At 43.4% G+C, this 62,503-nt stretch overlaps 5 protein-coding genes and 2 long non-coding RNA genes across 11 annotated transcripts; 2 read left to right on the forward strand and 5 right to left on the reverse strand.

The window, feature by feature from the left end:
• Positions 1–7,894: 7,894 nt before the first annotated feature.
• On the forward strand, positions 7,895–14,303 carry PNRC2 (proline rich nuclear receptor coactivator 2). Its single transcript, XM_083751977.1, has 3 exons — positions 7,895–8,045; positions 10,931–11,139; positions 11,600–14,303. Exon 3 carries the CDS (start codon positions 11,618–11,620, stop codon positions 12,032–12,034), a length of 417 nt encoding a protein of 138 aa, XP_083608103.1. The 5' UTR covers positions 7,895–8,045; positions 10,931–11,139; positions 11,600–11,617; the 3' UTR covers positions 12,035–14,303.
• LOC310850474 lies at positions 9,111–10,931 on the reverse strand. The gene is made up of 2 exons (XR_014567354.1): positions 9,346–10,931; positions 9,111–9,247 (listed from the first exon to the last, which is right to left on the reverse strand). It is a non-coding gene; the product is annotated as an uncharacterized lncRNA (long non-coding RNA).
• Positions 14,304–16,569: 2,266 nt separating the features above from the next.
• On the reverse strand, positions 16,570–24,541 carry SRSF10 (serine and arginine rich splicing factor 10). Of its 3 annotated transcripts, none has more exons than XM_083751912.1 (6): positions 24,327–24,541; positions 22,232–22,338; positions 20,438–20,539; positions 18,999–19,161; positions 18,676–18,729; positions 16,570–18,541 (listed from the first exon to the last, which is right to left on the reverse strand). In XM_083751912.1, the coding sequence occupies exons 1-6, from the start codon at positions 24,389–24,391 to the stop codon at positions 18,247–18,249; spliced, it is 786 nt and encodes a 261-aa protein (XP_083608038.1). In that variant the 5' UTR covers positions 24,392–24,541; the 3' UTR covers positions 16,570–18,246. The 3 variants fall into 3 exon arrangements, with proteins under 3 accessions (XP_083608038.1, XP_083608037.1, XP_083608039.1); XM_083751911.1 differs by having other exon boundaries at positions 24,321–24,541; XM_083751913.1 differs by having other exon boundaries at positions 16,570–18,729.
• Positions 24,542–24,692: 151 nt separating this feature from the next.
• Positions 24,693–56,160, forward strand: LOC310850458. Of its 2 annotated transcripts, none has more exons than XR_014567336.1 (3): positions 24,693–25,492; positions 26,580–26,642; positions 55,167–56,160. It is a non-coding gene; the product is annotated as an uncharacterized lncRNA (long non-coding RNA). The 2 variants fall into 2 exon arrangements; XR_014567337.1 differs by lacking the exon at positions 55,167–56,160 and adding an exon at positions 27,422–28,260.
• On the reverse strand, positions 28,570–34,873 carry LOC310850431 (uncharacterized protein). 2 transcript variants are annotated; one of them, XM_083751989.1, is made up of 5 exons: positions 34,734–34,873; positions 31,723–31,754; positions 30,605–30,637; positions 28,928–29,089; positions 28,570–28,824 (listed from the first exon to the last, which is right to left on the reverse strand). In XM_083751989.1, exons 2-5 carry the CDS (start codon positions 31,736–31,738, stop codon positions 28,748–28,750), a joined length of 288 nt encoding a protein of 95 aa, XP_083608115.1. In that variant the 5' UTR covers positions 31,739–31,754; positions 34,734–34,873; the 3' UTR covers positions 28,570–28,747. The 2 variants fall into 2 exon arrangements, with proteins under 2 accessions (XP_083608115.1, XP_083608114.1); XM_083751988.1 differs by lacking the exon at positions 34,734–34,873 and adding an exon at positions 33,650–33,746 and having other exon boundaries at positions 31,723–31,756.
• On the reverse strand, positions 38,080–49,612 carry LOC310850434 (uncharacterized protein). Its single transcript, XM_083751993.1, has 5 exons — positions 49,572–49,612; positions 42,150–42,179; positions 40,292–40,324; positions 38,441–38,602; positions 38,080–38,337 (listed from the first exon to the last, which is right to left on the reverse strand). The coding sequence occupies exons 2-5, from the start codon at positions 42,160–42,162 to the stop codon at positions 38,261–38,263; spliced, it is 285 nt and encodes a 94-aa protein (XP_083608119.1). The 5' UTR covers positions 42,163–42,179; positions 49,572–49,612; the 3' UTR covers positions 38,080–38,260.
• LOC310850427 (fatty acid-binding protein, liver) lies at positions 52,946–59,726 on the reverse strand. Its single transcript, XM_083751978.1, has 5 exons — positions 59,630–59,726; positions 57,682–57,872; positions 56,167–56,339; positions 53,984–54,073; positions 52,946–53,072 (listed from the first exon to the last, which is right to left on the reverse strand). The coding sequence occupies exons 2-5, from the start codon at positions 57,746–57,748 to the stop codon at positions 53,022–53,024; spliced, it is 381 nt and encodes a 126-aa protein (XP_083608104.1). The 5' UTR covers positions 57,749–57,872; positions 59,630–59,726; the 3' UTR covers positions 52,946–53,021.
• Positions 59,727–62,503: the final 2,777 nt, after the last annotated feature.

Below are 62,503 nucleotides of genomic sequence, written 5' to 3' on the forward strand. Positions count from 1 at the left end.
CTAGAATAGCACTGCCCCTCCACTACATCACTAGGAGCACTCCTGTGTTAGAGGATGAATGTAATACTCCAACATTTTGTTGCAGGTGCTACTGGTAATAATATCATACAGGAACTAGACGACTGGTAATTCTAATTGCACCCCAAAATCTGTCCCCTGAGGCAGGCTGCTGCACCCTGCCTTATGATAGGGCCGGCCTGCCCAGTTCTCCTCCACTATTCCTGTTCTGTGACAGTTTTATGATTCATCTAGTGCCTCTCTGACCGTATTCCGCCCCTGAAACTAGATAGGGGCAGCAGCTGTCAGCTCTGAGTCACTAGGCTTGGGTAATATATTTAGCCACATTTCCTGCTGGGAATTTTGCCAAGCCAGTTACCTGAGATTGCAACGACTGCACTGGAGATTTTCTGTGTGGAAAGCTTCTGCTTTGCCACTGCCTTCCATGAGAAAGATAGAGCCACCTTATTCTCCCTGGGCTGGGCTTGTCCAAGACTGAACCCAGGGCCTGTTTCAAAATACCATACATGTCTCATTTTCTGTCTTTAGTTTGTTGATTTAATAGCATTTATCCACTGCTTCATAGTTCAAAAGTCTCCAAGTGATCTGTAGTCTATAAAAACAAATAATGCATCATTAAAACATTAACATGAAAAAACAGCCTAAAACCAATAAAACAGCAATATGAAAGGAAATAAAACAGATATCCAGAGGATTCAAACATGTAAAACAATAAGTCTTCACAAAAGGTGTGGAGCAACTGATGTTTCTGCTCTTGGGCAAATAACTGCTTTGATTGAGGTGATTTAATCAGGGAAATGGCACAGGAGGAAAGGGTTAAACAACCCTCTCCTTCCAATCAAATCCTGAGCTCCCCTGCCACTGCTTTGCATATCTTAATGCCCTCACCCAGATCTTCACTATCATGCATTTCTATTCTATTCTATTCTATTCTATTCTATTCTATTCTATTCTATTCTATTCTATTCTATTCCACCCTTCCTCCCAAAGGAGTCTAGGGTGCCAAACACAAAAAAGTTAAAACAATACAATTAAAAATGAAAACATTTAAACATATAAGATCAATTAAAAATATAAAACGAAGAAGAAGAAGAAGAAGAAGAAGAAGAAGTTGTACCCAACTAAGTTCTACTCAAATTAATGCAACTAGGTTAGTCATACCCATTAATTTCAGTGGGTGTACTCTGAGCAAAACTTTGTTGGAGCCAAGCCAATAATGGTACAGCTGCTACTAATAGTAATTGTTGTTGTTATATTTCTTCCCTACTGGGAGCTCAAAGTGGTGTACATGATTCTTCCCCTCTCCATTTTTTCTCACAACACACTGAAACTGTAGTCATATGAGGGGAACGGGATGGGTGGATGTGTCTTCTAACAACTCTCAGCACCCTTAACAAACTACAGTTCCCAATATCCCTTGGGGCAGCCATGACTGTTTAAAGTTATACGTTACTATAAATGCATAATGTGGATGTGGCCTGAACAGTTCTGTAAGTAACATATGTAATCTGTCACTGAGCTTTGCACTCTCCCTGCCTTGTGTAGGTTTGCAGAGCTTATCAGAAGGACCAGGATGTGACTCAGAAGCAGGTAGCAATGCTGAAGTGGGCACACGTCAGCAAAAGGCCTTTCCTTGGTTGCCTAAGAGGACATCCTAGTGACCTTAGGTGAGCAACTGATGTAGCTGAACTCAGCTGCAAATGCTCATTGGCTTTGGTCTCACTAGCCATCTCCATGGCAAATGGCACCCACCTGAGAGGTGCTGGAACTGAGGGGGGGGAGCCCTGGGTGTTGTCATTCAAATGGTTTGCGTGTGGTGTGCCGCATCTTGTGATTGCTTATTCAGGGTGGGGTTTACCTCCCCCCCCCTCAATATTTTATCCAAGTTGGCACCCCTGCTTCTATTATATCCACCTAAGCGTGAGGAAGTTCCATTAGGACTTACTTTTAAGTAGACATCTGTAGAATTGCCCTGTTAGAATTCTAAACCTCCCCCCACCCCACAAATTTGGTATTCACTGAAAACAATGTTCTACTCTGAGTAGGGCTTAGCTGGATACAACCCAAGCTTTTTATAACAAAATAATAATAATATGCGCCACTTTCATTTCTAGTTTGTATTTCTGCTTTTTCTAGATGTTCCCTGTTGTTTAGTTGCTTTTTCTTTTATTACTTGCCACCCACTACCTCCTCTGCTTTACACTTCTGCCCAGGTTTCATTTCTGGTATGACAGACATGCTTTGCATATCAATAACATCACAAGCACTTCCCCAAGGCCCAAAGAGGCCCATTGAAATACAGTGGTGCCTCGCTAGACGAAATTAATCCGTTCCGCGATTCTCTTCGTCTAGCGGTTTTTTCGTCTTGCGAATCAAGCCCATTGACAGCTTAGCGGATTAGTGCTAGAGCTGTCAAGCGGCTTCCAGCGATCAGCTGTTAAGCGGCTTATCAGCGGAACAGCTGATAAGCGGCTTAGCGGCTTAGGAAAAGGGCAAAAAAAGCAAAAAAACCCCGCTGGGGGACGCAAGATTTTTTCGTCTTGTGAAGCAACCCCATAGGGAAATTCGTTTTGCGAAGCGCCTCCAAAACAGAAAAACCCTTTCGTCTAGCGGGTTTTTCGTCTTGCGAGGCGTTCGTCTTGCGGGGCACCACTGTACCTAGATTTCCAGTTATTTCAGGGTTTTTTACTAGATTATCAGCCTTGAGCACTGTTTTAATCTTCATCCCCCATGAGAAACTTTCCTACAATTAGATGGTAAACAATGACAAGAGTTCCTTTTAAATCACCACAAGGAAACAAATAAAGGAAGTAAACTTGTTTTTACTGAGTCACCAAGAACCTTTACAAAGTCCAAAAGTCTAGAAATTGCATCAATGAGATTTAACAAAGCACAGCAGAATTTGACAGATGTATAGATATGGGTGACTGAGAATATGTGTGCATAAGTGAGTTCATAAAGAATAACAAGTTTATATTATGATTATGATCATTGAATTTATGTGTCAACTACACAGGAGCTTATTGCTAACTTACATTTAAAAACAAAACATATCTGTCTAAAGCGCAATGATATAGCAGCCACAGTAAACAATATTTAGTCACTGGCCGAGAAAAAACAAGTATAAATAACAAATAAACTGATGCATTGCTTAAAAAAAATACAAATCCTGATTCAGGCTTTTACTTAATGTGTTCTTGTATACAGTATTTTCAGTATTTGTTTTTGTAAATGTGATTTACTGTACTGTGGACCATTGAGTCTGTTTTGAATTTTTGCAAAGAACATTGAAAATAAGCAAAGAAGGTTTGACCTGACCTGTTCTAGCTTTTAATACTAGAAGGAAAAGTCTTCACTTAGGGCCCTGGGCATGTAAAGTGGGTATCAGGCAAGTTTCCTTGGGGAGAGTATTCCACAGGTGTGGCACCACCACTGAGAAATTCCTCTCTCCTTGCAACCCCCAAAATCCCAGCAAGAGGGGGCACCCTGAGCAGGACCTCCAATGACTTAAGGTAGGCTCATAGACCCTCAACATTTTACAGGCATTTACCTGTTAAAGGAATCCAGAGATAGATGTAGAAAGCTGGTCAGTGGTCAGCACTATTGGACATCACACAAGTCTTTGTTCTTCCTAGTTTGCTTCTCAACCCATCAATCAGAAGTGACCTAACCCACATAATCCTGCTGTTGTGAATCACCTAGAAATGCCACAGCTGCCTGCTAGTAATCCCCATTAATTAACAGCACAGTCTTGTCTCTTCCTATTTAGGAGAACATCCCACTGGTGGATGTGTACACATTACTAGTTAGTCTGGCTCCAGTGTGGTCCCACTGTTGGTGTTTGGAACAAAATACACACAGTGTTAGCCACAATCCACAGGTGGTCTGTAGCTGCTTGAGAGATACTCCTGTTTGGCTCACTTTTCCTTCAAACAGCCTCCATCACTTAGGAAACAGAAGCAGCAATTAATCTGAGGGGTGCGCACTTCACACAATCGCTGCAGACAACAGGTTCAGTGAACTGGAGTTTGGTGCAGGGAAACAAATCAGGTTAAGACACCCCTGCCCCCTCTTTGGTATGACCAGCAACATTAAAAAGTGACTTGAAATGCGGCATGTGGGGGGAATGTCACTGGGTTTTGAGTCACTAATATGTACATAGCCTGATTCCAGTTTAAACCCAGAAAAGTGGGTACAGGAATGGAGCGTATTTGTCCCAGAAGAACCTCTGAATTTAGCAGTCCTACCCATTTACAGCTGCTTGCTAGACTCCAGCTAATTATTGGACACCAAACATATACATTTATTGATGCCAAGTCTTTTTCAAGGTGTTGTACCAGTTCTCTCCCTCTCAGTTTTATCCTCATAACATCCCTGCGAGGTAGCTTGGCTAAGAGACAGCGACTGGCCCAAGGTCACCCAATGAGCTTCATGGATGAGTGGGGATTTCAACCCAACATCTTTCAAATTATAACCCAATATAAGCAAGAGCGTTTTTGCTAAATTAGTATTTGAAAGATGGTGGAACTACCACTGAGCTTTTTGGCAGTGTAACCTGTATTATCTTCACTCTTCTTAACAGCAGCGAAAGTTTCCTTGGCCGTCAGCAGACATTGTGCTTTATAGAGTTCTCCCTGACCACAGGGCACATCGCTTTTGCTGTTGCTGTTGATGGCAAGGGAATTGTTTGCACTCAGCAGAAAATAAGAAAAGTGCAAGTGAGGCAGCCTATTATTTCTCCATGATGAGACAGGAGTTGTTGCTTCATTTCTATCAACCTTTTTGCGGAGCCGCTGACCCATTATTTTCCTGCTTCATCCTTCAGTAGTTTTGGAATTGGATAACTTTTTTTGCTATTGTAGTTTTTAAAGTGATATTTAGAATGACAAGTAATTACATTTCTGACAGCCCTAAGGGGCTCAAGTCGGTGCCATTTAAAAAATGGAATTCTACCAATAATCCAGAGGCCAATCTGTACGGCTTTGAGGTGGCTTAGGCCTGTCTCTTGCTCACAATGGATGTGAATGTTTCCCAAAGTAATGAATCTGCATTGTGCAGATCAGTTAGCTGCTGTAGGGTGTGGCTTTCCAAAGGAGGACCTCTGTCTGGCACATGCAGCCTTGGGAGGGAAAAGAGCATGTAGACAACCTTCTTCATGCTCCATGGAAGTACATAGATAGGCCAGATGGCTAGACACCAGGAATTCAGAGCTGAAGAAGGCGAGATTGGCAATGAGACATTGAATGAATCAGTCATCAAATGAACTTTGACTAAGGCTATGTAAACATTACCATTAATGGCTCCAGTGCACTCCCACGACTGGTCTTTGAAGCCATGTATGCATGACTTTAGCCACAGTCCATATCTGTCCTGTTGTTTCTTGAGTAATACTACTGTTTGATGTGTTGTCTCTCAAACCAGATTCCATTCAATCTGAAAGCACAAGCTGCATTCATTTTGCAGTTAAGGTGAGGTGTGTATGTTTGAGACAGCGGTTGCGCATGTGCAGATGACAGCTTCATAGAATAGGAGTTCGGCGGGCAAGGAGTGGGGCTGCAGGCATGGGAAAACATAAATGTGTGCCAGATTAAGACATCCCCACCCCTTCTCTGGGGTGTACAGCAACATGCAAATGTGACTTGAAATGCACAGGAGGCAGGAATAACCTTTCTGCATTTAAAACCACTAATGAGTACAATATCCACATGTTTTTGAACACTTGAGTTGGGCTTTTGGCACCCATATAACCTGTGCCGAGAAATAAACAAAAAGTAGAGCCATAGCTTAATGGTAGAGCATCTGCTTTACATGTGAAAGGTCCCAAGTTCGAAGCCCCCAACATATTTAGGTAGGCCTGCGTGAAACCCTGGAGAGCGGCTGCCAGTCAGTGTCTGCAATACTGAGCTGGATGCTCCTTGAAGCATCACTAGCTTGTCTCAATTACAAAACATATGTACTTGACCAGGTCTTTAGACATGCAGGTACCATACTTAACCAATTTGGCTGGGCCATTGTCTTAAGAATTTAACTCTTTTAACTATTTAATTCTTTGTTAACAAAGAGTTTGACAGTTTCTTATATTTATTGTGAGCCACCCTGAGGTCACAGAATTGGGCAATTCTATTATTTTTAAGTAAATAGATAAATCTTAAAAAATGTTTATAGGGGGGAAACATTCCATTTTTAATGAATAGAATAGGGGCTAAATTATCTGGAAAGTAAGCTAGAGAAATCCTTCCAATCAAACCCTGAGCCCCACTGCTGCAGCTTTGCATATCTTAATCCCTTCACCAAGATCTTCACTATCTTGCATTTCTATTCTATTCTGTTCTATTCCACCCTTCCTCCCAAAGGTGCCTAGGGTGCTGAACCCAAAAAAGTTAAACAATACAAATAAAAATGAAAACATGTGTTATAGGAATTCTAAGGTCTTATATATATATAAATTAAATGTACATAAATGTACAAGGTAAACACATACATAAGTATACAAGCCACGTGTCTGAAATAGTGTGGGAGAGCAATCCTGATGCCATTTTGACTCTTTCAGTGACCTCAAATATTCCTCTGCAGTAAGGGAGGCCATTGGGAAAACCTTCCCATTGTCTTTTTGCTTGCAGCTCCTGTCTTAAGGGCATCTTATGGGCGTATTTGTGTATGAATAGGGTGAGCCTGTGACCTGGATTCAGGAGCCAAAGTATTAACCATCACAAAAGGATGGCCAGATTGCCCAGGTAATGCAATCAGTGACCATTATCAGGTATCCTGGCAGACAGTGATGTGATGTATGTATGATGTTTTTCGGGGGTGGGGTGGGTGGGTCTTGGGCTACAGGGTGGGCAATTTCAAGAGTCTTGCTTGCGCACCATTGTTCAGGGTTCTCCCCCCTCCTGCGTGTGGTGAGTGGGGACCCTTTTGCAACAACTCCTTTAATAAAGATCAAGCTTACTAGCTGTTTTTCTTCTCAATATACTCTGGTTGGCCACTGTTACTTTCTCCTAGGATAGGGAACCTTAGAAGGACTCTATATGGGCTCCTGGAAACCAGGGAAGAGGAGCAGTTTTTCTTACAACACTCTTTAACTTGAAACATGGTGAAACTTGATCCTTTGGGCATATTCTCCTTATTTCAACTTTGATATTTGTTACACGAAATTTTACAGCCCAATTCCTCAAGGGACTTGAGTCCATGATCGGTCAGAGAATAATGGATGGAGGCAGGAACCAGGAAAGCAAGTAATTTCTTTTATTTTTTCTGTTGCAACAGAGTTCCCTCTCCCCACTGCAATGTGAGGACCCAGAACAAAAGCGTGTAACAACTCTTACTTTAAAAACTGCCCAACCCCTTCGCCAAAGACCACCCAAAAGCATCATACACGCATTCTCCCCCAGAATTCATGAGAACCGTATTTTGTTGAGGCTGGTGCTGTGGACTGTAACTCTGACGAGCCAAGCACAGTTCCCAGGCTTTTTTGGAGGGGGGGACAAATGTACTCTAAATGTATGTTGTGTGATTGTGACCTAATGCACAACTACCCTCTGAACCGTTGATGAGTAAAAACAAGATACGTGCAAGACCGAGCAAGAGAAGCAGAACACCTCCCTCTCAGGAGCAGCTACAGTCCCTCCGCCCCACATCACATCCTCAGCTGCTCCCGCATCCCTTCATTATCCCGACATGCCCCTCTCTCGAGAGGTTCAAATCGAACAACAGCAGGAAAAACAACTCCTCCGCCTGCGCCATCCCCCTCCTTTCCTTTTCCCTTTTAACCACTCCGAGTTCCCTCCCAAGCCTAGCAACAGGCGGACGCAATTCCTATTGGCTATCTGTTCTCACACTTCGCTCTCTCATTGGCTAGCCCGAGCGAGAGAGGACGCCCTGTTGTGCGTGGCTCCCCCCCTCCTCCTCGCTCGTACGTAAGCGGGGAGAATGTGGCCGCCATTTTGTGTGCGAGTTTGCTTCAGCGGAAGGCGAGAGCGGCAGCGGCGGAAGGCGAAGAGAGGAGCGGAGCGGGCTGCGCTTTAGCGGTGAGGCGAAAAGGACTGCGGCTCCCGCGGCAGTCGGCAATGTGTTGGGCGGCCCAGGGGAGGCTCTGGGTGCGGCGGGTGGAGGGAACCTCCGGGTGGGTTCGCCGCCATGTTGTGTCTCCCCCATTTAGGATGGGTCTTTCTTCCCTAATCGGTGGTGGAAGTGATAAGTAATGGTAAGGTTTTTAAGGGGGGGAGAGGAATCCGGGGTAGCTGGCGCCTAACTCTCTGTCCGTGTTTATGCGGAACTGAACCTCAGAGGGTTGTCTCCTCCTAAACTCTACTCTTGAGCAGGCTTATTGAAATGGACCTACGTTAGCCGCATCCATTGATTTCAATGGGTCTTGTGAGTAAAAGCTCAAGCTCGTTTCTTCCTTCCCTTTTCTCTGGGCGGGGGAGAGACTCCGGTTTCCTTCACTCGCGTGAGATAAATAAAGCAGCAACAACAGGGCCCTTTAATACCAACAGTTACAAAAACCCGCATCGGGTTGTTCCTGACCAAATCATACACTGAGAGTGGACTCGCTGAAATTGGTGGACTTGGGTGATAGACCGTGTCCCATTTATTTCTCGGTGGATCTGCTCCTGAGTATGACTTCGTAAGATACAAGCCCGTTTCAAGACGTTGACCAGTACAGGGCCCTCCTAATAACGTTGGAGGGCTTTGTTTTCTTGTGGGAAAGGAGGAAATCGAAGCCACCCTCCCCCCTTGGTGTTGGCGGCGGGAAGGGAAAGACTTTAGGCTTCGGTTTCCCCGGAGGATTGGTGGTTTCTTTTTCAGCAGGGAGGCTTTACGAATTCCGCTTTGTGTTTGTATGTCGGGGTGGTAAGGCTTTACTTGGGAAACGAATTCCAGAAGTGATAAGTATATAGGAGGTGGCTAAAATATCCTGCCTTGTTTTGAACCCAGGACCGATTCTCCCCCCCCCCCCTAGTGGTAAAGGAGGTTAGATAAGGAAGCAGGGTTGGGGGGGGGGGAGGTCGCTATCAAAAACAATATGAAATAAAATTTGGTGAAGAGTTTGCAGTGTGCGCAGTTAGGAAAATCTGTGTTACTACTTGTGATCCGGCTGAGGGTTTTGTTTTTATTCCTTTGGTCATGTGAGTGAGCAAAGAAAGTGGAACAAGTACAGTATGTATCCTTGATTTAAAGATCTCTCCAAACAGCATACGAAATAAACTAGCTAAAACGCAGCTTAAATCTGAAAACCAATCAGAAAATAAATATATATGAAACATTGTGATGGTGGTGTTGTGCTCCATAAATAATTGAAATAAAGGGGTTTAAGATGCCACCAACTGCATACTGCATATCTCTGAGAGAGTATAATTGGCAACGGTGGATAGAGGATTTGCTTGAAGGAAGATAAGTGCTGCCATGTAGTTTCTATTGGAAGGAAGGAAGAAACGTTTTGCATGCAAAGGATACCAGGTTTTATCCCTGGCATCTTAGAAAAATAATAATTAGGGAGCAGAACAGTAGTTGGTGAGACACCTCTTCTGGAGAGCCACTGCCAGTCAGAGTAGACAGCATAGGAGCAAACTCCTGGGGGCTTTGGCCCCCACAATAAAATATTTGGGGGGGGGGCTAGACCCACACAAAGTTGATGGGCATTCCCATTCAAATTGTGTGTGTGCACTGCATCATGTGACCGATTATGCAGGGTGGGGCTTATTTGGGCCCCCCACAACATTTTATTCAAGTTGGCACCCCTGATAGACAGTCCTGGACAAAATGGACTGGGTATAAGACAGTTTATGAATCTAATCCCCTTTCATATTGTCTTGAATGGGAGTACTGGCTTCTTGAAGACACTTTTCAAAGATCTAGCTGTGCTTGCTTTTTAAAGAAATAAATTCTGGAATCTTACTCTTCCTGAAAAAGGAGAATTCTGGTAGTCATAATCTCAGGAAAAGGATTATCTTTTAAATTTGACTGACTCCAGTTAACGACCGTAATGATTAAATTGTCGGGTACTGAGCTTGTTTAAATAGAAACTGTTTAATTAGTTTCAGCACTTGTTGCTAAATATCTTAACTACAAACCATTGAACATTTGCACTTATAAGGGTTTGCTGCTAAAGTTTTTTTTAATTGACATGTTTCTGGTTAATGCAGCCTTCCATAGCCTTGTGTCCTCTAGATGTTTTGATGGGAATTGTATTCAAAAACATTGGGATACAGCACATTTGAGAAGTCTGGGTTAAATTACTATTGTAATGAGTGGGGAGTTAAGAGTACCTTCTGGAGTTAAAAATAAATACAGCGGATGCTTGGGTTGCAAATGTGATCCATGTGGGAGGCACGTTCTCAACCCGCAGCGTCGTGTCTGCGCATGTGCGATTCAGCGCTTATGCGCAAATCGTGTTTTAGTGCTTCTACGCATGCGGCAAAACCCGGAAGTAACCCGTTCTGGTACTTCCGGGCTTGGCGCGGTGCGCAACCTGCAAATGCGCAACCTGAAGCGTCTGTAACCCGAGATATGACTGTAGATGGACAAAGGCTGCAGTCCTGTGCATACTTATTAGTAAGCTTCCTTGAGTACACTGGAACGTCTGAGTAAGCATGCATAGAACTGGGCTCTTCCAGGTCCAGGCTTGTTTCTGTAAAGTGAGATCTAGCCCACAAATTCTTATGCCACAGTCTATTTTATTTTAGTCTGTGCTTTTGCTAATATGGCTGCTCCTCTGAAATTTGATACCCATACTGAAAAAAATACTAGAATTACTAATGTTTTTTTCAAATGCAACTGATGGTTTAGAACAGAGACAATGTGTTGATATTATTTTTAAGAGAATCAAAACTCTTATTTGTTCTCCAAACTGTATTTCTGACTAGGAGCTATATCTGATTTTTTTTTTAAAAAAACACCTTTATCTTTTCAGAGCTGGGACTTCTACCCTAGAAGCCCGTGTGCCGAGAATCCGATGTTGGGCTCGGCTTCGTGGCTGAAAACAGCAAATCGGCCCATGAGAACTACCATTCCTAGCCAAAGGAAGGGGTCCAGCAGGAGTCAGTATCTATTCCTTCAGATCTGGCAGCAGGAAATAGAACAGGAGGTGGAGACTGTGGAATCTGAAGAGAGAACTGAAAGGTAGAGGACAAAACAGCATTGGAATATCACAAGTACTCCTAACCTTCTACAATTAAGACCTGGTCTTTGAACCACTTGAAACCTATTTATCAAGCTTCTTGAAGCCTTCAAATTATGTCTTTGTGAGGGACTAGGGATTCCTTGGCGTATAATGCAACCTTTAAAAAAGTTTGCAAATTAAACTTTTAAGTCATTATGACTTGTTACATGGTGTAGCTTGAGGCTCTTAAACCTATGGTTAATGCTGTTTTTTTTTTTTTTTTAATAGTAGTGGCATGAAAGGCCAGTAAAGTCATTTAGATTTTTGTCTTTTTAGTTTGAAAACACAAATCTGATAAATAATTTAATCTCTTTAAGCAAAGGAAGAATATATCATTTAGAGTGTGCTTTGTTTCTTCAATTAACTTTATCTGGCTTTCTATTGACAGTTGCATTTGCTTTCTTCTCTGCCTTGCCCTAGGTGACACTTAAGTTGAAGATGGGGGGTGGAGAAAGGTTCAACATTCCATCTACCCAGCCCAGAAATACTTCGAAGAACCACCAACAACTGAACAACAGGAAAAAAAGCAAAGATCAGAATTCGCAGATAAAGAAAATCCACAAAAAAGAGAGGGGACATGGATGCAGCCCATCATCTGTAGCATGGCAGGCCATGCAGAATGGGGGGAAGAATACAATGCACTTCCCAACTAACCAGACTTGGAGTCCAGCTTTATCCCACTCCCTCTTCATGCCTCAAACCAATGAAAATTATGCTGGAGCAAAATTCAGTGAGCCACCATCGCCCAGTGTTCTTCCTAAACCACCGAGCCACTGGGTAACTGTTTCACTTGACCCTGCTGATAAAGAAATCATGACTTTTCAACTTAAGACCTTGCTTAAAGTCCAGGCTTGAGATACAATCTATGAATACATTGGGATAAAAGATACACGTTATCATTTCAAATTCCATAAGGTTGGTCTGCATTGGGTTCCCAAATGCAAGCCAAGACACATCTTATGGAATTAATGAGCTGTGTAATAGAAGTTGGGTCAGTTTTTTATGTCATGCGGGGAATCCTCACTTGGAAACACCCGTTCTGTGCACTGGTTAACACCTATTTTGGGGTTCTGTGCACTTTTATCAACTTTTGTGCTACTGATGCACCATTGTAATCAGTATGTAGTCTGAACCAACTTCTGGTGTGGTGCTGGAATTACAAACACTACCGGGCCCTCTTAATAAATGTTTCAGTTGCCTTCCCTTTTGGAACTGCTTGATGGAGCATGTATTTGGGGGAATTAAAATTTAACACCAGCTGACTAAATTTACAACCACTGCAATGCAAAGTAATTGCAAAATATCATTGATTTCCCCCACATACTGAGTTTCTAATTAAAAAAAAACAAACACCTAAAATTGTTTTAAGAAAGCCATTTAGATTGTGATGGATTTTACTAGTTTACGAGACCTGTATCATTTGAACTGGTGGTTTGGGCGGGTAGGCATCCATTCAAAACCCTGTGACCAAAATGTAAACGCTTAAATTTGGAAATCTCATTCTGTATAGAACTTGTTTAATAAGAAGGAAAACATGGGCATGCACTTGATCTTTAGCTTTTTATACAACCATAGAAATGTATTGCATTAAGCACAAGCAGCCTATGTGTGCCAGGTCAAGAACATTTTTGCATTGCCGGTTGACTGCCAAAAGCTTTCAAAGTGTTTTTTTGTTCACAGAATTTCACTGAGCTGTGTGTTTGAAACACATTCTGTATGTTTTGTATCTTTTGCTGAAACAGAACTGTAGAGGCCAGTCTGAAATTGGATGATATGAACTTGTTTAAATGAACTTAGCAAGTGTAAAACATCCTTTATCTAGGGAAAAAAGAGCCATGTAAATAAATGTAAAACTTTGTAGCATATGTAAATTTATGCTGGGCTTTCCTGCCAAGATGAAATATTTTTAGTACAAAACTGCTGAATGTAAGAAGACCATGCTAAACACATGGCATGATTTTTTTAAAATAAAAAAAAAGTTTAAAAAAACCTTAAAAGCACATGTCTGTGCCATTGCACTCAAGTATCAGTGAGGGTATATGCCCCCATTTTTTGGCTTTGGTTGTTAAGTTGAATTTTAAAGTAACCTTGGTACAAAGAGAAGCTGCTTTTTAAAGGTAAAACAAGCATTTTTTAAAAAAAAGTTCAGGGTGCAATGGAGCTGAATTGTGTCCTTGGGCAGCAATTCTAGGCACACTTAACTTGAAAGCAAGCTTGATTACATCTGAACTACTCAAGTGTGTTTAGGATTGGGCTGTTGAGGGAAGGCTGCATTGTAGCCAGTAAATGCTTTCATTTTGAATGTACTGAGTAAACAGCAGAGACAAACCATTATCAGAAATTTAAATACCCACAACGGTAGTAAGTGTAAAATAAAGATCTGCCAAAAACCCATCTTTTATTTGTGACAGTCTAATCTTAGTTGTGACTCGGGTTGGATATTTTATTTGGTTTAAGAGTATGCATTTGAACTCATTACCTTTCCTAGCAGCGTTGAATGATGCAATTAAGAGTTGTATACCATGTTAGTCACACTTGAGTAGATCCATTGGAATTAATGGGCACGACTAAACCAGGTCAATTAATTGCAGTGGATCTGCTGTGTAGAACTTAGCTCTCTCAGATCTGTAGTTCAACTATCTCATGACACACTTGAAAAACCAATTTTCAATTTCTGCCAGCATCCAAGAATCTACAGAATTGGATATAATTTCTTAAATTGTATGTGGTGCATGACTTGGTAGCAATGGAAATCTTAAATTCCTTCCATGATGAATATCTGGTGGTGATACCAAAGGTGGATTTCTACCAGTAGTTACTAATAAACATGTTTAATTAATTTAGAAAGTCTCTGCAGCACTTGACAATACAAAAGTGCATGTTTTATCTATTTGTACATTCAAAATGTTTGCAACCATGAAGAAACTTTCCATATTCCCAAATGAAATGTATTGGGCATCTTGAAAAAACATAAGTATTGTTTCCCCAAATTGTCATCAATATGTTGAAATCATTGTTATAGCCCAAATGTAATTCTGATCTAAATTTCATGTTTGAAGTACTGCTTGAATTTGAATTAGAAACAAAATTTAAATAAAAAATCGTAATGTTTTCTCTCCCCTAATAATGTGTTGGCTTATTACTTTTACACAAGCTTTCCCTTTTCTGGGGTGTGGGGGTTCTACACACTTTAAATGTACTGTAAGCTGCAAGATTAAATCACTTGGTCACACTATTACTTAATTTGCTTTATCTTAGAATTATGGATTTGGGTTTGTAAATTGAATATGCCTTACTCTTCTCAATCTGAGTTTATTAAAGAGTAAAAGTCTAGACCTTATGTATATGTTGGTAAAGGATGCCTTGGAAAGAATGAATGGGAGAAAGACAACAGTAGCCTGAGTTTTCTGTTGTCTTTCTCCCATTATTCCTCTGCAACTGGAGCAAAGAAACTATTTAGACAGGATTTGGTGTGCTTAATAATAATAAATTTTATTTATATCCCGCCCTCCCCAGCCAAAGCCAGGCTCAGGGCGGCTAACAATAAAATAGTGCAACATTCTAAAAACATTTCATTATAAAATTAAAATCAAGTTGATGGCAACCATAAGCTTAAGCTCTGTAAAGATTGCCAAAGGAGGGAGTCAGGCTGCGCCATGACCAAAGGCCTGGTGGAACAGCTCTGTCTTGCAGGCCCTGTGGAAAGATGTCAAATCCCGCAGGGCCCTAGTCTCTTGTGACAAGAGCGTTCCACCAGATTGGAGCCGCAGCCGAAAAAGCCCTGGCTCTAGTTGAGGCCAGCCTAACCTCTCTGTGGCCTGGGACCTTGAGGATGTTTTTATTTGAAGACCGTAAGTTCCTCTGTGGGACATACCAGGAGAGGCGGTCCCGTAGGTACGAGGGTCCTAGGCCGTATAGGGCTTTAAAGGTTAAAACCAGCACCTTAAACCTGATCCTGTACTCCACCGGGAGCCAGTGCAGCTGGTATAGCAGTCTCGCTGCGGCATTCTGCACCCGCTGGAGTTTCTGGGTCAGTCTCAAGGGCAGCCCCACGTAGAGCGAGTTACAATAATTCAGTCTGGAGGTGACGTCACGTGGATCACAGTGGCTAGGTCAGGGCGAACAAAATTAAAAGCAACTGCACAACTTCAGAGTGCTCTTTCCCATCTCTGGTTTGTCAGGTCTGCATCGTTTGGATGACAAAATGCAGCAAGGACTCATAGCTGCTCACTAAATCAAATGTGCATCCCAGGGACCTCAATAAACTTACAAATCAATCAAACCTAAAGTGATTGTTATGGCCAAATAAGAAGTTGAAACACTTGTCTGCCAGAAAACTAGTGGTTATTTAGCTTACAGTGTAGACACATGGGGAATTTGGAAGGGTGAGCAATGAGCAATACTGGCTTTTAGAATTATAATGTATTAACTTCATTTGAAAAGGAATAATGAAAGAACTGTAACTCACTTCTTGTGTGGTATGTAGCCAGTGGAAAACGATAGGAATTCATAGGACTGTATCTGTTTTAGGATACCGTAACCCTCCAAAATCATCCCTATACCCAACAACCTCTCTTACTTGCATCATGGTATCTTGTAGCAGTTACATGGTTGAGGGATTCCCTGCTCCCTGTACCCACAAATGCAGCACTGGAAAAGCCCACAACCCTGTTGTCGTAGCCAACCATTCTTTAATTTTCCAGGAAGCTTCTGTCATATAGTAGCCCCAGTGCACATCTGAACTAAGGTATGGCATGGATGTAAAGATAGCCTCTCTAGTGTAATGCATATGTACACTGAATATAAATGCAGAATGAGCCCTTAAGACTATGAATATGGAGGTTTGTGCATGATGCATTTGGCATGATTGTCTCAAAGGACTGCCTGTCATTGCATCAAGGATACTTTGCAGAAAATGTAGTCAGAACAAAGTTTGAGTCAAGAAAACTTTCTTTTCTTAGAAAAGGAATCCTGCAGCTTTATGTGCCACAATGGTGACTATCATAGGGTCAGGTATTGTAACAGGACGATGAATGACTTCATATAACCTAGCACTGTGCTAGGGAGAACAGGAGCTTTTTAGGAACCAGGAGTTCTACAGTGAGCACTACAATCTGAAGGCTTATTTTAGCTACTTGATTTGACCAGTATTTTGTTTTTTAAACTGGTCAAATGCAATCCTATACAAATACCTACACCAAACTATCCCAACAAAGAATTATTTTGTTGATCAACCTTCCAATCATAGTTGGAAATACATCATTGGTATGTCTTGAGCAATACAACTTAGTACCCATTTTTAAGCAATACCGATATAAAATTTTATCCCTCAGCCACAAACCGATACATTTTAAACAGTGTTTGGAACAGGTTAAGATTACAATGCAGAATCACTGGATCTCTTTTATTACAGCATGTTTGCTAAATTTACAGCAGATAATAAGCTGGGTCCTCCTTGATCAAAACATTGATGTTTTAAAGTAGTACACAATATTTTAAAAAGAACATATAAAAATACCCTTTTAGAAGCCTCTATAAGAAAGGAAATACAAAGTTTATTTCCACAACTTTCATCTGACCAGAGCTGCACAGTAACGCTACCATTTTACACTTTGTTTTAAACTATACATCGGGGAAAGTCTACAAAATTAAAGGAACGCAGATATAAATGATTGCATAGCAGAACGTTAACTTTTAACATTAAATGAAAGTTAGAAATACTATCAAATATACAAAGGTTCTAGAATCACCTCTTAAACACATTCCACAGCCAGAATTTTAAAAGCCAGCTTTATTTAGAGTGGCCTGTTAGAACTAAAATTGAAACAAAACAATTCATCAACATTCAATTATCCTACCAAGCGTAAGTGGAGGGTCTTTAAGTGTTTGATACTGGCTTTCACATTTGAATTAAAAAGCTATGGTTTGTAATACAAGAGAGCTCTCTGCAGAGAATACTTTGAGATTATGCCATGGCAACTTTTCATGTTCAGTTCTGATACTGTATTACAACAAACCAAAAGTAGGATGCAGCTCTTCTTCATAGGGATGAAGAAGCTCACATTATGATAAACTACCAGTATACTGGAACTGGATATGCTACATTGCAAGTGGAGCACAATTTATTATCACCTTCTGGGTAAACAGACTAGTTTAACCTACTATGATGTAGGTTCTGACATGTAAACTCAAAACTGTCAATTATAATTTTTAAAGATAGGAGACTAGAAATTGGTTCTTATGGATACACAGACTACCTATGAAGTCATTGGCAAAAAATATTCATTCTTACATATACACATTAATCTGAGATGTTTTCTTTGCAGTTTTACAGCAAGTAACCCTATGCAATGTTGAGGTCAACTGTTCACTAGATACAATACACTGGATATAAATGTATACACATTCACCTAATTATGTAACTAAATATTTTAGGTGTCAATATAAGTAGCTGGCAAAAAGTACCTGGAACCTTGACAAATTCCACAACAGTCTCATGGCTGTTTTATCTCCTTTTCACTATGCTACAAGAACCATCTCTTCAGATGTTATCAATGAGAATCTTAATACTATTTTTCACAATGCCTTAGGAACGAGCCACCTTGGCACAAGTGGGGAAGAAAAATGCAAATCCCCTCCCTCTCAAATGTCAAAGTACTAATTTCTGATTTCACAGCAGTTACCAGTGCATCACAAATGCGCAGTTTTCCAACTGTACTGCAGGGATTATTGGACAATTTAAATATACATGAAACAGTTATTGTTTGTGGGTGAGTTCATTAGGACAAGCTGTAAACTACTGTCATAATCAATGTGCCATTGATATTTGAAGCATAAAAATGCAAGTCTTTTACAAAAATATACATAGAAACACCACAAGAACCTCAGTAGCTGCCCATGACATTTAACAAAGTGGACTCTTTTGTATAAGATTCTCAATATTGTGTTTTAATAGTATTAATTGTCTGCTAACAGGATAACTGACGAAAGTTATTTTATGCAATGTTGCAACATCATAACTCAACTGTGTAACTGGATGATACATGCCTAAAAAACAAGGTACATTGTTAGTGGCCACTGGACTTGGGACTAGCCCATGACCTGGATCTGGATTTTGATCTAGATCTAGAATGCGATCTCGACTGAGATTTGGATCTAGCTGGTTCTTTTTTCCTTGATTCTTTTTCATATCTTGAGCTGGATTTATATTGTGTTTTAGAATCCGTTTTAGAGGTGCCTCTAGATTTAGTGCGAGATGCAGATCTAGAACGTGATTTAGCCTTCATTTCTTTTTTGGGTGATTTAGATCGTGATCTTGAATTGGACTTTGACCTTGAAAAAGATCTGTTACGGTGTCTGAACCTATCAGAAAGAGGAAGATAATACATTTGAATATGGACAAGTTGCTAGGAGTTGGGTATCTCACATCAAAATAGCTTACTCTTGCAGGCACAGACTAGTCTGATTTTGAATTTGTTATATAAAAGAATGTTTACCTATCATTATCTGAACGACTTCTGCTACGTCGACGTCTTCCAGCAGGTCTACTGCTAAAAAGGTACATCAGAAAAAGTAAACAGTGGCATATACCTTTAAAATTATTCACACACACCCAACTATGTTAAAGTTTCTTGAGAGTTGCATTTGTTTTTCATTTTTCTTCAGTGATGCACAGACTTTTGGATGGTCCATGCAAGGTACAACAACTTCCATGCATGTTATTACAAAGGTGACTTGATATCTAGAAGTGTCAAACAGTCAATATGATCTCTCTTCTCCATTACATGGCAGCATAGGTCAATCCAAGTACAACACTTACTTTCTAGGACTATAAGATCTGCGATAGCTGTAGTCAAAAGAGCGGCTTCTTGACCTCCTCCTTTCGTAACTGCGGCTTCTAGAACGTCTGTATCTGTCATAGTCATCGTAACGGGAAGAGCTGTATACATTTCTTCCTTCCTTGGCTTTCATTTGGTTTGGTGCTACAGAAGAACAGAACAGCAATTTTTTAATGTTACAATAAAAATTCTCTGTTGGTGTTTGTAAATGCAATACATGTTAATCATTAAGTAACAGACTCCTAAAATGACTTCCCACCACCAATGGATCTTCATCTCTGAAATGGAAGAATTTAAAAAACATACTGTCCGATCATTTCAGTTTAAGATATATGGAGGGCCAAATGTTTCCCATCTATAATCAACAGCAAAACCCTTCTATAGTACTCAATTACAGTAAGTTATTGTATGCACACTCAAATACATGAATACATTTTCTAGCTGAAATACACATGCACCGTGCAGAAATTATCAGAAACATATGCAAATCAACTCTGCATCCTTTATTCGGCATCCAGCACTCTAGTTTATTATCTGCACTCTTCTTGACAAATGAGGAAGAGTTGGACTATCAGGACTTGGGCAGATACTAAGTTCTATTAACTTTAATAGGTCTACTTTTGAGTATTACTGATATTGGATCCAACCAACTAGCTTTGCTTCCAGGATTTTCTCCTTGCCTCCAATCATACACGTTAGAACCTTAAAAATGGCAAGTAGCACTCACTCCATCAGCTGTTGTGATAGACCAACTCCATCTGGCCTCCTCTCCCTGGGAACAGACATTCCATCAGACTGTCTCAGTGGGATGGATAGGAAGCAGGGTTTATTCCATCCACTTTGCTGAATGCCTAGCTCAATCAGGCTTTCCATAATATTTAATAATAATAATTATTTAATTATTTGTATGCTGCCCTTCTGACTCAGTTGCTTTAGCCACGCTGGCTGGCACCCAAGAGAGTATTAAAAACACAATAAAACATCAAACATTAAAAACTTCCCTAAACAGAACCCTGAACTGTGCCATCTAGTCATTAACAACTGTTTAGGAATAGGTGCCTAAACAGTGCCTCTTCTGCTTCCCTCCATGTCCCTTTCCCTTTGTGTCATTTTTATTTATTTAGTGTAAGCTTGTGGGTCTTATTTATGTATTTCATAAAGTTTATATACCGCTTGTAGAAAACCCCCTCAAAGTGGTCTTGTTTTAATTTATTGTACCATTCACAAGCCATTCTGGGAGCCTTGTTGGCTGAAGATTGGGACAGAAATGCTTTAAATATTCTAATTTATTTATTTTGCAGTGCTAAACCCGCACCAGATTTTGTCTTCTTCTGACAAGTCTGACCACACATTTAATACATAGCCCTGAGTATTTGGCTTTACGTTTTACACTACACAGTTGTTAAGACAGTATACATACTTTTACGATCTCCTTGAGCAAACTGGATTTCTATTTGGCGGCCACAAATCCACTTCCGGTCCAAATTATGAAGGGCATCTTCAGCATCACGGACATCTTCAAATGTGCTAGATGTTAAGGTACTTGGGAATTTGATGTATTTACAGCTACACAGTTAGCAAGCTTTGTCTTTCCCATAATGTCATCACACACCCTTGTTTACCAACTTGTCCTCATTTTTTGGCATGTTCTATGGCATAACAAAAATTAGCTGACATTAAGAATATCTATTTGAGACAAAAGACAAATTTCATTTTAAAGTAATCGTTCTACAGTTGTCTATATGGGTATTTCAAATATAGCTTCTCTGAAAAACTGTTTTGCTTCCCTCAGCAGAGACTCATTAGAAGACATCAAAATGTTGCTTTTTGTTGATGAAACTAGTACTAGATGTTTCCTAGATTCTTATACAGTGGAACCTCAGGTTGCAAACGTGATCTGTGCGGGAGGCACATCTGCAACCCGCAGCGCCGCGCCTGCGCGCGCTGCGATTTGGGGCTTCTGCGCATGCGCCAAAAGTAACCAGTTCCCGGTACTTCCGGGTTCAGCGCAGTGCACAACCCAAAATCGCATAACCTGAAGCATCTGTAACCTGAGGTACCACTGTACTAAGGTTTTAAAGTATGAAATTATACCAAATTTTATTATATAATGTAATAACCCATATCCTGCATACCTCTAAGTAGCCTAAACAGGTTGTCCCTTTATGTTCATGTACCAAATCCTAAGCCAAATTTCACCCTATTACAGGTATACTCATCTCAAATAATGAGTGATTGCATTTCATTGAGAACCATAATTTCAGAAGATACTACCAAAGTTAAGCAAATTATTACAGGGCCCAAAGCTAGACTAAACCAGAAAAATTGATTGGTTAATCACTTACACAAGCAGCCAGAGGACAGCTCTTATTCTGTAGGATACATCAGGTTTGGCTCCTTTTATCTTGGCCACCAGTCAACTTCATCTTGACCTTTAACTCTTTAAGTGCTTGTCAGAAGGACTTGTCATGAGATGCTTGGTCAAAAGTGACAGATGGCTTTATCTTTATACTTTGAAAAACAACCTTTTCCCCCATTTGCAGATAAAGCGAAGTTTTGTCTCCCATTATGGCTTGTCCTTCTTCCAGCTTTTTCTTTATCTTTTCTTTTCCCAAACTTTCCCTTCTCTTCAAGCCTGATCCTTAAGAGGTCTTTGGCTTGTCTACTTGCCTTAATTCTTGAACTCTACTCTAAAGGTTCTTTCATGCTTTCTCTTTGGGGTCGCCATTACTGTACAGCTTTACACTCTGAGGCAACAACAGAGGACAGTAAATTAGGGGACAATAATCAGAGCAAAACTTTTCACCTCATTTTTATACAAATCTGCTTTTGATCAAATTATTCCAGTTTCCATGAAGTTAAACAATAAAATATCAGCCACATTTTGCTAAGCACAAGAACAAGTTTATCAATGCCAGTAATATAAAACTGCAACGATACACTTGAAGGCAGCAGCAAAGGCCATTTCAATGTTAAAAGCACAGATCTGTATATGAAGCTTGCAATAACAAAGCACATTTTACTTGAGCAATTTAAATTTTAACTTATAGAAATTTTGTAAGATAGTCATCTGTGAGGGAAATGGAGCACACTACAATGACATTATATACAACACAGAAGAAAACAGCTTTTTCATTTAGGGTTGTTACCTCATACACAAACGTGAATTTCAAACTTCAACACCCCTCACTAATCAGCCATCTGAAGAAAGGATATTGAACATAAGCGAATCCTCTTGGACGGCGAGTGTAGAAATCCAGAGGTACATACACATCTACTATTGGACCGTAACGACCAAATTCACGACGTAGATCTTCAGACCTGAAACAGAACACTGACCATTTGAATGTCTTTACCAATTATAATCAAAGCAAGCTGAGAAAAAACAAGCTACACGAACACATACTTAAGAGACAATTGCCAACCACTATTTGAAATTAAGGTTGTATCCAATGCTGTGCTTGCAGAGTTCTGCACGTGTCCCCAAAATCTGCTTTGGAGAGGAGTTCTGTTGTGCAAGTGGAACACTAATGTTGGATACAACCCTAAGGGATCTATCCAACTAAGTTAGGCTCAGAGCCACTGAAACTGATAGACCTATTTTAGCTTATGTCCACTGTCCAATAACATCAATGGCTTAACTTTGAGTGGGATTCATGTTGGATCCCTAAGGCTACAATTCCATGCTAACTCATCAGGGAATATAACCCACTGAACATAGTAGAACTTACTTTAATGTGGGACTGAAGACCATTTCCTTAGCATTTTGTGGTAACAGTCCATTCCCAAATACAAGTATATCAAATAATTATTAAAGTGTATCAATTAGATGAAAATATTTTCAAGCTTTTTTTTAATTAAAAAAAATCTATGCTAGTGTTCCTCAAGACTTTTAGGAATTATTACAGAATAATAGCGGATAAAAAAGCAAAGGAGCACATCCACCATCGCCAGGAGCTATGAACTGCTAACTGTAAAATACTTTAGAGTTGTGTTAAGGCCTATTGAAACAATCTACTTTAAATAAAAAGGTACTATTTAAATGTTAATATCTAATATAAAATTTTCCTAATGACACACATTCTCCTTTTCTTTGATATTGCAACCTGGAAACATTTTTTTTAAAGAAAAGAAAGGGGACTGAATTAATAGAAAAAGTTCGACCGCTCTTGATTGAATATAAACTACTCTATATTTCAAGTAATTTCTAGAGGCTTGCTAACCAGTTTAACCATAGGTGGAGGGAGAGAGACCTGGCATAACAGACCTAGTAAAACATAAAGGAACTAGATACTGAAGTTAACTGAAACTGAAAACCTAAAAATCGTAGATTTGGATTAGGGAAGTAATTAAAAACATAACAGCCCACTAGATCAGGCCAACTGCTCGCCCAGTCTGGCAATTAGTACTCGAGGACCAACCAGATGCTTCTGGAAAACTTGCAAGCAGGATTTAACCACAAAGTACTCTCCTTTCCTTATTTTTCAGCAATGGGTATTCAGAAGGATACTTCCTCAGAGACAGAGTATAGCCATCGCAGCTGGTTGAAAATATAGGCAAAACCATCTAATGAGGATAAATTCCAAACAGAAATTAGATGGTGCCATGAATAGAAAAAAAAGGTAGACAGACGAGACTCAGGTGGGGATGAAACAATATGAGGGAAAACGAAAGAGACGAAAAGAGGGCAAGAGAAGAATAAGGACAAGAAGCGCGCGGGAGGGGGGAGAGAAAAAAAAGAAGTCTTTGAAAATAAACGCTGCTACGATAGGGTTTTTAACATTAATTTGTAAGCTACTCGGGGGACTCTTCCGGCTGAAGAGCGGAGCCTAAATGCCTATTTTTCTTATTGTGTTTTGCCAAGTCACGTTTGGCTCCAAACGGGAAAGCTTGAGAACAACACACAGAAGTTCATCGGCGCTTACTCCCAGGGAAGCCGCGTGCTGAGAGCTCAGAACGACATTGGCGGTTAAGCGCCACGGAACAAACGCGCTGAAGTGGGACGTGAAACGAGGGGCATGGTGTGCAGAGGCCCGACGAAGAGCACACAAGAAGCGGGAAGATAAGACAAATGGCGGGAAGGCGGCTCGCCAAGACCTCCGCCGCGAGCTTTCCCCGCAGCTTAAACTGAGGCCTGGCGCATTCTGCATAATGCCTATGCGGGACGGGAAGAATCAAGAGAGCTAATGGCGGCGGGGGGGGGAAGGGGGCTCCTCTCTCGCTCGCTCGCTCTTTCTCCGCGCCTCGGCCAGCAGGCCCAGCCAGGCAGCTGCCATGCCCTCTCCACCCCCCGCCTCACTTACACACACCTGGTGTCGTCAGCCACGTTCCGCACGAAGAGCGAGGTGTTGGGAGGCCGCAGGTAGCGAGACATGGCTCGTCCGGAGGCGGCTGGCTCGAAGGGAGAGCGAGGCAGAAGGCGAAGGGAGGTCGGCGAAGCGACCCTCCTGACGAAAGAGACACAAGCAGAAAGCGCCTCAGGCCAACCGCCTTGTGCTGACCTCTCGCGAGACTCGAGCCGCGCGGGGCGGCAAGACTGGCGCTCGCTCACAATAGGAGCGGAGGGAGTGCGAGCGCGCAGGCGCCGGAGAACTTTCGCCGGCCGTCTGGTCTCGCGGGGCGTTATGCGCAGGCGCCGAAGTTTCTCCCGTTCCCCTCCCAGCTCCACCCATTTCCTTCTCTTTGAGGCCTCGTCATTTCTTTTTCAAGCGGGTGCTCGCGGAGTACGCATGCGTATCTGTTGAAGTGGTCGCAAGTCTGTGGAACCGAGGGGCTCATTTCCCCGCGTTTAAGGCGCGCGCAGTGTTGCTCGCTTAGGGGGTCGGGGTGAGAAGGTTGCTATTGGCCGTTGGCCAGGCTTTCATTCATCTGGGCACTACCTTGCAGGACACAAAACCTTTCAAGGATATATTTCTACGAAAAAAGAATTTTTTTGTAAACCTTTATTAGGTTGCATTTTAGAAAAGAAGGTGACCTTTAGATGTTCACTCTTCACCTAATGCTCATAAGCCCTCTGCATGGGCCTAGCGGGGGCAGATGCCTCCCTAAATAAATACAAATAAATACAAATCCCCTGCCCCTCCCAACAAAAGTCTGCCCCCCCCAATCCTGGGTATGCCCATGGCCCTCTGGTTTCATTACATTGGTACAAACTAACTTGGATCCCCTGTATGGGAAATACACACTGTTCAGAGACACACTGCCTGTGGTTTCACTCATTTAATAACAAATAAAATAATAAATCAGGAAAATGCCCTCATTGGTAAAGGGAAGGCATTTTCTGTTGGAGCAATACTCTGCATATCCTGAGAAGCACTTTGCCTTCCTGTAACCACTTTTGATTCTTTCACGCGTAAAGCACTGTCCAGTAAAGCCTGCAGCCTGAGGGGTGATTCAGGCAATGATATCCTAGGACAGAGTGTTTCTGAGGCTTGCCAGTGGAAATAGAAAGATGGTGGAGAAAACTACAAGCAAGGTACTCAGTGCTGAGGCCAATGTAATGATTAGTGATTCTATGGTTACAATCACTTTGTAGTAGATACATAAAAGTGTTGCTAGTACATGACATAAAAGTATTGTGCCAAAGGTATACAGGTAATGAGTCGAGTGAATAAAGCACTTTGGAGTAGAAGCCTAGCTAATGTTTGGCTTGTGCATATTTAAAAAAACCTTCAACCAGATGGAGTCATCACAAGTCTCCACATGCCCTTATGCTTCTGAAATATGATGCTGCCAGCTACAATGCACTTGTTTTTCAAACCTCTTTAACATCCTGCTCTTGCTGCTACAGTAATTATGTTTGGAATGCAGTGCCTTAAAAAAATACATTTTCACAAAACAAATCCAATAGGATAACAATATACTTCCCAAAAAAGTGCAGCAGTTTTCAAATTGTGTTTTAGGGGAATCTTAGCATTCCTTTTGTTTCTCTGGGGAACCGGGTTCGTGTCTCCGCTCCTCCACATGCAGCTGCTGGGTGACCTTGGGCCAGTCACACTTCTGTGAAGTCTCTCAGCCCCACTCACCTCACAGAGTGTTTGTTGTGGGGGAGGAAGGGAAAGGAGGTTGTTAGCCGCTTTGAGACTCCTGAAGGGGAGTGAAAGGCGGGATATCAAATCCAAACTCCTCTTCTTCTTTGACAATATACACAACTTACATTTAAAGCGCATACCTCTGGCAAAGAGGCATGACAACTAGTTCATTCCTCACAGAGCTACGATTCCCAGCACCCTGGGAATTTGGAAGGGCTGTAGATCAGTTGTAGTGTATCTGCTTTGCACACAGGTCCCACATTCAATCCTCAGCATCTCCAGGTGGGGTAGGAGAGACTCCTGCCTGAAACCCTGCTGCCAGTCAGTGTAGATAATATTGAACTAGATGGATCAATGGTTAGGTCAGCAGGAGGCAGCTTCCTACATACCCTTAACAAGTTTCCAGGTTTCTTTGAAAATGGGGGAAATGTGCTTTAAATGTATGGAGTGTATATGAACCATACATATAAGGAACTTAGGAATGGTTATAGCTTCAATTTCTTTAAATACTTGTTTCTGCTCTTATTTCAGTCTACCAAAGTGAGTGGCAAAAGCACGTCCAGTTCTGAACTTCAGATGGCAGCACAACCTATGGTACTTTTTGTTTTTTCAGTTTTATCTGGGGTGCATTTTTCTACACTGGATGCCATGCCTGTACATGGGTTTGCCCTTTTTACAAGACTGGTGCTTTTATGGAGGAATTTAAGCCAAGCTGCAGCAGAGCTGTGCATTCGACCCACTGAGATAACTTTGCTCCACATTCCTGGGACTGACCTTGTTCCCTGCAGATACAGTAATCAGTGGCTGACTGTACTTTGCTGTCTGCAGCTCAGGGTTGCTGATGAACTCCAAGCATGCTAGTCTAACCCATTGCCCTTAGTATGTGTTCCTTTCACAGCTCTTCCTCCCCGCCCCACCGCTAGCTGTTCAGCACAGCTTCATCAGTGTCAGATTCAATTCTGTTTGTGTACACACCAGGTGGCTTTCAAGGATGTCTACCCTGTGCAAAATGAATGAATGAATTAGCAATGGCTAACCCAATTGGTATGAGTGGGTTTTCACTGGGAAAACTCTGGGCAAAGGAGAGCGCTCAGAACTTTAACACATGGAACTCAGTTGGTTAGTGTCTGGTGCTAAGAACTCCAAGGTTGCAGGTTCGATCCCTGTAAGGGACATTTGCATAGTCCTGCAATGCAGGAGGTTGGACTAGGATGATCCTAAGCTCCCTTCAAACTATGATATATGACACGTGCCTGTAAAGAGCAGGGCAAAAAGTAAGTGTGGATAATCCCTTTGTCTAGTCTTTAAATGAGCATTAATTCTAATTTGTTTATGGGGCAGTTCTATCAGCATTCTTCTTGAATTGCTTGCAGGTTGTTTACATGTCTTCCCATTCGTCATTCATTCCACATCTTTCAGTGTATGCCCCTGCCACTCTTCAAACTGCAATAAGTTATTAAAAGAAAAATGTGGATTTGTTGCACTAGGGGAAGAGAATTGTTTAAATGCATAAACCCCAGGTTCCAGTTGGTGCTGGAATCACTCATATAAAATACTGACCATCTGGAAGAACCCTAGGTCTCGTGTTTGTCATTTCCAGTGATGTTCCAATTCTGCCTGGTGTTTCCATTTAACATTGTTGCTTTAAAGTAGCAAATACCCCAAGTTAAAAAGTTCTCCAAACAGTTTGTGGTAAGTGCTGAAAGACCATCCTTGAATGCTTAACAGCCAGGCCTGTCCCATGCTTGTTCCCAGTATAGTCTGCTCAGTGTTCCAAATAACTATTGTGATTAATAGTCATCAACAGCCCTTGGGGTCATAGAAGCATAGAGTTGGAAGGGACCCTGAGGATCATCTAGTCCAACCCCTGCAATGCAGGAATATGCAACTGTCCCATATCTGCCATCCATCAATTGGTCTAATCCTCAATTATTACTTTTTAATGTCCCCTCAAAACTATTGACTATCACAACTTTGCAAAGGAGTGTTTTCCTCTATTGGTTCTGAATCTACTGCTGGTTAATTGCACTAGGCGAATCCGAGCTCTATTACTGGGGGCCTCAGTACATGTCTGGACTCCAGTCAGAATGGGATTCTCAACTAAGCAGCTCATAATTGTGCAAAGAGGGGAAATGGAGTTTCCCCCAATGCAGCACAAAACACTGAAGTCAAAAGCTTGCTAAGGAAAACATGGATCTTTTCCTCATGGGACAGCAAGGACCGTATTTATCGCTCTATAGGACGCACCCAACCATAAGACGCGCTTGGTTTTAGAGGGGGGAGAACAAGAAAAAAAAAATACCTCTCCCTCTCTGCGTAGCGCCTCTCCAGCGAAGCAAAGCCAGGAGAGCATGAGGGATTGGTGCAATGCGAAGCCATGGAGCCTGCATTCGCTCCATAAGACGCACACACATTTCCTCTTAATTTTTGGAGGGGAAAAAGTGTGTTTTATAGAGCGAAAAATACGGTATTTTACATGTGCATTGTGTGATGCCACCAATCAGCTTTCTTGCTAACACTCTTGTTGTTTAATTCTCAAAGCTTTATTTGTTGTTGCACATTTTGGCCAATAGGAATAACGTAGCATTGGTTAAAATCACATTTTGCTTAAGGTAATTTATGCCATTGACGGCAAAGCATAATCTTCCAAGTACTGCTTTTCCAAGTAGATATGGCCTCTGTGTATGTGTGTCTTCTTCTTAAGGGAAGATGGCAGCCAGCAGTGCGCCACCAGCTGTCACTGCAGCTGTGGTAGCAGTGGACAGCCCAGCAGCACCTAGAAGAGGAGCAAGGCACACCATTATTGTGATGAAGAGCTCAAGGTGGGGAGACTGGCTCTGCCAATCATGTGGTTCTTGTCCTGAGAGCAGCAGACATACCGACTGACTGAAGTGCGGCAACAGCGCTCCCAGCTGCTACTCCTCCACCATTGGCGATGGCTGCTGCCGACATCATTTTTGCAGCCAGAGAGCCAGCTGCAATTCCAGCTCCAGTGAAGCCTGCTGCTCCCAGTGCTGCTGGGACAGCAATCGTGGCCACTGCTGCAAGAACACAGAATAAGGTATATGTTACATGATAGAAGTAGGGGAACTGACTACAATATATCATCATCATCAAACCTTTTAATGGCATCACATACAAACATCCAAAACAAATCAATACAGAATTACCACTTCCCGAGTGGCACAAAACATTTGCTAAAAGAAAGGCGGCAGAGCAGACTATCATGTTGGGATACTGCCAGGGAGACAAAGTCCATCATGACTCCATGTCGTCTCCGGACGTCCATCGATCTCCCATAGACAAGCAGTATCAGCAATTAGCGACACGACTCCAGAAATAGCTTGCCACATTCCAGAGCTGATGCACGCTCTATCAGCAGAATTCACACAGCAAAGGATGCACGCAGGAGAGCATTATTTAGAAGTTTATTCAGCATTGGTCAGAACAAAGAAAAAACATGACTGCCTGCTTCGGTCTGCTCAGGCACAGAGAGAGAGAGACAACAGCTCTATCAAAACAGAAACATCCTGTGAACAGGAAATACGCAGGCTGTGACACAAACATCCTGCTCCCTTTTAAGGGGGAACGGAAATATCCTAACAATCTCTAGGTCTCCAGGGAGATCAGATGTCTGCAGTGTATTTCAATGACAAAAAACCAAATAGCTATATTTAGCTACTAACTTGGTGAGGAGAGCTCTTGATCATTCCCCAGTAAAAGAAAATGTATGACCTCCAACTCTGGTTTCCATTTGGGGATAGAGAGTTGATCTAGAAATTGCTGAAGGAGATCAGCATATAGTTTACAATGAAGAACCATGTGCGGAAGGGTTTCCACCAGGTGATCTTCACATGGGCAAGTTCTTTCTCCTTCCACCCTGAGAACCTTCCCCTGCCTGATGTTTGATGGATTTGAATTAAACCTGACCATCGAGAATGCCCTTTTTCTTGAGGGTTAAGCAGAAATTCAAGGTAATTGTGGTTAGTTTCATGTGCCCAAGAAAGTTAGTTCTTGGCGTTCAATATCCCACAACCTAGTTTTTAATATAGCCTTGGCAGATGGTAGGGACATCGATCGCAAAAGTTCCACTGACAGCCTGAGTTGCAGTACCTTCTTGTTAAACTGTTGTAGCCCTGGGGAAAGAAAGGGATCTAATAAAACATCACTGAGGAGAGGATCTTTATCTGATGTAAGGCAGATGTTTAACCAGGATAGAAGAAATCTCGCCCAGGCGACAGCCTCTACCTTGACCTCCCTCTAGTCACAAGGCTCCACAGGGTGCACAGCGTGGGACTACTACGATATATAGATATTTGCTTAATGCAGAAAGGGCATCAAAATTTTGTTAAATTTAATGCTGTTGGCTATCCCTTCAGTTATTCTGTTTTGATATGCCAGGTGTTCTGTCAAAGCCATTTCACAGATCTCTTCAAGCCAGACTTTCATTGTGAACTCCACCATTTCCAATGACTTGCAAGCTTCATTCATGCTGCTGCAAGCAAAATAATCACCAAAATTTTCCCAATTAGAAATCCATATTATTGAAGACTTACCCAAGCCAGCTGCACCTCCCAAAGCTGCAATTACTGAAAGAGAGACTTGTTTTAATAAGATATAATGGATCTCAAGTACATATACAGTCATACCTCGGGTTATGAACGCTGCGGGTTGCACGTTTTCGGGTTGCAGACCGCGCAGAACCCGGAAGTACCGGAACAGGTTACTTCTGGGTTTTGGCACTCATGCATGCGCAGAAGCACAAAATGACATCACACGCATGCGCAGAAGCACATGCATGTGTGCAGACGCGGCGCTTCAGGCTGTGGGTTGTGAACGTGCCTCCCGCACGGATCACGTTCGTAACCGGAGGTATGAATGTAAAATGCAAAAAAGCATCAGGTGAGCTACAACTATGATGGGCATATTTGTCAGTTTCAGTTACTTTCTGTTCCTCATGTTTTCCAGTCTTAGGTTCAGTTCACATTTCCATATCAGCCTGATTTAAAAACAAACACACACAAATTCTCATGAAAATTTCCTCACTATTTTAATGCTGATTTCTCAAAGTTTTACAAGATTTTAAAATACATCATTAGCATTTCGAGGTAGTTTGCCTGGAAACATTATTTCAGTTTTCTGATGACTTTTTATCGTTTTCTTCTCTGTGTGGTCTCTTTTTAAAGAAGAATCGCTTAGCAATGCTAATGATTCAGCGGCATAATGATTTATCCCTAATTTAACAAAGTCAAGACAACTTGTATTACGACAAAGTGCTGGACCCAGGTAAATGTCTATTCATGCCCACAAGAGACCTCCAGTTTCAGGAACAGGGAAATTCTAGTTGAGGTGTGAGACAACACACACATTTAACCAAGTACGGCCTACTGGTGTGGATGGGAAACATCAAGATAGATTTGGGAAGCATAAAATCAAAAGCACTTATATGCGGATGAAGGCACACAAATACATACTCAGAAACAGTAGCCTGTGTATGTACATGTTTGTGCCATAGTCTAGACGCAGTCCAATAGTGATGTGTGCTTCTAATTTTAACCTAGGCTGAGTGGGGGCAGAGGTGAGGAGAACCCCATGTCCCCGACTGAGAAGAGTTTGAGAAGACTGGAAGGTGACAAGTTACCCAATCCCCAAGAAAGTAAATAGGCTCTCTTACCTGGAACGCCCACCATGTTGGCTTTAAGAGACCTGAAGAGAGATTCCAGAAACTCAGTTAGGCTAATGCAGTGTACAATTGTGTGTTAAACTATGGAACGTGATCCCATAGGAGGCAGTGATGGCCACCAATTTGGGTGAATTTAAAAGAGGACGGCACAAATTCATGGAGGATAAGGCTATCAATGTCTACTAGCCACAATGGCAGCAATGCTTCTGAATAGCAGTTGTCTGAAACCACAGGAGGGGAGAGGGTGCTCTTGTGCTTGAGGGTTTTCCAAATGCATTTGGATGGCCCCTGTGATAACTGGACACTGTCTATTTAGGATACAGTGGTACCTTGGTTTACGAACTTAATCTGCTCTGGAAGTCCGTTCTTAAACCAAAGCGTTCTTAAACCAAGGCGTGCTTTCCCATAGCAGCAGGGGACTCATTTTACAAATTGAACACACTCAACAGGAAGCAGAGCATGTTCTTATTCCAAGGCAAAGTTCACAAACCAAAACACCTACTTCCGGGTTTGCAGCGTTCTTAATCTAAGATGTTCATAAACTAAGCTGTTCTTCGACCAAGGTACCACTGTAATTCTATACATCTGACAAAGTGGACTCTGGTGGTTTAACTACCAATCCCTCTTCCCAGTTAAGTCAGGGTATTGTAGTTTTTAAAGAGAATTAATTAAGAACTCTCAGCACCAAGGCCGGCTCAAAACATTTTGGTGCCTGAGACGAATCAGAAAATGGTTTGTTCCCTCAGGAATCCTGGGAATTGTAGTTTGTTCCCAACTCTGGGTTCCCAACTGTGTCATCTGTCTGGCAGGAAAATATTAAGAATAATAATTCCTGCATGCCAGGTTGCTGCTAAAAGGTATAGAAGGACCGGCAAGAATGGTAGCAACTCCTATGCACAATATGGAATAATCCAAAGTTTGAAAATAGGCATTTACCCTGTGAAAGACAGGTGTACTCTTTTAAAGCCTTCTCAGACATGTAATTTTATTATGTACATTGGTTTTTAAAATCTGTTGCTTTTATCTCCATCTGAAAGCAATATTGTCTTTATTGCTATATAAAGTCATTATTGCTATATGACTATTTCATACAATTTTATGTATACAGTTTAGAGGGTTTTTTTTTTGAAGTGCTATATAAGCATTGTTAAATGAATAATAATAGAAAATAAGTAGTACCTAAAATCTCAGCATTTGTAGAACATGTAGCCCCATGACAAAGCAGAGCTAGAAAGGATTCATCTTTCTTTCTTCTGGAGGTGTGTATGAGGGATGTGTTTATGCGTGCAGCAACTCCATTTTCAGAGGCAAATATACCAGCAGCTGCAAAACTGCAGCTGCCCCAAAGAATAAATGCTGAGAAACAGCATAAAGCCAAGATTTGATTTTTAGATGCAAATAAATAACTATGAGTATGAATCAAGGGGAAATAAAAGTGCTTGACAGCAGCACTGGACATCCACAAGCTCAGGAAGAGGATAAGAATATTGCTTTTATTTGTGGTGTCTGGGATTGTCTGTAACAGCTGTGTGGCAGACAGAAATGCCAGAAGGCCAGCTCTCCCCATCAAGGCATCCTCATGCCGGGGAAAGCAGAACCCTGGTTTTTGCTTTTCACCCAGACACAGATAACCTAAATATGAAAGCATGAGAAGTCACCTTCCTTGCCTTTTCATCAGGAGACATAACACTGCAAACAGTGTTAGAAACTGAGATATGAAAGCTAGGAGCTACATAAATGGAATCTTAAACCTTTGTTATGGGCCCTACAACAGAATGTCTAGGCGTGTGTTTTTATAACAATACAAAGCTGAAAATGAATGAACTGCAGCTAAAATCTTATGTTCATTTTTCACATGGTCTAGTCCTCATCTGAAGACTGCAAAAAAACCACAAAGCCATGCTTCCTTTGCCCACACTGCTAATATTCTTATGAGGGTCCCTTTGCCCATCTCCAGAGAGTGGCTGGAAGTGGGGAGGCAGAAAAAGGTCCTCCTTTCCTTCCAGCAGTGGCAGTTTTAATCTGAAATCTGAGGCGCAGTATTGCACCCAGAGCCCAGAAGCTGCTGGAAACAAATTCCCTGATGCAAAACATGCCAAAACAATGGGGAGTTTCGAGACGGAAGAGAGGGGCTTCCATTTCAGTTTGGATTGCGTCAGAATGACGGGATTAAAGTCTAAATCAGGGATGGCCCAGCCAGGCCCAAAGCCCTGCTCTCCACACCACCCACCTCTCTTTGTTTGCCTCTGGCTCGTTCTGCACAGGCAGTAGCTCCCAGCCAGCGGATGAGGATTTTTTCTCTGGCTTCTCCCCGCTCCTGCTGCCCCCAATGTGCTTGCCGCTCACTCTGCACAGCAGCGGCTTCTCCTCAGCTGGCGTCTTGGCAACAGAAAGCGAAGGCCCCAGGACCCCTATGCTGGCCCTGCAGTCCCCTGCAAGACGTCACCTAATGTTTCCATATAGCTTTAATTGGTTCCAAGAATTTAACAAGCGGCTGCCGGTTATGCAAAGAATCTGCTTGCTTCGATCCATCCTATAAGTGTTGCATAGAGCTAATACATCGCTAACAATATAAACAAGTTACCTCTTACCTGTTTTTCCTTTCTGAAATGCAAATGTTTTTGTTAAAAAATGGCATTCAGTATTTACATTGCAAGCATCCTATTAACAATACTTTTACAGCTAGATCTTTTATTCTGAAAACATCCTTAAAGTTGTCTAACAGCAAAAACGGGGGCAGTGTTATTCTTTAATTCCTTTTACGATATCCTGCCGAAAACACTGCATATCTGTACATATCGAACAAACAAACTTAACATCTACTAAATTCTTGGAAAATAGACATTGGGGTGGGTGTGATACTTGGTCTTGCATATGAAGAGAAGTCAGCTCTCCAAAACAGAAACATCTCTATGCTCAATTGCTGAGCTGGGGAAGGAACTGATCGAGTCACCAATTTCCCTTGATTGTTTTGGTTACCCCTGCTAGAAGCTGCTACTTACCCACGCCTCTCCTCGGAAATCTGCAGCTACGTACTTCCACCACGTTCTCTATATTGGGGAGAGGCTAGTGATTGACAGTATCCTCTGCCAATGGAAACAGACCTAGACTCTCGTTCCATGCTGAAACCCCCCCCCCCCCAGTTTTAAAGTGATTCTCAGAGACCAGCCCACAAAACCTTTAGGTTTCTATTTCCCCCACTTCTGAAGAGGAAGGGAGGAAACGAAAGTGGCATTGATATCACGTGGCTTGTAATTTAATGATTCACTTTTCCTTTTTGTAGCTTACCTAGGAGCAAGAAGAGATAGACTGAGCTACGTCTCTATGGGAATATTCACAAATTAAGCATTTTCATCAGGAACCATGAGAACGTGAAAACCATGAAACAAGGACTGAGTCTACGAAGTGTTTTGAGCATATACTGATAATGAACCCTATTAAAACACTTCTCCCCACCATTTTTTTTAAAAGGACAATCCAGTAACTAATTGTAGCTGGAAAATTTCAGGAGATGAATGGAACTATGTAGGGGAGGAATTTAATGATAAAGCTGAGTCATGATGGGGTTTCAGTACTTGTATCAGAAAGGATTCAAAATTCTTCAGACAAATCCTGGGAGTGTGAAAGAGGAAAAATGTGGCAGTGAAGGGATGGGATGGCTCTTTATAATTATGCTAGAAGGTATTGGAAGCAATTATTACTGTGATTCTGGAAGAAAACTGAAGCCCAGGCAACACCAAGTAAAAATAAATCATTCTGCATCTGCAGTAAGCACGGGTGTTGTGAAAGTTCACTAGCACATTTTTGGGGTTGGGTGAGATTTTGTCAGCCCAAAGTGGTGACATTTTGGTGAGTGATATTTTTCATCATTAACTTTCAGGAGGAGTTTTAAAATATTCCTGCATACCCATGCATTTGATTCATGGGTAGGCAAACTCCGGCCCAATCGCCTTCTCAATCCGGCTGCGGACGGTCTGGGAACAAGCATGTTTTTACATGAGTAGAACATGTCCTTTTATTTAAAATGCATCTCTGGGTTATTTGTGGGGCATAGGAATTTGTTCACCCCTCAATATAGTCCGGCTCCCCATAAGGTCTGATGGACAGTAGACCGGCCCCCTGCTGAAAAAGTTTGCTGACCTGATTGATGGCTGAAAGATACTACTCCCAGTAAACTAGACATTACTAGCTTTCAGAGCATTTCTTAAGTTTTTGGATGTTTTCATTTTATTTACAACTGTGTTGCGGACAAAAGGTCCAATGGTGGGGTGACCTGAGCCATTAATCACACCAGGATTGAGAAGGAAAGATTTAATCAGACAGCAGTGTGTTGTTGTTTTTGTTTAGTCGTGTCCGACTCTTCATGTCCCCATGCACCAGAGCATGCCAGGCACTTCTGTCTTCCACTGCCTCCCGCAGTTTGGTCAAACTCATACTGGTAGCTTCGAGAACACTATCCAACCATCTCGTCCTCTGTCGTCCCCTTCTCCTTGTGCCCTCCATCTTTCCCAACATCAGGGTCTTTTCCAGGGAGTCTTCTCTTCTCATGAGGTGGCCAAAGTATTGGAGCCTCAGCTTCACGATCAGTCCTTCCAGTGAGCACTCAGGGCTGATTTCCGTAAGAATGGAGAGGTTTGATCTTCTTGCAGTCCATGGGACTCTCAAGAGTCTCCTCCAGCACCATAATTCAAAAGCATCAATTCTTCAGCGATCAGCCTCCAGTCCAGCTCTCACTTCCATACATCACTACTGGGAAAACCATAGCTTTAACTATATGGACCTTTGTTGGCAAGGTGATGTCTATGCTTGTTCTCTTGACAGAACTCTATTAGCCTTTGCCTTGCTTCATTTTGATCTCCAAGGCCAAACTTGCCAGTTTTTTTTATCTCTTGATTCCCTACTTTAGCATTCCAATTCCCTATAATGAGAAGAATATCCTTCTTTGGTGTCATTTCTAGGAGGTGTTGTAAGTCTTCATATAATTGGTCAATTTCAGTTTCAGAAGTTAAAAAAGTGGATTCGTTGCACTAGGGCAGGGATGTCAAACTCCCCAGACACTGCAATCTACTTACAGAATAAAAAACTGGCAGTGATCTACCCCTTTTGGAGTTGTTGAGCTTTTTTTTAGAGGGGAAAGCCAAACTTGTTGACTTTAGGGGGGAAAGGAAAAAGTCGCTTACCAAAAGAACGCTCAGGATCATGGCGAAAACTCTGTCTTCCGTACTAGCGATTGTGCACAAATGGAGGACGGGGCAAGGGGGCGGGGCCAGATGCTCTTTTGCCCCCGCAAAGGAAAAAGAGCCCAATTTGACATCCCTGCATGAGGGGAAGTGTTGTTTAATCCACTGAAATACATAGATCTTACACTCCACTTTGTGCTGGAATCACACATAAAATACTGACCATCTGGAAGAACCCTAGATCTCCTGTTTGTCAGTCCCAGTGGCATTCCAATTCTGCCTGGTGTTTCCATTTAAGATTGTTGCTTTTAAGTAGCACATACCCCAAGTTCAAAAGTTCTCCAAATACAGTGGTACCTTGGGTTACATACACTTTAGGTTACAGACTTCGCTAACCCAGAAATAGCACCTCAGGTTAAGAACTTTGCTTCAGGATGAGAACAGAAATTGTCCAGTGGTGGCACAGCAGCAGCGGGAGGCCCAATTAGCTAAAGTGGCACTTCAGGTTAAGAACAGTTTCAGGATAAGAACGGACTTCCAGAACGAATTAAGTTATTAACCTGGTACCACTGTAGTTTGTGGTGCGTGCTGAAGGACCACCCTTGAATGCTGGCAATATAAGTTTTGTGAAGCTTAACAGGCAGGCCTGTCCCATGCTTGTTCCCACTCTTTTCTGCCCAATGTTCCAAATAACTATTGTGATTACTAGTAATCAACAGCCCTTGGGGTCATAGAAGCATAGAGTTGGAAGGGACCCTGAGGATCATCTAGTCCAACAATATGCAACTGTCCCATATCTGCCATCCATCAATTGGTCTAATCCTCAATTATTTTTTAATGTCCCCTCAAAGCTATTGCCTATCACAACTTTGCAAAGGAGTGTTTTCCTCTATTGGTTCTGAATCAACTGCCAGTTAATTGCACTAGGTGAATCCAAGCTCTATTACTGGGGGCCTCAGTACATGTCTGGACTCCAATCAGAATGGGATTTTCAACTAAGAAGCTCATAATTGTGCAAAGAGGGGAAATGGAGTTTCCCCCAGTGCAGCAGAAAACACTGAAGTCAAAAGCCTGCTAAGGAAAACATGGATCTTTTCCTCATGGGACACAGCCAGTATTTTACATGTGCGTTGTACGATACCACCAATCAGCTTTCTTGCTAACACTCTTGTTGTTGTTTAATTATCAAAGCTTTATTTGTTGTTGCATATATCAGCCAGTAGGAATAACGTAGCATTGATTAAAATCACATTTTGCTTAAGGTCATTTATGCTGTTGACGGCAAAGCATAATCTTCCAAGTACTGCTTTTCCAAGTAGATATGGCCTCTGCGTATGTGTGTCTTCTTCTTAAGGAAAGATGGCAGCCAGCAGTGCTCCACCAGCTGTCACTGCAGCTGTGGTAGCAGTGGACAGCCCAGCAGCACCTAGAAGAGGATCAAGGCACACCATTATTGTAATGAAGATCTCAAGGTGGGGAGACTGGCTCTGCCAATCATGTGATTCTTGTCCTGAGAGCAGCAGACATACCGACTGACTGAAGCACAGCAACAGCGCTCCCAGCTGCTACTCCTCCACCATTGGCGATAGCCGCTGCCGACATCATTTTTGCAGCCAGAGAGCCAGCTGCAATTCCAGCTCCAGTGAAGCCTGCTGCTCCCAGTGCTACTGGGGCACCAATCGTGGCCACTGCTGCAAGAACACAGAATTAGGAATATGTTACATGATAGAAGCATTAAATCTAAATTGCCTAGACCACAGTGCTTAACCGTCTTGGCTGTGGGTCCTAGGAGACCTTGCAGGCCTTTTCCCACCTGGCCTGGGATGGTGGGGCCCTGACTGAAAGACTCTAATTTCAAAAGCTAAGGCTCTTGGGCTTGGATATTTAGGGCAGTGGTTTCCAATTGGGGGGTGTATGGTCTGTTGCACCCCCTGAGAGAACTTGCTTATCTTGCTAATTGGGGAGTGAAAGCCATCTGTGGATCATTGAGCCTCCACGCACTATCAGGGAAAGTTGCTGGATGGCAAGAGAGTAGGGATTGGGGAAAAACCTCTGACATCATTTTATGGCTCTTGCAATTGGTACAAGGAGAGAGTGAGAATGCAATTTGCTTGCTCCATGGGGCGAATTCATGGAGCCCTGCTAGGACGAAAGGGGAAGCAGCTCCTGGTTGCTTCTCATCTAAAATAGGCTTCCTCAAACTTGGCCCTCCAGATGTTTTGAGACTATAATTCCCATCATCCCTGACCACTGGTCCAGCTAGCTAGGGATCATGGGAACTGTAGGCAAAAAACATATGGAGGGCTGAGTTTGAGGAAGCCTGATCTAAATAATTAAACTAGGAGCGCCTAATTCAGACGACTTGGCGTGTAAAGCTCTCCACCTATCATTGTTGTCATCATCAACCCATCTTTTACCCCAAGGTCCCAAAGCAGCTTACAACAATTAAAGCACAATATTTTAAGGCAATAGAAAACAACTTAATGTCATATGAATAAGGTGGATTCTAAAAATATGCCCAAACAAGCAAATGCATATTTTTGCGTCCAGACCTCATTGATTTTTTTTTTTTGGGGGGGGCAACCAGGTGCCTACAAACTTGGGCTTGGGGAGAATTTGGTTCAAGTCCCCTTTTCGCTTTAAAAAATCAGAGTAGCCCTAGACCAGTCACTGTTTCTGAGACCAGTGGAGTGAGGGGGGAACAAACCTTTTCACCAGCACTAGGTACCTCCGTTGCTAGACCTGCGCACAACAACTTGCCATAACTTCCGCTGCATTTCTGACAGTCAAGGCAGTTTGCTTCTCTCCTCCACCCACCCACCCCTGCCATCCTTCCTGCTTTGGCTATCCCGGCTACCAGTGCTTTTTTTCTTGAAAAAAAGGTGGGGGAACTGACTACGATATATAGATACAGTGGTACCTCGGGTTACATACGCTTCAGGTTACAGACGCCGCTAACCCAGAAATAGTACCTCGGGTTAAGAACTTTGCTTCAGGTTGAGAACAGAAATGGTGCTCCGGCAGTGTGGCGGCAGCAGGAGGCCCCATTAGCTAAAGTGTTGCTTCAGGTTAAGAACAGTTTCAGGTTAAGAACGGACTTCCGGAACGAATTAAGTACTTAACCTGAGGTACCACTGTATTTGCTTAATGCAGAAAGGGCATCCAAATTTTGTTTAATTTAATGCTGTTGGCTATCCCTTCAGTTATTCTGTTTTGATATGCCAGGTGTTCTGTCAATGTCATTTCACAGATCTCATCAAGCCAGATTTTCATTGTGAACTCCACCATTTCCAATAACTTGTAAGCTTCATTCATGCTGATGCAAGCAAAATAATCACCCAAACTTGCCCAACTGGAAATCCAGATTGCTAAAAACTTACCCAAGCCGGCTGTAGCTCCCAAAACTGCAGTCACTGGAAGAGAGACTTGTTTTAATAAGATATAATGGATCTCAAGTACATATACAGTCATACCTCGGGTTACGAACGCTGCTGGTTGCGCATTTTCAGGATGCAGACCGCGCTGGAACCCGGAAGTACCGGAACGGGTTACTTCCAGGTTTCAGCGCTCGCTCATGCGCAGAAGCACAAAATGATGTCACATGCGTGCGCAGAAGCACCGGATTGCATCGTGCGCAGACGCGGCGCTTCAGGCTATGAACACTGCAGGTTGCGACCATGCCTCCCTCATGGATCACGTTTGCAACCAGAGGTATGACTGTAAAATGCAAAAAAGCATCAGGTGAGCTACAACTGTGATGGGCATATTGGTCAGTTTCAGTTCCTTTCTGTTCCTTATGTTTTTCAATCTCAGGTTTAGTTCACATTTCCATATCACCTTGATTTAAAAGCAAATGCAAACAAATTCTCATGAAAATTTATCAACATTTCAATTCTGATTTCTCCTAATATATACATTTGTATGCAATATTCCCTAGTGCACACACTTTTTTTTTGCAAAGCAATTTCTCTAAAACAATACATTTTAAGGGCAGTGTGTGCCTTTTGTACACATTGCTTGGCTGAAGAACTGCACTGCAAAATTCAGAGAAGTGCACATCTCAAAGGGTTGTTGTTTTGGTTCTTGTACTGCTTCTGAAAGTGCAAATTAGGGAGGTTCACCTTTCAATTTGAAAGGAAATGAGTTTCTCGCCCATCCCTACCTGTGGCAGAGGGAAGTGGAAGCTATCAATTGGCACTGTGTCCAAAAATGAACTGCTATCCAGTGCAAATCTTTTAATGCTGGGCAAGATATATTTCAAACTGGCATTTTCCAACATAATGGCACAGTTGCATTTCTTAACCAGCTTCAGTTTCCGTGCTGTCTTCAAAAGCTGCCCAAGATGTGGCCTGTTACATTAATCTAAGATGTTACAAGAGCATGCAACTGCCCATGCAGAACTAGAAGAAAAGTATTTCAGATTTGTTCAATTCTTTCATCTAGTCTTAGTCACTATGTTGTACAAGATTTTGAAATACTTGCATTCATACCCATAAGAGACCTCCAGTTTCAGGAACGGGGAAGTTCTAATTGAAGCGTGGGGCAACACACACATTTAACCAAGTACTGCCTACTAGTGTACATCAATATTAAGACAGATTTTGGAAACATAAAATTAAAAGTACTCCTATGTGGATGAAGGCACACGAATACATGCACAGAAACAGTGGTCTGTGTACTGGGATGCGGGTGGCGCTGTGTTCTAAACCACTGAGACTCTTGGGCTTGCCGGCAGTTCAAATCCCCGCGATGGGGTGAGCTTCCATTACTCTGTCCCAGCGTCTGCCAATCTAGCAGAAGGCATGTTAGTGCAAGTAGATAAATAGATACCACTGCGGCGGGAAGGTAAATGGCGTTTCCATGCACTCTTGCTTCCGTCACAGTGTTTCGTTGCACCAGAAGTGGTTTAGTCATGCTGGCCACATGATCCAGAAAGCTGTCTGTGGAGAAACGTCGGCTACCTTGGCCCGAAAGCGAGATAAGCGCTGCAACCCCATAGTCACCTTTGACTGGACTTAAACGTCCAGGGGTCCTTTACCTTTTCCCCTTACCTGTGTACACATTAATGCCATAGTGTCAACAGAACCTAACAGGGAAGCATGCTTCCAAGTTTAATCTGCACTGAGTGGGGGTGGAGGTGAGGAGAGTTTGTGTGGCTGACTGAGAGTTTGAGACAACTGCTTTGGACTATACGGTTACCGTTACCCAATCCCCAAGAAAGTAAACAGGCTCTCTTACCTGGATCAGCCATGCTGGCTTCCTAAAGACCTGTATAGAGATGCCAGAAACTCTTGTTAGGATAATGCAGTGTACAATTGTGTGTTAAACTATGGAACTCAATCCCACAGGAGGCAGTGACGACCACCAATTTGGGTGGCTTTAAAAGAGGACTGGACAAATTCATGGAGACATGGCTATCAGTGATTACAAGCCACGATGGCTGTGCTCTGCCTCCAGTTCAGAGGCCGCAGTGCTTCTGAATACCAGTTGGTGGAAACCACTGGAGTCGTGATTGAGGGTTTTCCAGATGCATCTGAATGGCCGTTGTGAAAACAGGATTCTAGACTAGATGGACCATTGGCTTGATCCAGCAAGATCTTATGTTCTTAACTAACAACCACTCAGACTCCCACTTTGTCCAGAACCCACTCGCACATTATGCCACTACACTGTTAAAATGATTTGCTTAAAACAATTCCAAAGGTGGGAAACTGCTGTGTTAACTCTGTTTCACAGCAAAAGCAACCAAGTCTCATGGTAACATAAAGACTAGCAAATTATATTCAGCATAAGCTTCCATGAGTTAAAAAAGGACTCTGGTACATGGGTGTAGCGGGGGGAGCAGCTCCCCCCCCAATCAAGTAAAACAATATACTGTAAATTCTTAACTGACCAATTACGTCGGTTCTGCCCCCCTAACAAAAGTCCTGACCCCCCCCTACAAAGATCCTGGTCACACCCATGTGTTGGTTGACAGTATTATACCACTTTAAATGGTCATCATGGCTTCCCTCAAAGAATACAGTGGTGCCCCGCAAGACGAATGCCTCGCTAAACGAAAAACCCGCAAGACGAAAGGGTTTTCCGATTTTTTAGCGGCTTCGCAAGACGAATTTCCCTATGGGCTTGCTTCGCAAGACGAAAGCCCATAGGGAAATCTCCGGGGACAGTGGGGAAGCGCAGCGCGCCTTCTCCTCTGTTCCCGGACCTGTCCTAAGGCTTGCGGTGGGAGGTCCGGGAACAGAGGGGAAGGCGCGAAGGGCTTCTCCTCTGTTCCCGGGGCTTGCGATGGGAGGAGGGTTTTTCCTCCCCACCGCCAACATTCAGAACAGCATTCTGAATGTTGGCGGTGGGGAGGAAAGCCCTCCTCCCACTGCAAGCCTTCAGGACAGGTCCGGGAACAGAGGGGAAGGTGCGCAGCGCTTCTCCTCTGTTCCCGGGGCTTGCGGTGGGAGGAGGGTTTTTCCTCCCCACCGCCACATTCAGAACAGCATTCTGAATGTTGGCGGTGGGGTGGAAAGCCCTCCTCCCACCGCAAGCCTTCAGGACAGGTCCGGGAACAGAGGGGAAGGTGCGCAGCCTGCTGCCCCGCGCGAGGGGCGCTCTTAAGCAGAGCGCCCCTCGCGCGGGGCCGACATTCGCCGCTTGGAGAGCCCTGCGGGGAAGTCCTGCAGGGTTCCCCAAGCGGCGAATGTCTGCGCCGCGCGAGGGGCGCTCTTCTTAAGAGCGCCCCTCGCGCGGGGCAGAAGGCTGCTATCCGCAGCTTGGAGAGCCCTGCGGGGAAGTCCTGCAGGGTTCCCCAAGCTGCGAATGTCTGCGCCGCGCGAGGGGCGCTCTGCTTAAGAGCGCCCCTCGCGCGGGGCAGCAGGCTGCTATCCGCAGCTTGGAGAGCCCTGCGGGGAAGTCCTGCAGGGTTCCCCAAGCTGCGAATGTCTGCGCCGCGCGAGGGGCGCTCTGCTTAAGAGCGCCCCTCGCGCGGGGCAGCAGGCTGCTATCCGCAGCTTGGAGAGCCCTGCGGGGAAGTCCTGCAGGGTTCCCCAAGCTGCGAATGTCTGCGCCGCGCGAGGGGCGCTCTGCTTAAGAGCGCCCCTCGCGCGGGGCAGCAGGCTGCTATCCGCAGCTTGGAGAGCCCTGCGGGGAAGTCCTGCAGGGTTCCCCAAGCTGCGAATGTCTGCGCCGCGCGAGGGGCGCTCTGCTTAAGAGCGCCCCTTGCGCGGGGCAGCAGGCTGCTATCCGCAGCTTGGAGAGCCCTCTGGACCTCTTCTGAAGGCGGGTGGGGGGCAAAAGTCTTTGTCCCCCCTGCCTGCCTTCCCGGGGGATTTTAAAATGCTGGCGGGCGGCAGCGCTGCCGCCCGCCAGCATTTTAAGATCGCCCCGGACAGCGGAGAAGTCTCCGCTGTCCCGGGAAGGGGGGGGGAAGCAAAGACTTTCGCCCCCCCACGTCGGCCTTCAGAAGAGGTCGGGGGACAGACTGTCCCCAAACCTGGTCTGAAGGCGGTTTCCATAGGAACGCATTGATTGATTTTCAATGCATTCCTATGGGAAACCGTGCTTCGCAAGACGAAAAACTCGCAAGACGAAAAGACTTGCGGAACGAATTAATTTCGTCTTGCGAGGCACCACTGTACTGGGAACTATAGTTTGTTGAGGGTGCTGAGAGTTGTTAGGAGATCCCTGTTCCTGTTTGAGAGCAACAGTATCAAAGTGGTTTAACAATCACTCTCTAAATAGTTACAGTGGCAATTATCATCCTCTGCTGGTCTCTGTTTCGGGAAGTTTTTACTGTGTGACCTATTATTCTTTTTATATTTTGCTGGAAGTAGCCCAGAGTGGTTGGGTATTTATACCCAGAAGGGTGGGGTATTATTATTATTTCCCTTTACACAATTACCAACTGCCTGGGTTTTTTTTGCATTTTGTTTCCCTCTTGACCTCTCCATACCCTCTGCCTCCCAAGCATTTGTGTGTACATCACTTGGCCAATTTAGGATAATTCTGCATATCTGATAAAGTGGTTTAGCAATCACTCCCTCTTCCCAGGGAACTCAGAAAATGGTGCCCCCTCATGGAATCCTGGGAATTGTAGTTTGTCAGTTTGTAGTTTGGCATGCAGATAAACAAAGTGCTGGGAAGAGGAAGACGTTTCCTTTAAGAACAAAAGGTGCATCATCACAAAGAAAAATGATTATGTATTGCATGCTGAATATGTTGATCGTTTGTATGTTTTGTATTTTGATGATGTTGTGCAGGATGACACTTGTTGCATTGCAGGTTCTAACAAAAGTTTGCATGCAGAATGTATTCACGATTTTCATCGAAAATTTGGTCATTTGCATTTTGAGGCAGTATCTAAAATGCCTGCCTTGGTTGAAGGTATGACTATTAAACCCTGCAGGTACCACATGAAGTGCAAGGCATGCGCAGCAAACAAGGTAAAAATGGCTGCGAAAGGTAAGGTGTCTAGTAGGCAAGCTACAGAACCATACCAGGTTGTTCATGCTGATTTGGTTGGACCACTAGCGCCCTCTTTGGGTGGAAACAGGTACTTCATGGTTCTCATTGATGCATTTTCCAGGTATATTTATGTGTACAATCTCAAGCAGAAATCAGAGGCTTTTCCAAGGTTCAAGGAATTCTGTGCTTGGTTGGGAAATGTGCATGGTAAGAAGGTAAAGACTCTTTTCAGTGATCGCGGGGGAGAATTCACTTCTCAGCAGTTTGAAGCTTTTCTGACTGAGAAAGGAATTCAACACGATTTGTCTAGTCCTCGTTCGCCATGGCAGAATGGACTTTGCGAGAGGGCAAATCAGACATTGCTTCAAGGGTTAAAAACCTTGCTGCATGATGCCAATCTTCCAGAGAGTTATTGGGCCGAAGCTCTCTCATGTTTCACTTACAGTTATAATCGCAGGTTATCTTCAGCGATTGGTTGTACCCCCTATGAGAAGATGTTTGGCAAGAAGCCATACATCAACCACATGAAAATTTTTGGTTCAGACATGTGGGTTCACTCACCACAAAGCTCCAAGTTAGACAAGCGTGGATTGCATGGTATCTTTCTAGGTTATCAGAAAGAGTCTTACAGAATAATGATGACTGACTCTAAGGCAATTAAGCTCACAAGAAGTGTTGAGTACAATGCCAAGTGGGGGGAGAATGTGGGAATTTTCCAATGTTATCCTGATGACAGTGATGAAACTGAGGATAGTCAAAAGCAACCGCAACAACCCACACCCACTGATGAAGGTTCTGATTATGAGTCTGAAACTGAATCAGGTGATTCAGAGGATTTCAAGAGTGCGAAAGCCTCTATGCGACCCTCTGAAAGCTCTGATCAAGAATTAGAGGAACCATTGTTCACAATAGGTCACTTTTCTCCCAAGAAGGAAAAGGAGAGTGTTGAAGACTTAAGGCTAATTCGCAGGTCACAGAGAGCAACAAAAGGCAGACCTCCAAAGAGATTTGCTGATGAGTTTGCTAAGATAGCAGTAACAGCTGTTAAAAGCTCCAAGAAGGTGTTTGAACCTTCAAGTTTCCAAGAAATCCAGGATTTGGATTCAAAGGAAGCTGAGCCATGGTTAAATGCCATGAAGGCTGAGCTTGATTCCTTGGAAAGGAACAAAACATGGGACCTTGTTCCAGTAGTTCCAGGAATGAAACTGCTTGGAAGCAAATGGGTCTTCAAAGCGAAGACTGATCAAAATGGCAAGATAGTCAGACACAAAGCCAGATTGGTAGCCAGAGGTTTTGCACAGGTACCAGGTGAAGACTATCACGAGACCTACTCACCCACCGTGAGGTATGAGAGCATTAGGCTTATGCTCAAGCTAGCTGCAGAAGAGAATCTACACATTAGTCACCATGATGTGAATACAGCTTTTCTGTACGGATCTCTAGATGAATCACTTTATATGCTTCCACCTGATGGCGTACAGGTAAAACAGGGATTTGTTTGTGCTCTGAAGAAGTCCCTTTATGGTCTCAAACAAAGTGCACGGTGTTGGCACACAAAACTCACTGAAGTATTGTTTTCTCTAGGTTTTAAGCAAGGGAAAGCTGATCCATGTGTATTTGTCAAAGAGGAGGGGCAAAAGAAACTGTATTGTTTGTTTTATGTTGATGATCTTTTATTCTTTTGGAAGGATGTCACAATGTACAATAATGCCCTAGCTCAATTGAAAGAGCACTTTGACATGAAAGATCTTGGTGAGATAAACAACTACCTATCTCTGGAAATAGAGAGAGATCAAGATGGTAACATTCTAGTACACCAGTCACGTAAAATTGCTGATGTGTTAAGCAAACTAAACCTGATGGATGCTAACCCTGTAGACACACCGATGACAACAGGTTATCAGGTAGATGACACTGGAGAAACATTTTCTGATACTACACTGTACAGAAGTGTGCTAGGCAAGCTAAACTTCATTGCCAGATGTTCAAGACCTGACATTGCTGTTAGCTGTAATTTGCTAAGCAGACAAGTCAACAATCCTACTGTTAAGGATTGGAAAGCTCTGAAACGCATAGCGCGGTATTTGAAAGGCACTATGCATTACAGACTGAGATTTAACAATCAGAAGTCTGGTGGTCTTGAGATATTTGCAGATGCAAGTTTTGGAAGTGACACTACAGACAGGAAAAGTACGTCTGGAGTTTGCTATAAGTACAATCAGGGTCTATTTGATTGGTCATGCAAGAAGCAAACAACAGTTAGCTTAAGTACTTGTGAAGCTGAACTGAATGCACTGTCTTATTCACTTAAGGATTGTGAATGGTTGTTACAATTGTGCAAAGACATAAAAATTCCTGTCAAATGTCCAATCCAGGTTTACCAGGACAACAAAGCATGTTTGGCTTTGCTGAATTCTGAAGGTTGTAAGCAAAGCACGAAGCACTTGCAATTAAAGTTGCAACATGCTAGGGAACGTATTCAAAAGGGACTCGTAACGGTGTCCTATATGCCAGGTAATGAAATTCCTGCTGATGTATTGTCCAAGATTGTATCAAGGGATCAACACTGTACCTATGTGCAGAAGTTGGGTTTGTGCTGATATTGTACGAACACGCTGCCCAGTGATGTTCACAGAAAGGGGGAGGATGTTGGTTTCTGCTTCCTTCACTGAGCAGCGAAGTGCTTGTCACAAGACAATGTTTACATTCCACAGTCAAATGCTGTTGGGTTTTCTCACGGGAAAGGAGACTGGATGTGACGTACACTGGTTTCCTGTTTTTCACTGTTTCTTTGCAGTTCAGGGTGTATTCTCTCCGTGCTTTAGAGGAGAGAGGATGCCTTTCTCTGCTCCGGCAGAGGGAAGATGTTTTTCTGTAAATTACCAGCTTTGAAGTGTAAATAAAGTAATATAGAGCATGTTGGCACGTACTTTTCATCATTCCGCTGTGCACTGGACACTGCTTATCTCCAACAGAGGGTTCCTCACTCTGTCATTTGCCTGGCAGGAAAATATTCAGAGACATTTCTGCAGGCCAGGCTGCTGCTAAAAGGCATAGAAGAGCCAGTAAGAAGGGCACTGGTGGAAAAAGTTAGTTGGGGGTGAGGGTGGGGTGGGTAGCCACGTTTTTTTTGCTGCGGGTGAAGCCTCCAGAGGGGTGTCAATTTTTTAAATAATTTTTTTAAAATTAATTTTCAATTATAATCCAATAATAGCCTCATAATAACAATACCAATTTATAATACAATTAATATCAATCATTAAGATACCAAATTATATAATTTAGATAAGGTGGCCCCCAGGTGCTGGAATTGATGATTTTCTTTATTTTTGTGTGTTACAAAATCTTATTGATTTCAATTACTTTCCAGTCATAATAATCCCTATCCCGAGGGGCGTCATTGAGGCTCCCAGCCTGCAGGGCTTCAGGGATTAGCTTGCGTGCCCAGCCTTCCTGTTTGTAAGTGAGCAATCCTGATTCACGTTTCCATGCATGTATATTGTTCTTTGCACTCTTATTCCCCACCCACCCCCATCCTCAGTCAGTTTGGCTCTGGCCTTGAATATATAAGAACAATTTATTTATCTCACAGCTAACCCCTGTCCCCCTGAAAGGGTATCTGTGGCAACAAAAAATGAAGTCAGACAACTAATAAAGCAGGCAGGAATTTGCTGGCAACAATTCAAGAGTCAAATAGAGTTAACACGGGCAAGATGCAATAGGAACGTAGGGATCACTTCCCTGCGATGAGAGAGATGGATAAAAGAAAAGGGGGGGGGGGAGGCTCAAACGCACGTGTGGCTGCCTGCAATCAGTTTACAACACCGAGAATGAAGATAAACTGGTAAAATAAGGGGGCTGGGTTAAAGCTAAAGGGAAAACTTCAAAGATCCCTCAAGAACAAGGCAGGGGTTCAGGGCTCCCAAAGCCGAGCTGCAGCCTTAGAAGGGAAAAATGGGGCTTTCGGAGGTGGTTTTTACTGCCCTGCTGCTTCCAATTTTTAAAAGGCAAATTGTGGGAGAAGATGCAGCAGTCAATCACTCTCTCCAAGCACCCACGCTAGCAAACAAACACACACACACACGCGCGCGCAACCACACACTCACAAAGCACACACACTAGCAAACATACAGTCACGCTGCACACACAATCAAGCAATCAGAGTGGCCAAACCTCCTAGCAAGCACTTCCCTGGCTTCTGCTTACCTCAACGAAGACGACCCTGTTGACTCGAAGAAAATGTGTGTGCAATGGCAGGGATGGCTGGCGCAGCCGCATTTAAACGGCAAGCCACGCCCCCACCGAGTTTCCCTATTGGGTGCCCAACTGGGGAGGGGCGTGGCACGCCAGCCCGGGAGTTGAAGCAGGGGGCGAAATGTAAATTTAAAATGTGCAAACTTATATGATTAAAAATTCATAGTATCAGGGAAACAACCAACAGCCACCAGGTTATACTAAGGTGAAGTAAAGAACGTCCTCACAGCCAAAGAGTTAATCTTTAGAATTTCCTACCTAACATTTCCATATGACTTTAATCCAGAAATTTAGCAAGCAGCTGCCAATTATATGAGGAGTCGGCTTGTTTCAATCTATCCTATATATGTTGCATTAAGTTAACAAATTGCTAACAATATGAGCAATTGTATTAAGTTACCTCTCACCAGATTTGCTTCTGTCGACAGGTGTCTTTTGTACAGGTACTGTAACGAGCTGGGATTATAGGTAAGACCTCTCCCTTACAGCAGGTGCTTCTAATCTCAGCTCATTACATACAGTGAAGATACCAGGTAGCCTGACATCTGGCTGGTTGATAGGGGATCAAATACTTATTTCACTCATTCTAATGCACATCAATCTCTAACGTTTGTCTTCTGGGTTTCTGGGGGTTTTCCTGTTGTTATTCTGTCTCTCACAACTACAATAAACCTACCATTAAAATTATGGACTGGTCATTTCTTCATCAGAGGGCAAACAGGCAAATTTAGCAGGGGATCAAATACTTTCCCCCCTCACTGTATGTCTGGCACCTTCGTTATACAGTTTTTAATCATATGCTGATGATACGCCTCTTTGCCCTGGCTTTTGACACTTGAGAAGTGTGTTTTTGGGACCTGCCCTACTCTTGTGATTTGCTTAAACTGCTTTTAGCATTGCATTTTAGATTACGGTAACAGACCCTGGGACCTGCTAGTGAATAAATAAATTTAAGGGTAATAATAATAATAATAATAATAATAATAATAATAATAATAATATGACAGACAGTTTTTGCAAAGCAATTTTCCCAAACACAATGCATATTTGTATGTATGCATGTTTTTTTGTTTGTTTGTTTGTTTTACTAATATATGCACTTTGTGCACGTTACTTGGCTGGAGAACTGCATTCCAAAATTCAGAGAAGTGCAGGTTTTGAAGAATGGGTCTGTTTCACTTTGCATATGGTTTCGGAAAATGTGAATAATGTAGGTTTTGCTTTTAATCTGAATTGAATTTCTCCCAAATCCCTAGCTACATATGACTACTATACTAGGTACTGTATATGTGCACAGTCAGGCTAGTAAAAGATAACAGAATCATAGACTGTAGAGTTGGAAGGGATCCCAAGGGTCATCTAGTCCAACTCCCTGCAATGCAAAATCTCAACCAAAGCATCCATGACAGATGTCCATCCAACTTCTGCTTAAAAACTTCCAAGGAAGGAGAGTCAACCATCATCCGAGGAAGTCCATTCCATTGTCAAACAGCTCTTACCACCAGCTTGTCAATATCCTTCTTAAATTGTGGCGCCCAGGACTGGACACAATATTCCAAGTGTGGTATGACCAAAATAGAATAGAGAGCCATCTTATTATTTCCCTTGAACTGGGCACTATACTTTTGTTAGTGCAGCCTAGAATAGCATTAGCTTTTTCCACAGCTACATCACATTGTTGACCTGCTAAGACTGTGGTCTCCTAAGACCCTTAGATCCTTTCCACATGAACTACTGACAAGCCAGGTGTCCCCCAATCTTATATTTGTGCAGCTGGTTCTTCCTGCCTAGTGTAGAACCTGACATTTGTCCCTATTGAAATTCATTCTGTTAGTTGGGACCCAGTTCTCCAATCTGTTAGGATAATCTTGAATCCCGATTCTATCATCTGCAGCATTAGCTACCCCTCCCAGTTTGGTGTCATGTGCAAAACTGCAGATGTGTGTGTGATAGTAATTCTGAACTTATTTTTAAGGTTCTTACCATGTCGTTAATTCTAGCGTTCTCATTTTTTTAAGGGTGCCACAATTTCACTGGAGGCAGAATTGTGAATGGGTTCTTGGCTGTATGGATGATGTCAATACCAGCATTTATCTATGCTGGAGGAGTGTCTGAAGTGAGCATTCAGTGACTACTATCCTATTCTAGTCACTCTTAGAAAGCTGTTACGCAAATGTACCAAGTTTTAGCCCTCTAGCTGAGGATTCACAGTAACAGTGTTCCTTGCTCTTCTTTCTTCTCAGCTGCTGCAGGTCTGTAATTAATTGGCACAGCTTTATGGGCAGGTATAGGGGCACTATTTGGAATCTTATATGAGGGCTTTGGCATGAAAGAGGCAAAAGATAGGAGATGATGTCCTTTGCAAGAGGAGAAGCACTTGATGCTTAACGATGCATCTTTGCCATTTGATGAGAAGCCATCTTCACACGACAAATTTGTGGTTGTACCCAACTGAGTTTTATGTGGAGTAAAGCCATTGAAATGAATGGGCCAAAGTTAGTCATGTCCATTAATTTCAGTGGATCTACACTGAGTAGGACTAGCGTCGGCAGCAACCCATGCTAACTCTATTCCATTTGGTGACACCAGAGTTCTTTTCGTCCCAAAGCTTTTCTTGGAATCTTTTCAAAACTAAAGTCCTCTCAATTTCAGCAATGTCCCTTTACATTTCCTTTAGCACTGCTAAACTTAAGAAGAACCTTACTGCTGAAACACACCAATGGCCCATCTAGTCCAGCATCCGGTTCTCACAGTGGCCAATGAGACGCCTGGGGGAAACTTGCAAGTAGGACCCAAGGGCAACAGCACTCTCTTCTCCTGCCGCTTCCAGCAACTGGTGTTCACAAGCACACTGCCACCGACAGTGGAGGCAGAACATATTGATAGTCTTGTTAGGATTTTTATCTCACCAGCTGCTCAGCAAGTAGCACTATGGTTGTTTATATCATGTGAGTGTCTGAGAGCGTGAGACAGGAAGTCTCATTACTGTTGGAGTACTGATAGAGGTTATTTCACTTCTGTGTGAGATGTTGTTCTGTACTGCTGCTGAGAGAGAGCAGACATGCTGTTGGAGTCTCTGTATATAGACTGTTAAATAAAGTAGTTTATAGCTACTCATTGTCTCTTTCTTCTGCAGTGAGATGCCAGAAGACGAGCGTGCTCCTTTCAGGAGGGGGCGGGGTGTTGCTTATCACAGGTCTCTCTGGACTGAGGAAGATTTACAGCCAGAGAGTGACCACCGGAGAGACGCCCCGGTGTCTTGGGAAGGTGGTGGCCTTCCCGGGCATTTTTCCAACAAGTCTTACCTCCATAAATAAAAGGAAACATTATCAGTGATGGACAGGACACTTTATTCCCCAAATATAAAAAGTCTGCTACAAAACTGGGTTGTCTTCTGCATCTTTAAACCTTCCGGCTTCGTCTGGTGAATGTTGCTGAGCCAGATGTGATGGTCTGTGGAAGATAAATTGGAAGAGGTTTCTCTAAATTGCCTCGTAACTAGCAGGTGTAAGACTTACCTAAGCAACGCAAAGTACATCAGAACGTGTTCCAAAACACTGCAAATAACCAGGTAATTGGGGCAATCGTTGAAGCCAGGGGACCAATTAAAAGTAGATCCCTTAGTAAATTAATTGACACATACAATTTAGCTTCAAAAACATTCCAATGAAACTATTTTGTTTGGGGTGAGTTTTCACCTTTGTTCAAGCCATGGCTATTGTTGGAGCATATTCCTGATGAGATCCAGTTTGCTGTAGTCTTGAATTGGGGATAGGGTGGCCATGTTCAAAATGCTCTTGTATTCATTAGCAACTAGACCTGCTTTGATTCTTTCTTTCACATTTGCAATAGTTAAAGGAGCAGGTGCCCTTTGAGTATGTGCAGAGTGCCTTTCTCTAGATGGCCTGCAGTATTTTGCAGAACCATGTGGCACGATGCAAAATGCCAAAATAAAAGTGAGCAAAATGCATGATGTAAAATGCCAAAATAAAGTGAGCAAAATGCTTGCATTCTTGACCAATACTTCCCACATATCTGGGATTGGGAGAACAGGAGCTTCCAAAGGCAGAGGCACAGACATTCTCCCAGCCCCTCTCTTGGAGAAAGTGACCCTTCTGCAACTGTTCATCTTAAAACACAGTGGTACCTCGGGTTAAGTACTTAATTCGTTCCGGAGGTCCGTTCTTAACATGAAGCACCACTTTAGCTAATGGGGCCTCCTCCTGCTGCTGCGCTGCTGGAGCACAATTTCTGTTCTCATCCTGAAGCAAAGTTCTTAACCCGAGGTACTATTTCTGGGTTAGCGGAGTCTGTAACCTAAAGCGTCTGTAACCCAAGGTACCACAGTATCAGCATTTACTCACCTCCACCATTTCATTGCCAACTACTTGCTGCTCATGGACGAATTTATCTGCTTTGGCTATTAGTTTTCCATTTTCCAGGGTTACTGTGCACTGTTTTAAAAAAGAAGAAGAAAAACCATTACTGCACAAGGTTTGGGCAGTAACAGATCAGATGCATAGGTAGCCACAGTCAAATGGCCAGCAGAAGGCAGAGTTGCACCAGAATGAAGGAAATGAATACAGGCAGTTAGTGTTTTAGGCACCTCTGATATGTGCATGACTTCACATGTCCACATTGCAGTGTACTCAGAAACACCCAGAAAAGGTCACAAAAAACATCATAAAAACGGGGCAGGACAGGACAGGGCGCCTTACACAGGCACCACTGATGTGTGCAGGGGTCTGGAATGTAAACCCACACTCAAATCAGTTGCTGCCTGTATATACATTCTAAACAAATGTGTACATTATGGAGCCCCTAATGTGAATAGAAGCTTCTCCATACACTTCAATGGGAAAGAAGCAGGTGCCTCCTGGGAATACTGTGCCACAAAGATTGAGGGTTGCCAGCCAGGTCCAGAGTCTCTGACCACTTTGCACCATTCATTTATAGCACTTTGCTACCATGTTAAACAGTCATGGTTTCCCCCAAAGAATTGTGGGAACTGTAGTTTGTTAAGGGTGCTGAGCATTGTTCCCAGACCCCTGTTCTCCTCCCAGAGCTTCAGATCTCAAGAGTTTCCTATGAAGAGGGCTTGGCTGTTAAACTGTTAAACTACTCGGCGAACTGTTGCTCTCTGAGGGGAGTAGGAGCCTCTTAATGGCTCTCAGGATCCTTAACCACCTACAGCTCCCAGAATCCTTTGCCTTTTTAAAGTGGGGCCATAGCACTTTAAATGTATGCTGTGACTGTGGCCTCTGTGTCTAGCTTTAAGAACCCACCCATGTGGGCTCTCACATGCAGGTATGAGTAGGGATGAAGTAGGGATGAGTGAACCTGTTTTTCATTGTTCCATTCTTCAGTTCTCTACATTTTCACATCGGTTTGATTTTTTTTAAATGTCCTTGTGAAAATTCACTAGCATTTTCATACAAATTTATCCTCAAATACATACATTTTAATGCATTTTTTTTCTAATAGACTCAATTTTGAGAAGCTATTTTCCCCAATATAATGCATTTTTCCCTTTGTTATTTTCTCCAGGATATGCACTTTAATGCACACTTCACCCTAGCAGATGCCTTCTCATACCCATTACTTGACTGAAAAACCTGCAATGCAAAATTTGGGAAGTGTGGATTTTGAAGGACGTCTGTCTATTGCCTTACGTATTGTTTCAAAAAGTGCAAATGAGGTAGGTTCACCCTGAAATGAAAACTGGAACAAATTTCTCCCTCGCCTGCCTTTTTCTCTGGGTTTGGCAACTCTACAGAGAATTCAGGACTCATGCACACTTTTGCTTGTCCTGTGCGTAGAAAGGAGACGTCTGAGTGCTTTCCTGCTTGTCCCGTACTTTCTAGGCGCAGATCCAAGAGGTTTCGCCTTTGTCCCACCACTTTCCCCCCAGGAATCCTGTATTTTAGTGCTTTATTGGAACAAGCAGCAATCTGAGGGAAACCTGACGGCCAATTGTTCCAATTCAGTGCTAAACCACAGGTTTCCCCAGGGGAAAGCGGCAGGGCAAACAGAAGAAGTGTGGATGAGAACAGCAGCCAGGTGAGGCAGCTGCACCAGGTGGCAGCTGCATCATATGCTCTGAGGATGGCAGAATAAAAACAGGTAGGGCAGATTTGAGTCAGGAGGCACAGTCCTGTGGGATTTTCTCTTGCTCAAGCCCCAGTGAAATGAGCAGCAACTGCAGCTGAGTGTTGCAGGAGATTGTGCACCCTGTTAAATTCATTCACGTATGAGGAGCGATCAGTTTTCTATATTATGCACCAAAATATCTTGGACTGGCCCTTTTCTGTACATTACAAACAAGACGGTTTTAAAGAAGTGTGGTTATAATGTCTTTTCAGCAAAGAACCTTGGGAACTGTAGTTCTGGCAAAGCATCTGGGAATCTCCACCAGCTACAGTTTCCCAGGAACTCTCACACTGGAACCAACTCTGCTCTAGTTTGTGTTGCAGATGTGCCTGAGTAATCGATCGGCAGCGTCAAGAGCCACATGCTAATGCTGTTCACTCTCAAAGCCCTTAGTTACCTTCACTTTCTTGCCATCCATGGTGGTCATTTCTGTTTCTTTTCCCAGAGTAAATGAATTTGTGACGGATTTGTTGGGGGTTTTGGATGTGACGACAAAGCTGTTCCCGGTTTGCTGGATTTCAGTGATGGGCTTAATGTCTTTAGCCGCTTTGATGATATCGTCTGACAAAGCTGGGGAGGGGGAGAGAGACAGAGACACACAGAGAGATGTGGTGGAACCAAAAATGGAGAACATGAAAGATCCTGACTGGATCAGATCAAATAACTGCTTATTGGAGCATCCTGCTTTCCCCTTCCCCCAAGATACCTCTGGGGGCGCCTTCAAGTAGGAGCACAGTCTCCCCCCAATATTGCTCTCCTGCAGCCATTGTTCACAGTCAATGGAAGTTCCATTTTGCTATCATTCCTTCTATTTCCCAGGCTTCTGGTTATGAGTGCCAATCCTTTATGTAGCCCAAACAACACCACCTCAACATGACTGGGAGGTATATCTACAGGCTTGTGGGGGACTCCAAATTAAAGGACCCCCAAACTGAGCATGCTCATTGACCACAGAATGACTGTAGGAAGGGGGAGAAGCCAGAGGGGAGGTGGGGTTGGAATCCTGAACAGCAGCCCTAGAGAGGGCAACATTTGGTTGCAGGTGCCAACTGTGCATGGCTAATAGTCACTGCTAAGCCTCTCTTCCTCCATGTATGTGTCTCACTCGTTTTTAGAAACACAGGGAGCTGCGTTGTACTGAGTCAGACCCACTGATTCATCTAACTCCATACCAACTGGCAGCAGCTCTCCAAGGTTGTAGGCAGGGGACTGTCTTCCAGCCCTCCTCAGAGACCCTGGAGATTGAACCAGGATCTTCTGCATCCATATCAGATGTTCTGCCATTGAGCTATGGCCCTTCCTTTTAGATTTAACACCTTCTAAAGCAGTGACCATCACCCCATTCTATGGTGGGGAACCCCATGCATGCTTTCTGCCTGAAGGATTGCTTCCTCTTGCCTGGAAACAAGGAACATTTTATTCTCAGTAAAAGAGCAATTCTGAAGCTGGAAAGGTTTCGGGAAGATGTCTAAATTGGGGTGATGGTGAATGTGTGACTGGGCGAGGAATGATGTAGAATTGGAAGGGACCCTCAGGGACATTTAGTCCTACCCCCAGCAATGTAAGGAATCTTTTGCCTAGCATGGGATTTGAACCCATGTCCCTGAGATTAAGTGTCTTAATTGCCAACTGAGCTATCCTTGGCCTCTAAAACTGGAGGGAAACAATCACAGAATTGTAGCAAAGAAGGGCTTTCTAATTGCAGCGAAAGATTGATTTTGTAGCAGAGGATGCTGCTCACCTAGATCTAGCAAAGAGGTCTGCATGGTTCCTAGCCCTGCCCTTTGCCTCTCTGCCCAGAGGACTTTACAAATTCTATTAGTCCTCAAAGCAAGAGAGCAGGTCTCCTGTGAGACCCCTGATTATACTCCAGCGAACTTGTCTCTTCCGGAAAAAGCAAGGAGCTGCTTACCAATAGCTTTCAGGAACTCTTCATATTTCTCTTGGCTGTAGACCTGCCACGTGCCATTGAATGCCATTTTGGAAACCGGGAATGGCAGAATGACAGGCTACTGGTGCAGGGCAAAAGCAGTTGTTGGTGTCCCCAACTTAACTGGGTGCCATTTATAAAGATGTGAATCCTGTATCCTGTCCAGATTCAAGCTGCAAATGATTATACTAGGAACTATCAATAATTAATCCTAAATGTTGGCATTGTGGAAATAACCTTCCGGTCATTGGGTTGGTGCAAGCCTTGACTGATTCCTCACAGGAACAGGCATTGGCAAATCACACATTATTTCAAGATCCAGGGTTTATGTAAGAATGAAGGCAGGAAGCCTCAGTGTATTTGGGGTGGGTGAATGCAATGCAAAGGTGATTGAATCTGTCGATTTCAGTTTCTCACTTTCCTACCCTTAAATTCATATGCTACATTTACACATCACTTGGTGATTTATTTATTTTTTAAAAAACAAGCCCTCATGAAAATGCTATTTTCACTAATTAGGCATTTTTGTGTGTACCTCACCCTGTTATATCATATATCTCCTCCACCCTCACTTCAGAGTTTTACCACAGAACATTAGGGAAGGATGAATCTGTTGATTTTAGTTCCTCATTTTCCCAGTCTAAAGTTAAGACCTGCAGTTTGCATTTTTTAAAGTCCTTACAAAAATTTGCCAACATTTTGATGCACATTTCTCCTAATACACACACTTTTGTATGCAATTTTGACTAGTATGCACATCTTTGCAAGCAATTTCTCCCAATATATTTTGTGTTATTTTCATCCATGTGTGCATTTTTATGCATGCTTCCCCTAATATAAGCATTTCTGAACAAATTTATTTGGCTGGAGAACCACATGCAAAATCTGGAGAAATGTGAATTTTAAAGGATATTTGGAAGTATCTTAGAGAGCGGCTGCCAGCCAGTGTAGACAATACTGAACTATGTGGACCAACGGCCTGACTTGGTGTAAGGCAGCTTCCTTTGTTCCTAGCATAGGCTTAAAAGCAAAAGCAAAAACAACAAACTACCTTGCAGCTTCCAGCTTGTGAGAGTTTTGATTCCTGATTGTCTAGAATCACCACAGGCAGCCAGGTGAATGTCTATTGAAAAACGTGGCCTATCAGGCAGGAGGATAGAATAGAATGCTTGATGGTCGGTCCTTCAAAGCTGAGATTGCTGGTCTTCTGTTTGATAGGAAATCAAGTGGATCATGTAGGACACTAGCATGGTGACAACCTTCTTTTGTACTTGACATCTTGGGCAAATTCAAAAGTTCACGGTCCGTTGATGATAGTCACAGCCATACCCCAGTTATAGCCACACCCTCTTCTAAGATTATGCAATACAGTGGTACCTTGGGTTAAGAACTTAATTTGTTCTGGAGGTCCGTTCTTAACCTGAAACTCTTCTTAACATGAGGTACCACTTTAGCTAATGGGGCCTCCTGCTGCCACCGCACAATTTCTGTTCTCATCCTGAAGCAAAGTTCTTAACCCGAGGTACTATTTCTGGGTTAGCGGAGTCTGTAACCTGAAGTGTCTGTAACCTGAAGCACCTGTAACGCAAAGTACCACTGTAATAATAATTGGTGGCTAATTGCAACAATCAGTGCAGATCTCCCTGTGTTGCTTTTCAGCGAGAGCTATTATTTTCTGTGCATGTACATGGGCAAATGATTTGGAGTGCTCCAATATCTTCCTTTGTAGCGGCTCAAGCTGTGTTTTCCTTGAAGTTCCATTGTGCATAACAGAACTTGCACACTATTCTCTTGAAAACAGAAGCACCTTGTCTTTTCAGTGTTCCTAAATGCTCAGTTTTGGAGCATATGGAAAAACAACTCCTTGGTGTTCTTCCCATGTGGCTTCTCCAGGGTGACCCTAGGAGCCAATCCTCAGTGGCCAACTCACCTCCTTTCACTCCGATTGGCTCCAATCAGCACAAATGGTAAGAAGACTTCTTCTCAGCGGCTACGAAGCTCCCCTTTCATGCTGATTGGATGGCCCTAGGATGCTGGAGAAAGGGACCCTGCTGCAGAAATAGTAATGGGTCTTTGACCCCACCCCCCGTGACTCCAGACCTCTGCACTTTTTGGGCACAGGGCCAAAGAACAGAGATGAATCATCACTCCAGGACGATGGCTTGTTAACTTTGGCAGGCTTTACACTGCAGTGTAACCTTGTATGCCACGAGATTGCTTAATTGAAGTAGTATTTGTGTGCTACCAGGTCTGACCTACCTTGGTCAACATTTCTAGTCCTGCATACTACACAATGCACCTCCTTTTGATAGCAGAATGGAAGAGTAATACTTCCCCCTCTTTTTGTAACTGTAAGCAACTTGTCCCCCCCCCCCCGAAATGCCAAGAGGTGGAAACCATCTTAATATCCCTGCACTGTACTTTGAGAAACATCACACCATGAGTCCTGGTTTGGAGCAGCTTTGCACTTGCAAAGTACTGTTGAACTAATTTGGTGGTGAAAGGCTTGGTGACTCCAGGCTCTCACTAAAAACTCCTTGTTAGCAATAGCACCATGGGCTACTGCTCTGTTTCCAGGCATAAATCAGTGCTGGTTTTGACCTACAAAACCTTATATGACTTTGGTCCAGGCACTTTTGGTGAGGACATAAGAGAGGGATTTCTCGGTGGTTCCTCCCAGATGGTGGAACTCCATTCCATGGAAGGCTAGGCTGGTCCCCTCTCTGCTTTCCTCTTGCCAGCAGACAGAGAGCTTTTTGTTCAGACAGGCCTCTGGCTGTTATGGCAGAGTCTTCTGAATGTGGGTCACGATTAGTGATCCTGCAGCTGAGGGAGGACATAAAAGTCTTACCAGCAGGGTCCTGGAGCAACTGGCAGATGTACAGGGAAGGGCTGTAGCTCAGTGGTAGAACATTGACCTTGCATGTAGAAAGTTCCATCTTCAATCTTGGACATCTCCATGTAGGCATGGGAAGTGACTGCTGGCTGAAACCCCAGACCAAAAGTCTGACTCAGTTTAAGGCAGCTTCATATATTTGTATGTTCCTATTTTTATAGCCTAGGTATTTATTGAGTAGAGGCCCCACCCACTAAATGCTGTATCTGGTCAGTTGATGGGCTGATGCCTTCTGTGGCCATTGGCCTCTGCTAGGCCCTGGGGTTTCAAGCTGTGGGGATATCTCCTCAAGGCTCTCTTCATCATCCAAGGAATCTGTTCTGGGGAGATGTGGACTCTGGTACACACAGTTCTACATGGGATGGACCAGGGAGTGGAGCCATCTTCTCCTCAGAGAACCTCCAAGGGTTCCTGGACTAGGACCAATAGCAACTGAATCATGCAGACCATGCGTAGGAACACATTTTCAGAGCTAGCTTTGTATCAGAAAAACATACGTACGTATGAGATGGAGATTAGGGCTCTCTCAGACAGGGTGGCTGTCAGGGGTTCAGGAGCAGAGGCACAGGAGTGGGAGGAGATGGAGAGCGAGGAGGAGGAATCCGAGGGGGGTGGAGGCAGTGACAGCGGTCAGAGGGATTCCACGAGCCTCTCCAGCGAATCGGAAGATTCACAGAAGGGAGCACCGATGGCCAGGGCAAGGGGGGTGCCAAGGGGGAAACCCCAGAAGGAAGGGGCCAGCGGGGGCTCCCAGAGCAGCAGTTGGAAATCAGGACCAGCTTCCCCACCAGAGCGCAGTGGGGGGGAGGAGTCCCAGGAATCGGGACCAGTGTTCTCACTACCAGCGAGAGGAGATGAGTCAGGATTGACCACGCCTCCATCGGAGAGCGGGGAAACGGTCAGGAGGAAGGTTACCGGCTGGGCGCGCGCGCCAAGTTCAATTGTACAGGCGAGCGGCACAGCAGGTAGCCCGGATAGGGAGCCAGGTCCTAAAGCCCGCCGGAAGGAGGGGCAAGACTCAGGGGGGTCAGCGTCAGAAGAGTCCAGAAAGGAGGAAACCCCAGGGGGCAGGAGGACCCAGAGGAGGAAAGAACAACGGAAGAGGTGGAGTAGGGCTAGGATCTTAAACTGGTGCGGAAGGGGTGATGAGTCAGACGGGACTTCGCCGATCTAAGGTTAAGACGTAGGGCTGCACGCTCTGGCGTTGGAATGGAAACCAAACTTCAATAAAGACTTTTGTACATTACATCAACCTGGCGTTGGTCCTCTGTGAGCTTGGACCTAGAGGCAGCCCTCACAGTGGCCATGTCTTACTTTACAGAAGACAGTCATACACGGCTCTCTGGTTCCAGCCTAGTTTAAAAAGAAATAATATAGGAAGGGAGAGCAGGAGTGGCCTTGAAGAAGCTGTCCATCAACACTTAGCACCTCGACAGCAGACCTGGAGAGTAGGTACACAGGTCACTTAAGCAGTCTTTCCCACTGTAGTGAGAAGTATTGTGTTTCTATTTATTGTAATTATTTCTGAATTTGCATCTTTACATACAGTATAAGTTAGCATATGCCGATTTCTTAAAATCTGCCTCTTCTTTTGGGTTATGCAGTTCCTCTTCTCTTGCTCCCCAACAGTATCGGAATTGTCCTTTTGTGCCTGAAGGCATTTAGTGCATAACAGGACATATTCAGCTGTAACACTGGAAAAGCTATCTCCTAAGCAATCCTGCTCAGTTCTGCCAGTTACCTCTTTTGACTTCTGCTGACCCTGGGGAGCTAAAATTTAAGCTGCTGTGTCAAAGGGACTGTGGCATTAGCTAACCAGCCCTAGCCACTAGAGAGGGTGAGGAGGACATGACAAATGGCCACAAATGCTTTTAGGAGCATTTATAACACAAAATAGCGTGGCAGATT

This window comes from Podarcis gaigeae, assembly GCF_964106915.1.
Source record: "Podarcis gaigeae genome assembly, chromosome: 8".
Lineage (NCBI taxonomy): Eukaryota > Metazoa > Chordata > Lepidosauria > Squamata > Lacertidae > Podarcis > Podarcis gaigeae.

Excerpts from the sequence above, each read along its gene's own strand:
- SRSF10 (XM_083751911.1), bottom strand. The coding sequence starts at position 24,391 with ATGTCTCGCTACCTGCGGCCTCCCAACACCTCGCTCTTCGTGCGGAAC. Across the intron at positions 22,339-24,320 it reads GCTGACGACACCAGGTGTGT|GTCTGAAGATCTACGTCGTG; the intron begins GTAAGTGAGGCG and ends GTTCTGTTTCAG. Across the intron at positions 18,730-18,998 it reads AGATCTTATAGTCCTAGAAA|CAGTAGACCTGCTGGAAGAC; the intron begins GTAAGTGTTGTA and ends GTACCTTTTTAG.
- LOC310850431 (XM_083751988.1), bottom strand. The coding sequence starts at position 33,682 with ATGGGCAAAGGGACCCTCATAAGAATATTAGCA. Across the intron at positions 30,638-31,722 it reads CAACATGGTGGGCGTTCCAG|TAATTGCAGCTTTGGGAGGT; the intron begins GTAAGAGAGCCT and ends TCTCTCTTTCAG. Across the intron at positions 29,090-30,604 it reads GGGAGGTGCAGCTGGCTTGG|CAGTGGCCACGATTGCTGTC; the intron begins GTAAGTCTTCAA and ends GTGTTCTTGCAG.
- LOC310850434 (XM_083751993.1), bottom strand. Across the intron at positions 38,603-40,291 it reads GGGAGCTACAGCCGGCTTGG|CAGTGGCCACGATTGGTGCC; the intron begins GTAAGTTTTTAG and ends GTGTTCTTGCAG. Across the intron at positions 38,338-38,440 it reads TGCTGTGCTTCAGTCAGTCG|GTGCTGCTGGGCTGTCCACT; the intron begins GTATGTCTGCTG and ends ATCCTCTTCTAG.
- PNRC2 (XM_083751977.1), top strand. The coding sequence starts at position 11,618 with ATGGGGGGTGGAGAAAGGTTCAACATTCCATCTACCCAGCCCAGAAAT.
- LOC310850427 (XM_083751978.1), bottom strand. The coding sequence starts at position 57,748 with ATGGCATTCAATGGCACGTGGCAGGTCTACAGCCAAGAGAAATATGAA. Across the intron at positions 56,340-57,681 it reads AGAGTTCCTGAAAGCTATTG|CTTTGTCAGACGATATCATC; the intron begins GTAAGCAGCTCC and ends CCCCCTCCCCAG. Across the intron at positions 54,074-56,166 it reads TGGATGGCAAGAAAGTGAAG|TGCACAGTAACCCTGGAAAA; the intron begins GTAACTAAGGGC and ends TTTTTAAAACAG.